At 50.0% G+C, this 72089-nt stretch overlaps 1 protein-coding gene across 1 annotated transcript; it reads left to right on the plus strand.

Annotated features, from left to right (window-relative positions):
* Positions 1-2225: 2225 nt before the first annotated feature.
* Positions 2226-58162, plus strand: LOC122388967 (sodium/glucose cotransporter 4-like). The gene is made up of 14 exons (XM_043380566.1): positions 2226-2854; positions 31058-31129; positions 33470-33574; positions 46798-46962; positions 47473-47671; positions 47982-48117; positions 48559-48649; positions 49085-49328; positions 49608-49927; positions 51390-51480; positions 53892-54034; positions 54469-54574; positions 56206-56386; positions 56740-58162. Exons 1-14 carry the CDS (start codon positions 2756-2758, stop codon positions 56804-56806), a joined length of 2019 nt encoding a protein of 672 aa, XP_043236501.1. The 5' UTR covers positions 2226-2755; the 3' UTR covers positions 56807-58162.
* The last annotated feature ends 13927 nt before the right edge of the window (positions 58163-72089 follow it).

Genomic DNA, 72089 nt, shown 5'->3' on the forward strand with positions numbered 1-72089 from the left:
GGCGTCATTCTTCTCATCAGAATCATTTTTATAGCCATGCTAACCGCTATGCTAACACTGTCTGTTTAATTAGCTCCCAGGAATGATAAATCCTCCAGTCCCACCTCAGCTGAGGTATCGTTTAGGGGATCGGGCTAGCCAATGTAGTAAGTACAAGGCATGTTATCACCCTCCAGGATATTCATGCAGGTGTCAGCGAGCGCTGGGTGCAGCTGCGACTGCTGTTCAGGTTTACGTTTTAGCATATGCCGAAGTATGCCTTTAGCATTAGCGCGAGCGTGCGGTAAAAGCTTTTTGGATTAAACCGCATAATGTTGAAGACAATTGGACAAAGGTTTCGGCCCATGGGCAAAACATTTTATCAGCGAACTTTTGAAGCATTTTCTGAGACGGAGGAAGGCGCTGGAAAAGAGCTTAACTGATAGAAATGGCCTGTTCCAGCGCCTCCAGAAACTTCCAGAAAGCTCCAGAAAGCTCTAGAATCCTCAAGAGAGCGTTCCAGCGCCTCCAGAAAGCTCCAGAAAGCTCTTGCCAAAGCTCCAGGAACCTCCAGTAGCCTCCAGAGAGTTGAGAGGTCCAAATTTCTCTGGAGGCTCTGGTCTACAATTATGGCGCACATGTGACAATCACGAATGTAAACAAAGGACTTTTGACTGATTCTTTTACAACTTGGATGTAAAAAAAACTACATTGCTATAATTTTGTTATTCTTTTTTAATAAAATTGAAAATAAATTTTGCGTTCCAAGAGAGGACAATCGTCATACTTTTTGTATATGTGATGCCAATCTCCAGAAATCTCCAGATTGCGTTCCAGCGCCTCCAGTGAAACCTCTGGTAGAGCCTCCAGTCAAGAATTTCTACTGGAGGCGCTGGAACAGGCCCCTAACGTGAACTTACGTGTTGCATTTGCTCGCTTTGAACTAAATATGCTAAAATAAATATCACACTTGGGCCCAAGGCCGTATAAGTTTTGGGCCGGAATGTTTCATTCAGGACCTCGGACTTTGTTGAATTTTCCGCCCTCGACCTTCGGTCTCGTGCGGAAAACTCAACAAATCCCTCGGTCCTGAATGAAACATTTTACCGGGCCCGTGTGATATTATATATTACCGAAAGAATTACAATCATAGCCGTTTTCACGATGGCCATTTGGTACACATTTGATGCAGATTATGTGCAAATTAGGTGCAGATTTGGTCAAATTAGGTTCAGTGTGTTTCTTATAAGTTATAAGTATGTATGGGTTGCACAGATACTTATATATGCATCATTTTATTCAAATTATCAGACATGGTTTTCGATGAAAACGCTGAAATAAATTCATGATGCGAAGATATTTATTGCAAAAGAGATTTGGTGCAGATTTGGTCAAATTGGATGCATTCGCCGGACAGCCCGTCGTGAAAACGGCTAATATGATCGGATAATCGCAGTCGGCGATGATCTTCCGGCAAAATTGGAGGTTGAAGACACCCGTATGCACCCGGTCACCCGTATGCATATAAAGTAGTTGAGTTCATGATTGAATTACTGGATTTATCTGATGCAGAAGGTTGCTTGTCGATCGTTCGAGCGGCTGCCGAAATAAAAGGATGTGAAAATCGTCACGGGGTCAGGTCGGGCCGTGCCGGGTCGGGCCGCTAATGCATATTTTTTTTCATTAAAATCGCAGATATGTAAACTCGCTCGCTCGTTAATTTGGCATGTCCCAACACTTAACAGTCAACATGGTACCCAACCTGGAATAAATCGTTTTAAAGTGCGTACTCAGTGCTCACATTTTGAAACGAGGTGAAATATTGTATAAAAACTGGTCTGGACATTTTTTTATCATGGGCCACGGCCAGCCATGTAAACAAAGAGCACATGGACTCTCACAGGCATATGGTTCGGTCTGGCTCTCGATTCACTACAGACAGGTGTCATGTTATTGGCGATGGAATTATGATACGACACAATCTCACATCTGTCGCACAATAAGAGCGACACTTAAAACCGGAATGCATTATCCGCAAACAATGACACACCTCATTATGGATTCGCTCCAATAATGCGCCGATGGAGTTGTGTCTGGAGGCGTTTACTTCGGTGTTCTGCGAAGGCCACTGGTCGAGGCCGTCAGATGCAAGGACGTGGGCGGGCACCTGTTCCTCCATACGGGTGGCGGAGGAGGGGGGCCGGGCGGGGGTGGGCCGGGGCGGGGCGGGGTCGTCTACACGTGTCACAGAGCTGAGGCGCGGCGCAGCGTCGGGTCGGAGCGGTGAGCCCCGGGGCACGGGAGCGGTCAGTGGCTGCCGGCGAGCGGAGCAGACACCACACAACAGCTCCGGGGCCGAGAGAGAGCGACCCGACCCGACCGAGAGCAGGGAGAGCAGAGGAGTGGTCAGAGAGGACGGTGTTAGCTGGGAACGTGTCAAAGGACGTGTTAGACATTGGTGAACCGTGAATCATAGTGAGAACCGTAAAACGTGGTGATACGTTTATTTTATTCATAAATTTATCGATACCTACCAATCTTTTTGCGAGCGTCACCATCAGGTGAATTCACTCCCGCATTTAATCCCTCGCTGCTGAGGCTGTTAGAGAGAGTGCTGAACGATTCGACCACCTGTTCAGAACGTCACCCACTCCAATCGGCACACACCAACTCCAGTCACCCGCCGGGGTGTGACTACTGACACCAGCTGAAGGTGGAAGTCCTCCATCGTCTTCCACATCACCAGAGACCGCTCCGAGCGGCCCGGGCCGCAGAGATGGCTGCGCAGGGCTCCGGTCTGCTGGGAAACCTGCACTGGGCAGATGTGGTCGTGGTGGTCCTCTATTTCGCCTTCGTGCTCTTCGTCGGACTCTGGGTAAGTCGTTATTAGTAGTTAATAATGGAGATTGAAGGTGCTAGTGTACTGTTGGACATCGGACAAGTAGTAGAACCAACAAGTGACGGATTTGCTATTTTCGCTAGTTTACATTTCACGAACTTTAATGTTACAGACTACAGTAAGCTGATTCACCAAATGTTGCCGAAGCGTCATTACTCTTTTCCTCAGGTAAATAGATCTCTAAAAAGTTAATTGTTTTCAAAACGGGCTTCGCTGAGGAAAACTAAATATTATTATAACCAAATATTTCGGCTTTATTGATCAGCCTTGTTCACTGGTTTGAAGTGCATGTTTCTCAAAAACATGACCTAAAAATTCAAATATCGTTGTTTAACTTAATCATGAAAGCTTAGAAAATTTTGTCTTGCTTTTACCATAAATACCGGGTGGCCCAGAAAAAACGTTCCCAATTTTAAATAAACATTTCTCAGAAAGTGATAAAGATACAACATTGAAACTTCCAATAGTCAATGCGACATATATTTTCAGTGAATGGTATGATTTTCATGTTATTCGGTCAATTACTTTTTAAACGGTTCGTGTTTCTAGCATGCCATGTAAAAATCACTTTTTTGCTCTGATGTTTACCAAAAATGTGAGTGAACGGGCCACTTCCATCTCGGCACCACGGCCTACAGCCATGACTGCTACTGGCAACTAGTCTCATTGGTGGTTCAGGCCACAGGGTGACACATTCCCTCTAGCCTTTTTCCTTATTCGGTCGATTTACTATTTGATCTTCTTGAAGGGAGGGCGATCAGCAGTAACCCATGCACCGTGCCACTCTGCTTCGCCTTGAAACAGGACTTGTGTTGAAACGAATGGCATCCATTAACACAACTTTGGCTTAATATTTGAATATTTGGCACATAAGTGTGACAAAAATATCTAAAAAAGCAACACACGCGCTGGTATCTTCACGTTGTTCTATTATTTTTTTCTAACATGGTACGTCTAAGCCAATCATTACTTCCGTTCAACAACGGCAAAAAAAGCAAAAACATCTTACTGGATTCAACATAAGATTGCTGGCTTGAAAATTATGGTACAGTATTACAATTTGGCATACCAATGCGCAAAGAAGTGACGCAAACTTGATGAAAATTTTGGCTCGTTATTTGCACTCGAATTTGAGATATAGGCCTCCAAAGTTCGGAACGTTTTTTTTGGGCCACCCGGTATGTTCCTTCATAACTTGAAACATACCAGATTTTATAAAAGGTTTGAGATCCGGCAGTCGACTGGCAATGGGCTGGCAATATCATTGTATTCAAAATGGTATATCCCCGTTCTAAAATCAGGTAAAATCAGCCATCTGGACAGAACGGCTTTCGTGGATGGTGTGTGGGCACCTTTGCGTAGGCATGTATGTAAGTACCTTGCATCCATTTCAAAAGTTCACTGATCAAAGCAGAGCTAGGGCCCTCACTCGCAGCCCGGTGGAAACATGGCAGTAAGGATCGGGGGTGGGGGAGGGGTGGGCCACAAGATGGGACAGTCCTTACAGTTCCGTTCTACAGTTCCGTGTAGTTGCCATGATGGAGAGAGATGCGGCCAACGCCAGGACGAAAATACTCGGTTAATGACAACAATCCAGGTAGCTTATGTTAACGACATCCGGCGACCTTAACCTCATTAGAGAGAACTTGGAAGCGGAGGGGATGCCCCGCCTCTCTCTCTCTCTCTCTCTCTCTCTCTCTCTCTCTCTCTCTCTCTCTCTCTCTCTCTCTCTCTCTCTCTCTCTCTCTCTCTCCAGGCCCGCGACTGCAGACAGAGCAGAGGCTCTCTGAGTGTGGAGAGTGACTGCACTCATCTGGCGTGACAGAACGGTCACTCCCCACTCTTTCACAGCTTGTTATCTGCGCAATTGAGCGCAAAGTCTGCGTCAGGCTGGAGCAAAGTAATGCTTATTTAGTTTTATTACGCTAGTGAGGTGGACTGTAAAGCATAGCTGGAATTGTCAGTCTCAGAACTAAGCACGCTGCGGATCAAGGGACCTGGAAATGGGACCTGGGACTGGGCTGCTGCCTGCTGGGAAACGAACCACGTTTCGAGCTCCTACCTGGATCAGTCTCTCGTCCCTCGGTACATACATTGGCGCCATTCTTACGTGGGTGGGTATGGTGGGAATGGATCCACTTACTAGTCTCCATGGTCTCCAAGAACAGGACAAGTCTCCATGGATTCGGGGGACAGGTGTGGACTCCATGGACTTGGGGGACAGGGCAGGTCTCCATGGTTTCGGGAGCTAGGACAGGACTCCATGGACCTCGAAGACAGGAGGAGAATATGTCTCTACGGCTCGAAGGACAGGACAGGTCCCAATGAACTCTGAGGACAGCCGCGGGACTGTCCTCTGACGGGGCTGCGCCCGCATCCCGGACCCCCTCTGCACATTTCCCACGCTCTCATGCCGCCAGGCATGTACGGATGGAGTGATCTGTGCGCGCTTTACCGTGGTTTACCGGTGCACATACATACTGTGGCTGAGCCGGTTTACCGTCGCGTGCGCGGCTGCTACCGGGGAGTCCCGCCCGCCGGGCGCCACACCTTCCGTCCGCTCCGGCCACCCGGTACCGTCTCAGTCTGCCGACCCACCCCTCACAGAGTCCCCGCCGGCACCTGTCGAGACGGACGGGAGTCTGAAAACCCGCCCGGACCCGGAGCTCCGCGGTCCCAGTAGCGCGTCTGCGGTCACGGAGGGGCTGACCGCGAGTGGGTGAGGAGATTGGCGGGTCTTCACCGTCAGAAGTCAGCGGGCTGAGTGCCCTGGGACTGAGTCATTGCCAGCTGTCACCGACCTTATGAGCTACTGATGGGAAAACAGACGATATCCGGCATCTCGACCAGCCGCTCCCAGCGTGGCATTCCTAGTTATTAAATTACCAATGTCACTGTCACACAGGGGATGTTTCGGCTCTCCCGCTCTCTTGACATTATTTGCTCGACTTATAACGGACATCGATAACATTCTGAAGACCTCACCATTGCGCAAAGTCGTCGGCCCTAGTGCAGCTGACGACTTTCAAGTTGGCCAAAGAAGATTTTTGTTTGCCTTTTGCAGCTTGCAACATATGTATATGTTTTGTCGGCTGTTCATTATTTAGCCCTGTCGCTTATAGGGGACGCGGTGGATGGTTATAGGGGAGGCGGTGGATGGACCCTGTCGTTTTCACTGACGGATAGCAACGAAACGTTACATCAGCACCATTATTTTAACCCGCGCCGGGCCGGGGATGTTTTAACAACCCCATGCGGTTCTTCGCAGATAGGTATCTAAAAAAAAAAACGGCGTCTAGGGCGCCGCCATTCTTAGCCCACCTGTTGATGCATTTTCTGCAAATGTTGAGAAAATTTCAGACGCAGGTCGTTTAAGGTCAGGTTAACAGGTCACGCTAAGTGATCTTACCTTAGAAAGCGAAATGGAATGCTGGCCATAGCTACACCGACTGAGCGATTGCTTTGAAAGGGAAACTCGATAAATAAGAGTAATAATAGGGTATGCCACAGATAACAGTAGTACATACATGGGAGTTTGATCTCTTTATTTACATGCTAATCGACACCAGTCCTGTCACAACGAGCCATCCAAACGTCACGATTCAAACCAACGTCACAAAACACCCCTTCAAGTGTCACTTCGCTTCGCCTGCCCTCCCAATTTCATCAGCGACCTTACTTCCCGCTTTACATCTTCTTGACCCTGCTGAGCTTTGGCCTCTTGTCGCTCCTCGATCGGGTTGCACCAGTGGCTGGGGCGTCTGCTTCCTGACTTTCGATGGACAGCACTGTCTTGAGTGTCTGTCTCACTTATCAGTTACCATGTTTCCACACTTTCCAGCAAATAGATTGAAAACCGTCGCATACATTTCTGGAAGGAGGCTCCTAAGGACGTCGTGGCAAACGACTTCCGGTCAGTTCGACATCTCGGTTTACGACTATCTTCGTCACTTCTGCGTCACTTCTTGGTTGATCGCAGACCAGCAGCTGGTTCCTGTTAGCTTCCGTCTTCGGCAGTTGCCTCCAAATCTGGCAGATCCTCATGCCGGCGCGGCCTGCGCCGGCATGGTGCACAGGGACCAGAGCAGCGGCCCGGGCACAGCAGCATTGTGCACCACAACAGTGAGGTCGATGTCTTCCTCGTCTTTCTCCAGTCGTACCTCCGGCGGCGTAGCCTGATAGATCAGCAGGCTGGCGGAGGCACCGTACTTGTTACGCCTGGTGGCCGAGCGTGCCAAGGCGCCGGAGCTGTGTCCCAGGGAGGCCTTGGCGCTGTCATCCAGGCCCTCCATTTCAGTGGATTTCGCCACCGCGGCCACTAGCTCCTGGATGACAAGAGCACCATCCTGCCGTCACTCCTGCTGTGATGGTGCCATTCGGGCGGAGGCGTCGGCGGGGCTGAAACGTGACCTCACTGACCAGTGACCCGGAGTACCGCCTCATTCTCCAGGAACTGTCGGACACTAGAGATGTTTCGGTGAGAAAAGCGAATAGGTGGCATGTGAAACATCTCCTGTTCTAATCCGTTCTAATCTTTTGTTCCTCTTGGTTCGTTGGGTTGTAGCTAGAACGGCAGGTTTTTACCGCTCATTCCCCTCCTCCATTGTTGATGTACCTATACGTATGTAAGGCTTTGCACCACAATTTTTTTCAAAAGAAAACACCACGCCTTGTACCCTCTAAATGATCAAATTAAAAGTGAAATACTTTAATTTTTTAAGCAAATGAAAGTAACCTTGGTAGCTTCGATTTCAAATGTAAAAGACAAAACGCAAAAATGACGATTTCTTGCAATATTTTTTTTTTTTTTTTTTTTTTTTTTTGAATTTTGCATCCCCGCTAGCACAAGGCTATAGCAGGGGAAGGGAAGTTACTTGCTGGCAATTAGCCAGATCTTTTGTTTTACGTTAAGTTAATTGCCGGCTATTTTATTCCGGCCCAAGAGGCAAAGCAAAGACAAACTTTACGTTAGACCGGCTCATGTGGCGTCCGGTGGGTTGCAAAACAAAGGGAAGGCCGAAAAGGTGCCAGACAGGCGAGACCGATAAATTTGGTTACTTACATAGAGATTGCTGTTGAGACTTGCTGCTGTTTTGTGTGCTGTTGTTCGGTGTGTGTGTTGTTGTTGTGGGGTGAACTTTTACCAGGAAAAGTCCTAACTAGAAAAAACCTGGTGCCTAACCAAGAGGGCAAAAACCTGTGCTTTCAGCCAAAGTACACAGTAAAAAAGCCCTTTCTTTAATTACGTAATGTTACGTTACGTTATATCGCTAATGTGTATGTGTGTTTGTGGAGCTATCACCTTCATCCACTCCCGGGGGCCATGGATGCAAGCCTGGCCGCGCCCGGGGTGTCCGGCCAGATAGCTTTAGTGTCTCGAGTGGGCCTCAACCTTTAGGAGGGATCCCTGTCGAGCTTACACACATATATATATATATATACACTTGGAAAAGGCGACCCGTGTGTAGGCAAAGGAGAACGAAAGCGAATGGAGGCAAAAACGAAGCGGATGGAAACGACGATGGAAGATCAAAGGACATCTATATACTGTGTGGAAGGTTGCGATCATATGCTATTGATGAGATTCGAATCACTGAGGAAGGTAAAGAGAAGTTCAATTAGATCTGGATGATCATCACCCAGGAGAGTTGGAAGGTCCAGGTTGAGGTTGTGTGTGTTTGTGTAGTGAATGATGTGTTGACGGTGTTGGTCGTAGTGTGGGCAGTTGAGAAGGAGGTGGGCAATGTTGAGTCGGGTGTGTGCGGCGCAGTGTGGACAGCTCGGGGGTGGCTCATTTTTTATGATAAAATCATGTGTTATCTTTGTGTGTCCTAGCCTCAATCTGGCTAGAACTATTTCCTTGAGTCGATTATCTTGATTAGAGGATGTGAAGTTACCAATTTGCGGGTGGATTTCAAAGAGATGATCGTAGGGAAGGGCCTGCCAGTCATACTGGCGCAGGTCTCGGAATGTGTGATTGAGGTGCGAAAGGATGTCTTGGTGTGTACAGCGATCTTCTTTACGATTAGAGAGATTAAGGCTTTGTTTGGCAAGCTCGTCGGCTTTTATGTTTCCCGGGATGCCACTATGTCCCGGGATCCATAGAAGTCTGATGTTGTATCCTATCTTGTTTAGGTTAATTATGTTCTTCTTAATCAGGTATACAATGTGGTGGTCGGTTTGATTCTGTGATTTGATTGCCGAAAGTGATGAGGCCCGTATTCACGGGCCCGATTTCACATGATGGGCCCGTATTCACGTCGGAATTTTTCGTAAGATTTATCTTACGATCGCTCTTTGTCGTACGATAATTTGGTATTCACGTTGGCATCGCAAACAGTTAAGATTTATCTTACGATCAAAATTTTGGTCGTAGACATTTGTCGTACGATCGATCGTAAGTGCGATTCACGTCGGGACATCTTAAGTCGAATCTTAAGATGATCTTAAGACCTTAATGATGAAGGTATTGGGAAGATACGACTACTCACTGAGCTGTCGTAAGACGTCACCTATGCTTATGAATTGTATATTTAGGTATTGAAATTGTTGTTTATGATTTTTTTCTTACCAGCGAGCGCGAAAAAGAGTTTTCAATGTAACGGGAAAATATCAGTATGAGCGGTACAGCTCGGACCGGCCCGCCCTATAACGCTTTTGAGAAGCTTTTATCTCGGCCACCGCCGCGCTGGGCCGATTGAACCGCGGTCTTTTTTGTTTGGTAGCCCCATCCCTCCTACCTCGTAATTGACTACTCTTGATGCACCTGGGTGATCGCCGTGTCATGTGGCTCTTGCGAAGCCAAGGGTGTCAACTCAGAACCCAAAGTCGTTCTGCTGAATTTACGTTTTTGAGAGGATTATGTCTGTGTAAGCACAGGATCGATTTACTAGGAAATATGTTTGTAGGGTATTTTCAACCATTTTGCCGAGGACACGACTTTTCTCGATGCATGTGGGTGACCAACCATGGCTGCACGTGCCACGTGCATAATAAAGAGATGTCATGTTTGTATCAATTACAATAACTATGTAATTATCGTGCCCATTGCGCTGAAACTTGGCATGTGGGTAGGCACTCATCGGGCAATGCATTTTCATGTGTCACGTTAGGGGTACTACTGCACGTGCGCACGTGCAGTGGTCACTGGTCGCTCCTAGATCTCGGGAACGGCTGGACCAATTGCGCTCAAAATTGGCACACCGGTAGGGACCGCTTAGTAGCGTGCCGGGCAAAAGTCGTTTGGGACCCCGTCTGCACGTGCGCACGTGCAGGAGGCCGCTTCCATACATAGAAAACGGCGAGGCCGATTGCGCCCAAATTTGGTACACCTTTAGGAACCGCTTAAGAGGGTGCCGAGAAAATGTCATTTGTGACTCCGGTTGCACGTGCGCGCGTGCAGCAGGTCGCTTCCGGGTCTCGAGGACGGCTAGGCCGATTGCGCTTAAAGTTGGTACGCCTTTAGGAATCGCTCAGGAGGTTGTCGAGCAAAAGTCAATTGTGACCCTGTTCGCACTTCGCACGTGCGCACGCGCAAGAGGCCGCTTCCGGATCTCGAGAACGGCTGGGCCGATTGCGCTTAAATTTGGTACACCTTTAGGAATCGCTTAGGAGGGTGCCGAGCAAAAGTCAATTGTGACGCAATTGGCACGTGCGCACGCGCAAAATTGCACACGCGCTCAAATTTGGTGCACCATCAGGGACCGACTAGTAGGGTGGTTCGTGCTTAAAAGGACCCTCCCACCTTCAAAAAAGTTAATGAATTGGCATAGAAGTAGTGTTGCATGGTACCTAGAGATTGAGCAAAAATGAATATCTACCAAATTTCATTGAAAAATATTAAAGGAAATAGCTCAGTTTAACATGGGGTTTTGAACTGGAATAGCAGTTTCGAATATCAGGTCAAAGTAAAAATTATCGACATTTTAGCTAGTTCACAAGTTAGGCTCTGACCGCCGGACCGCCAGTCTGATCAGGCTCATTTTTGGTTTACGCACTCCTTGACGGATGCCTTAGATACCCTGAGGGTACCGAACTTTTACTTCGAATTTTTAAGGTCAAGGCCAGGTCATCCTAGGTCACGAAAATTGTATATCATCATGTATCGGTCACGTGACGCATGTTTTATGGTCCATTTTACTCGTAGATTTAGAAAATAGTGTCGTCTGTGTCATTTGAGGTCATTGGCAGCTGAATTTACCGAAGGTCAGGTCACTTTCAGGTCAGAAAAGGTCAAATTTTGAAAATGAATTTTTTCAACAAAAAAGGTGCCTATCAGATGCAGTTTGAGCTCAAGAACACGATGGTGCAATTTATATTGCTGTAAGACGTCAAAAACGTACTGAAAAATGGATTTGAAAAAAAAACATAACATTGTAAAATTTTGACAATAACGCGAATAACTTGGCTATTTTTGAAGACATTGGGCTAAAACTTGCAAATGTAGTTCATCAGTGTGTGTTCTATCTCATATACATATTCCGGTTTTTGCGAAAAGTCAAAAACTTTTTGAAAAAATCAAAAAATATATTTTTGTAATTGTAAATACATATTTTTCAAAATTTTCAAAATTTCGAAAATTCGAGATGGCAGTTTGATAGCTACGTGTATTTGTAGTTCACTCATGCAAAGAAAATGGATCTAGCTCTAAAACTGAGCTCTTGAGAGCGTTTGCCGTAATTCAGTATTTTGCATGAAAATCGGCCGACATGACGTCACTCTGACGTCATTTTCGGCCAAACTATGGTAGCTAGAAAGTTGAAATTTTAACAAAAGGTGTCAAATTGATGCCTCTGAAGGTACTGCAAGTTTCGTGTTGATCCGTCAAACGGTTTAGAAAATATTGCTGAAAAACGGGAGGGGGCTCTGTAGAGCCCCCCCCAGTCATGCGCGGGTTAAGCATTTAGACCAGGTCGGGTCAGGTCAGGTCAGGTCAACCGGTAGGGGTCGTGACGGGTATTAGTAGTACCTGTCATCCGCCTCTGACAGCTTCGTAACATATTACGAAGGCACCAAAACTACTTCGTAAATGTTCAAATGGCTGCTAAATTCGAATTCAGCTCCAAAAACTAGCCTAGGAACATGTAAAACTCGAACAAGTGAACCGAGGTCACCAACGGTCAATGACCTGACCTGACCTTCAGGTGACCTTGACACCCACCCTAATGCATGGGAGCAACACCAAATCACATGTTTGAACGTTTGAAACCACGAAAAGCTTGCAAACGCGCGGCTAATGCGAGCCGACATACGCCGAATCGCGATTCCGGCCAAACATGGTCTCGGAAAAGAAGTCACAGGTCAAAGGTCATTTGGGTCAGGGTCATGAAATTTTCACGGTAGGTGTAAAATTGATCAATGCGAGGGTACTGAAAGTTTCGTCGCGATCGGCCGCTTTTTACGCGAGTTATTCCCGAAAAACCTTATGGGGGTTGCATCAACCCTGTGCCGGCGAGGGTTAAAATGCATGTTTTATCGATTTATTCTTCATATGATCATTTGTAATATAATAATATAGTTTCCATAATACCTAATGGTAAAATAATTTCCATATTAACCCGCGCGGGGCTGGGGGGGGGGTAAATTTTACCCCCCCTCCCGAATTTTGCGATATCTCAAAAACGGCGGCGCTCAGCGCCGCCAAACTTTCAGTACCTTTTCTTACATCAATTTGACACGTTCCCTGAAAATTTGAGCGAAATCCGTCGGAAAATTTTTGAGAAATTGACGTTTTAGTGACGTCATGTTCGCCATTTTCGCCTCAAAAACGGCAAAAGTTCAAACGCCGCTACATCTTCAGTTTTAAAGGAATCAAGACGTAACAAAAAAGGTTATACGTGGTTTTACTTTGTCTATCAAATGGCTATCTCGGTTTTTTGAAAATTTTGGGTTTTGGCCTAAATTTTTTCAAAAAACTGACTTTTTTGGGAAAATCATTATAAAATCCAAAATTTTGAGTCTATCGAAAAAACCGGAATATATGTCAGAGAAGTGGTCTATGTGCACCTACATACCAAATTTTAGAAGAATCGGTTCAAAAATGTCGGAGTTATTCAAAATTTTATGACGTCACGACACACAAAATTTTTGAAAAATGACTTTTTGGAAGTTCTAGACCTCGTACGGAAACAAAAATAGCACCATTCGATTCGCCGTGAAAAACTGCATCAGATAGACACCTTTTTAGGCCTTAACAACCAACTTCAAAATTTGACCTCACTTGACCTGACCTTGACCTGATCTCGACCTGAAATTCATCCAGAGGTGGTCCATATCACTTATTGAGTGTGCCTATTGAATTCTATGAGTAAAATGACCCATAAAACATGTGTCGCACATGCCCTTTTCTATATTTTGTTTTTTGGTGACCTGACCTGACCTGACCTTGACCTTGACCTCTGAATGATATTGTATGCAACGAATATTGTCTTGGTAGCCTAAGAACACGTTTTGGGCGATCAGTCTCAGTCCATGACTCCATTCTTCGGCAACTACGGTGCAAGGCCGATACTGTAGAAACTTGCAATTTGTACCCTTGACCTGACCTTGACCTTGACCTCAAACTTTAAATTAAGTACATGTTTTTAGTAGTTCGTGATGAGAGCTTTCGATTGGCGTTTGAATTTTCCAAATCGGACCATTAGTTCGGGAGATAACAGGGGGGGGGGTAAATTTACCCCCCCCCAGCCCCGCGCGTTCGGCTGGAGACCCCAGCCCCGCGCGGGTTAACTTTGAAGCATACTAAATCTGTGGCACTTTTATAATGTTAAGAATAGCTCACTAATAAATGTTTGAATATATTTCGTTTGCTGTATCATTTGACGGAGGATCCATTTTCTATGTCGTCCCGGAATATGCTGCTAAAAATCAAATCTTCGGAACTGCTACGACATCTTAAGTTGGGTCGTAGGATGATTCCTAGGACTTTTGACATGAATACCAAATTATCTTAAGATTGTCAACGTGAATTAGAAGTATCCTAAATATCCAGACTGATCGTACGATAAAAAGTTAAGATGGTCAACATGAATACCATATCGATCGTACGATGAAAATTGATCGTAAGATGTCGACGTGAATACGGGCCCAGATCACGCTGTTCTTAACTTTTTTCTTTTTGATGTGATTGATAGCATGAAGTATAGCCGCAAGCTCGGCTGAAAAGATAGAGAAAATATCCGGAAGACGACTTGATTTTCTATAATGGGTAGAGAAGACTCCTGCTCCCGATTTGCCGTTCATGACAGATCCGTCAGTGAAGTAGAATGTTGTTTGTTGATGTGTGTGGCAATATTCGAGAAAGAGTTGATTTACTTCTGTTACTGTTACTCTATCTTTTTTCTCATTGAAGAGGTATTCAATATTATCTATGCGATCAAGGTAAGCTGATGTTATAGGGGGAATTGGCAATATGGTTGGAATGGTTATTTGAAAGTGATCAATTACTTTCTGGAGGCGACGAGAGATCAGTGGATAGCGACGCTGATTTGTGAGTGGCGCATACGATTGGGTGTTTGTGAGAATTTGGTAGGCGATATCATCCGGGCGGGAGGCACATCGTATATAATAGCGCAGCAGTAGAAATTTGCGGCGCCTGTCAAGTGTGGGTATGTTTGTGTCTATGTGTAGGGCTGTTATTCTCGTAGTGCGTAGGGCACCAGTGATGATTCTGAGTGCATGATTCTGTATTGTTTGCAATTTATCAATACGGCTCGAAGCTATATCATCGTATAAGAAACTGTTATAATCCAAGATTGGACGAATTAGGGTTACGTAGAGTCGAGTGAGAGTGCGTCGGTCCGCACCCCACTCTCTGCCTGCGATGCATTTCATAATGTTGATTCTTCTGGTACACCTTTGTACCAGATCCTCAATGTGAGCGTTGAAGTTAAGTGTGTAATCAAGAGTTATTCCTAGAAATTTGTGTTTTTGTACGTATTTGATTGGTTTGTTGTCTAGTGTGAGGTTTCTCCATTTGTCACGTAGCAAACGATGGGAGAATATCACTGCGACAGTTTTGCTAGGTGAGATCGTAAGACCCCACTTCTTGCACCATTTTCCTATGTTATTAAGTGTGTGTTGTATTTGTTCGATTCCAATGTTAGGGTTATGATGAGTATACCAAAGTGCTATATCATCAGCGAAGAGAGAATGCTTGATATAAGATGGTTCATTATCGAATATATCATTTATCATTATTGTAAAGAGTGTAGGCGATATGACGCTGCCCTGTGGTAGGCCATGTTCAAGAATGTAATCTGGCGAGTATGTGTTCCCACACCTAACCTGGAAGGTGCGATTAGAGAGAAAGTTACTGATGAAATGGGCCATATGACCCCGTATGCCTGTTTTGTGTAGTTTAATGAGTAGAGCTTTCCTATTTACTTTGTCGAATGCATTCTTGAAATCAATGAATACTGCTATTGTGTACTCTTTACGCTGGTACCCTATCTGTATCGAGTTAATAAGATGTGTTATGTTACTGGATACTGACTTCCTAGGTCTGAAACCTGTTTGGTATGGAGAAAGTAGATTATTGGACTCCAGATAAGCCCTAATTCGTCCATTAACCATTCTTTCCATTAGTTTTGATGCACAGCTTGTGAGGGATATTGGGCGATAGTTTGCAGGATCAGAATGTTGTTTGCCATTTTTAAGGATTGGGATAATAATGCTTCTGCGCCAGGATGGAGGATATGAATTGCTTTCCCAGAGTTGATTTATATTAGCCAGGAGAGTTGTAAGTCCAGATTCAGGGAGATTTTTGAAGAATTGGTATGCGACCTGATCTGGACCAACCGATGTGTTTCCACATTTGGCAAGTGATGAGTGAAGCTCATGTTCTCTGAATGGTGCATTGTAGTGTTCGTTGTTAAGTGAGTCAAATGAGAGTGTACTGAGGTGTGTATCAAGTGTTGTGGTGAATTGTGCTGGGTATTGCCGTTCAGAAGAGATATTGGCGTAGTGGATAGCAAATTGAATAGTTACTTCTGAGGGGATGATGTAATGTATGTTGTTAATGTAAAGGTGGGGTACCTTGTAATAGGTCCGATTTTTAGTGAAACATTTGATCAGGGACCATATTTTCGAAAGAGGGGTAAATCTATTAAAAGTGTTAGCAAATTGTTGCCAGCTTGAGCTTTTGGCTTTCAAAATAATTTCACGTGATTCTCGTCGAGCCTTACGAGCTGCCTCCGCGTGTGCGTCGCAGATGCATCGTCTAAAGACACGCATTGCTCGCCTTCGAAGTGCTACTGCTCTTTGACAATCAGAGTTCCACCAGGGAGCATTTTTGTCGGGGATGGGGGGTCGAGTAAGAGGAATCGTCTGTTTTGCTACGTTAAGTATCATGTCAAGGAAAGTATTAATATCTTTAGGGGGATCTCTACATTCTACGTTAATGTGTTTTTGAAAGTTAGCCCAGTCGGCTCTCCGAAAATTCCATCTTGGTAGGAAGTTAAAATTTGTTTGTTCTGAAGGAACATCAATGGAGTAGTGCAAAGGGAAGTGATCACTAAATAGGGTATCGTCTGCAGTGTATTGGGTGAAAAGTGTCGCGGTGTTTGTGTCCGTGATAGCGAAGTCGATGACGCTATGTGAGGCTTCGCCATTAGTGATGCATGTGTGTGTTGGTACTCTGTTTGTGAGTGGTATCAAATCAAGTGCTTCTATTACGTTAAGTATTTGTCTGCCTCTTGTGTCGTTGCGTGCGCACCCCCATGTTAGATTTTGGGCGTTAAAGTCTCCCATTATGATAAAAGGAGGGGAGAGCTGGGAAATCAATTCGGAGAGGTGGTTAGGATTCAATGGGTAGGTAGGAGAGAGGTAGATAGAGAGGACAGTTAGATCACGCTGTGCTATTTTAACTTTGGCTCCTACAACGTTAAGCGTTGTATTGAGTTGAATTTGGTGGTGCAAGATATTATTTGAGATATAAAGCGCCGAGCCGCCCCGGCGAGGTGTTTCGTTTACGTTATCTGTATATAGAGAGTAGTCACGAATGTTAAAGTTATAATTGATCGAATCAGAGTCTAGGAATCTGGTTTCTTGGATGGCGGCAAGTAACGGTTTATTATGCATGATATAGTTCTTGAATTCCCCCCAATGAGATATCAGCGAGCTGGTATTCCATTGGAGGAAGAATTCAGGCCGTGATTGGTTCATTTAAAGTGATGTGTGCGCGCCGCTCGTGACCGTGTGAGGCGACGATCGTAAGAGGAGGACCGCGACCGCGGAGATCGTCCCGCATCTACCGTACTTGGGGTGCTTCCGCGACTTTCGGAAGAGTACCGGCGGATTGACGAGGGGGGTGAGGAGGAGGATCGGCGGCTGGCTCGGGATCCAGCTGTCGGGGACCCGGTGGGGGTCTCCTTGGGAGCGCACTCGGACTGCGCGGGTTCACTTTCCGGGGAGTCCGGCGTGAGGGGCTCAGACAGAGGGGAGTCCGGCGTGAGGGTCGTGTTCGGTGACGACTGGGGCGTCCGTTCCGGTGGAGGGGGCGGCGGGGACGTGTCTGCCTGGGCTGGGCGCGGAGGGCGAGGGCGCGGTGGCGGGATCTTCTCCCGCACTGCCGGGAGCGGGGGCCACTCGGCTGGGTCCAGCATGGCCTGTGCTGGTGCTCGTCTGGCTGGGTCCAGCATGACCTGTGTTGGTGCTCGTTTTGACTGGTGTTCACGCGCAGCTTGCTTGGTGGCCTCGCGGTGCCATCGGTTGGCGTCCTGCACCACCGGGCACCCCCTGTCCCAGGACGGGTGGGGCCCCCCACAGCCGAAGCAGAGAGGGGGGGCTTGACATCCCTCGGTAGGGTGTCCGCCCGAGCAGCGGCCGCACCGCGGGTTGCGGCGCCGGCACGCGCGCCTGCTGTGGCCGTACATGAGGCAGTTAGGGCACGGACGTGGGGCGTAAATCCAAGGGGTGACCTGCACCCGCATGTAACCACAGTAGAGAATTTGTGGGAGGGTTCGGCCTGCGAACCAGAGGCGGACGGTGGGGTTGGGACCCATTTTTTCGAGGTTCCGGGACTTGAGGCGTTGCACTTTAACAACTCCCTGGCCTTTGAGCTCGTCGAGGAGCTCAGCGTTGCTGAGCTCCGTCAGCGCCTCGCTGCGGACGGCTCCCTCCACTGTGTTGAGCCGGTGGGCGAGCTGGGTTTGCACTGGGTTGTCTGCGAAGTTTGTCATGTTCATGAGTGTCACTGTTTGTTTGGAGTTCTCAGTCTCGATGAGTAGGGAGCCAGATTGGAGGGCTTTGACCGACTTGACGGGGCCGATGAACTGGTCCAGGGACCGCTTGATATGGAAAGGGTTGCTACTCCGGAAAGAACCTTTCTTTTTCACAAGTACGAACGCAGGGCCTTCGGGGAGTGTTTCGCTGGGGGGCAGTGAGGCCGCCCCCTCATCCAAGATGAAAGGCATGTTGTTTTTCTTTTCAGATGTTAGTCAAGATTAGAATGAATGTGGGGGAGCTAAAATAAGAAAGAAAACTAACTAGACAAATGGACAGCTATATAGTGAGCGGTCGGGCCGGTATACCGGGTGCCGAGGAAGCTCCCAACAACAATGAAGTGCGAAGAGAAGAAAGAGGGAGGGATTGTAGGGGGGAAGGGTAGAGTACCCTCGGAGAGAGGTAAGGGAGATAGAAAAAGTCGAAAAGCACCAACAACACCTACCTACCTATACGGTACCACCCACGCAGAGTTCCAGCACCACCGGTGCGTCACCTGCCTTGATAAAGACAGGTGCACGCAGCCGGTGGTTCTAAAAACGCTAAAAAACGCCCGCTGGTGGTATCGTACCTATCCGGGAGGGATCGCAATTGCCGCAGTGGCACGCCTGTCTTGCAATACACAACACACAAATTATCCACCCAGCAGCACGCGAGAATCTCATTTTGGCGCCGTCGCATAAAAACATTCGGCCTCTTACTGCAACTGCCAATATTCTGTTTCCAATCCAGTACTACTGTTATCTGTGGGTATGCCTAAAATGCATATCTCGGATCTCCGATATCGGTGACGTGAGGTCAGCTCGATTTTGCGCCGTCTCTATTGTAAGTCAATTGGAGAAAATTGAAAGGCTCCTTGCTTTTAGGCGAAAGTCAATCTAAACACTCTCAAACATCGGGTTACATATACACATAAATTCCACCCGTGATCTCTCCTTATCTCCATGGGGTCATCTCAGGTCATGAAAGTTCTCCAGCAGTTAAAAAATCTATCGACGTGCTAGAGCGATGAAAACATCTTACATGTGTTCAGGTCGACGATACGCATCAACTGATATGCAACATGACGTTTTTTTTTTTGTCAGATTATGACAAAAAATGACCTTGACCTGAAGTCAACTTTTCAAGTTCACCTTTTAAGGGTTAAATTATAGTTTATTCAACGTGTCTCGACAAGAGAAGCACGATGCTTGCATAAGCAATGCCGTACTTTTCTTGAGCCAAAGTCACTACAGAAAAAAATATTTTTCGTTGGACCTTATAAATAGTGTCAGGGGGTTGCTTTCATCTACCCCTCAGGTTTTCCGAGCATATTTCCAAAACAGCTGGAGCTATGATGCTGAAATTTTCTGACTTTTCCTTAAAACTGGGCACATAAGTTCAAGCTCATCACTTAAACAGGGGCGGTTCAAGGGCATCGGAAATTGGGAGGTCCTATCTCTGAAGTGAGTCATTTGGGTAAAGATCACGATGCTGATGCATTATAACTATATGCACCAGTTTTGCGAGCAGCGACTGAAAGGTGTCATTTGATAACATATACACAGTGATTGTGGAGCTTCTTTTTTATACGTTTTACTTATAATAGGCGAATTCAGGCAGGGCTGGAGAAATGATTTCAGAGGTGGGGGGGACTAGGCCTCGAGGGGCCCTCAAGGAAAAGGGCCCCAAGTGTCTCAAAGGGCCCAAAATCATATTACCTTCCAAGTGCGGATCTAGGGGAACGTTTGGGAGGGGGTCACAAGTCGGCCGACATGCCGGGTCTGATGGATGAATGGATGAATTCTGACGAACAGGGGGGGGGGGGGGTAGGGAGCGAGTATGTCGAGATCAAATGACATTTGATCTTCGTCGTTTCTAAGATGAAGTTTTATCGTTATTATAAAGGGGCGTCGCTACGGATTTTTTACTGGGGGGGGGGGGGGGGGGGGGGCGGCTCGACGTACTTAAAAACCCAGAAGCAGATATAGTTACTAGAGCACTTCATGGGCCGGATAAATCCGTTATCCACGGATAAATCCGCGGACCGGATAGGATTGGATTCTAAATTTGTTAAAAAAGAACGGATATGGGCGGGCCGGATTTGGGAATTGAAGGTTGAACCCGGATCAAAACGGATCAAAATTTTAACATTCAACATTGAAGTTAGAAATTAACCTAATGTGGTAAGCGGCAGCAGAGGTTTGATTAAAGTAATAGGCATCATTTTATGACACTCACTTGTCACAAGACTTGTCTTCAAGTGGATAATGTATGCAATGTATGCATGGTTTTTGGAACCATGATGGTCTATGAGATGTATGGCTGTCTGGTCCCTTAGATTGAATTTGTTAGTCCAGTTTTGGGTGAAACCAGTTATTGGTGAAACGGATTATTACGGATATTTTTTGGAAGTTTGGCTGCAATACGGGCCATGGGTGGGCCGGATTCTGATATTCAAAGAAAGGCGGATAATGGGCGGATCTGGATATGACTTGCTGGATATGGGCCGGGCCGGATCCTAAAAAGCCTATCCGTGAAGTGCTCTAGTAGTTACCTCACTTTTAGCCTAATGCATTAGTAGCATATAGTCACGATCTCTCTTATTGACCTGTTTATGAATCGGCGGCGCGAAGCGCCGCAAAAATTTGCAAAAAAAAAAGAAGTAAAAACACAGCTCTAAAACACAAATATTACAACCCTTTTAGCATGCTAGTACAAACAGGAGTTCCTTCACAGTACACATATATGAATTCCGATTCAATTGGACACGGTTGGTGTTATTACAGTCACCATCTCTCTTATTGACCTGTGCATGAATCGGCGGCGCGAAGCGCCGCAATTTTTTGTGTGGAAAAAACGTTTGTCAAAACACAGCTCTAAAACACAAACATTAGGTACAACCCTTATAGCATGCTAGTACAAGCCGGAGTTCCTTCACAGTACACATATGAATTCCGATTCAATTTGACAAGGTTGATGTTATTACAGTCACGATCTCTCTGATTGATTGGTGTATGAATCGGCGCAAAGCGCCGAGAAAATTTGCAAAAGCATTTGTCAAAACACGGCTCCAAAACACAAATATTACCACCCTTTGAGCATGGCAGTACAATCCGGAGTTCCTTCACAGTTACACATATGAGTTCTAATTCAATTTGTCCCGGTTGGTTGGTGTAATTACAGTGACGATTTCGTATTTACCTGTACGTACATGAATCGGCGGCGCGAAGCGCCGCGAAAAATTTGCAAAAAGATTTGTCAAAACACAGAGGGGGCCTCCTCTCTACAGAGGACCACCTCTCTACTGCGGGCTCCTCTTTTCGCAAGGCCTCTTAACTACAGAAGGCCTCCTCTCTACAGAGGTCTTCCTCTCTACTGAGGGTCTCTCCCTTTCAGAGGGCCTCCTTTACAGAGGGCCTCCTCTCTTCAAAGAACCTCCTCTCTACAGAGGACCTCATCTCTGCAAAGGGCCTCCTCTCTTCAGAGGGCCTCCTCTCTACTGAGGCGCGAGTCCTCCTCTCTACAGAGGGCCTCCTCTCTACTGAGGAAGTCCTCCTCTTTACAGAGGGCCTCCTCTCTACAGCGGGTTTACTCTCTACAGCGGGTCTCCTCTCTTCAGAGGGCCTTCTGCTTTCAGGCGGTCTCCTTTCCACAGAGGGCCTCCTCTCTATACAGGGCCTCCTCTCTACATAGAGCCTTCTCTATACAGAGGGCCTCCTCTCTACGGGGGCCTCCTCTCTACAGAGGGCCTCCTACCTACAGAGGGCCTCCTCTCTACTGAGGAGTCAGAAGGGCCCTAGCGGTCAGACACAGTCACTAGCGGGCGGTTATTCAGGAAGTAAGAAGGAAGGAGAAGGAGGCCTCAGGAAGTAAGAAGGACCCTAGCTGTCAGGCTGGTCAGAGGGCCCTGAATGTCCTGACGTGATTTTTTGGATTTCCGTGAATTTCTTACGCCTCCGACGTGATTTTGGCCCCGTGGGCCTTCCTCCTGAAACCCCAATGGGGGGCGCCCCGTCCCCCCTTGGGTACGTCCCTGGGGCCCACGCCGGTCTCCGAAGGTCCAAATTGCCTCTTGAGTCTCATACTGTCCAGTGACCCGATGGTCTTATGATGGCCTATGAGGTTTCTCACCGGCTTCAGAGGGCTCACATCGACCTATGAGGACCCCGCGTTGGCCTCCGAGGGCGCAAAATGTAAGAAGGTAAGTATGCCGCGTAAGTAATGCATAAGTATTCCGGCATCTGAGGGACTCCGACTGCTTTTTGGGTGCCTACCGCCTCATAACGGTGAAATGAGGGTCCCTGACTCCCTACCTGTCTCTGAAGGTCCCATCCATTTCGACATTCGAGATCATTATTTTGGGTTACAGCAGAGGCCCATGCAGTTCCGGTTCCCTTAAGGCCCAATGCCGACGGTCATACTTAGCCGCTTCTGATGGCCCCACGTCCTCTTTTGAAGGCACCTCAGGGGTCACCAGAGGCCTGCCAGGGGCACCACCGGCCTCGCAGGGGCACCTTGGGCTGTCAGGGGCACCACAGTCCTGTCAGGGCCCGGGGGCCCCAGCGACCTAGCAGGGGCACCACAGGCCCTCCAGTAGGGTGTGTCACTAATCGCAATGCAAGGTGCTCCATCGATTTTATTGTGCTCCACTCATGTGGAAAGGGCGTGGCATTGTTAATTTCCCGCAAATTTTAACCCCCAGGCGGCGCCGAGCGAGAGAAGTTTGCCCTATCTCACAACATAGGCGACCCTAGCGCCCCTGGCGGCTGTTTGCTAAACTAACAGGCCGTTGACTGTATGGGCTTATCCCTGCTTTCTGTAAGCGCGTCTAGGGACAAATAATAGTATGGGCAGATTGCAGAGAGTGCAAGCTAATGACGAATACCTATAATGAATACAATATATTGTCACAGGGGCCCAGGAACATTCTTCAAGTTGGGGTGCAAGCCCAAAATACCTGACATGACGCATATGAAATAGTAGCGTAGTCAGGGGGTCCCAGGAGGCACGTGCCATCTAGTCCCCCCCCCTATCGCATTCAGAGGACCCCTCGGGTCGGAGGGGCTCTGTGGCACCAGTTTACCGCTCAGGGTCTATGCTGGCCATATTTCGATTCAGAAAGAATAGGGCTCGTAACAGCACCTCGTGAGTCCAAAGAAGCCTCACTAAATTGTCCATGAGGGTTACACGCCGGCTTCTGAAGGCTACTGGCGGCCTCTGAGGGCCCTTTACCGGCCTCTTATGGCCGCTAGCGTGCCTCTGAGAGTCCTTGCCGGCCCAAGAGGGGCCATATCTAGGGCCTTACGCCAACCTGTAATCAGTAATGGCCTCACACCAATGTCTCAGACGGCCCCATTACGACGACTGTGAGACTGAGGGCCCTCACTGGTGCTTCTGAGAGCCCACCCGGCCATAAAGACCCCTGCGGTACCAACTGACCTCTGAGGGTCCACGCTGACTATATTTCAGCTGAGAAAGACCTCACAGGTCTCGTAAGAGCACCTCATGAGCCCCTAAGTAGCCACACTAAGATCTCCGTCAGGGTCTACGCCGGCTTCTGAGGATCCCATAACGGAGACCGTGAGGGCCCTCAGCAGGGCCTCTGAGGGTTCACAACCAGCACCTCTGAGAGACCCACACCAGTGGTTCTAAGGGCCCATAAGGACACCACTGAGGGTCCCCCAAGCCAGTGCCACACCATTTATGCAACCCTATATTGGTGGCTCTGAGGTACCCACACCTGCGCCTGTGAGGGTTCGGCAAAAGCATATCTGCCGGCCACCTACCTGCAACTCTGAGGGCCCTACATCAGAGACTGAGGGCCGCACTAGCGTCTCAGAGTACCTTGTCGGTATCTAAGGACCCCACGGGGCTTCTGAAGATGCCGCCGGCCTCTATGGGCCCCTTGCCGGTCTGAGGTCCCCCTCCCCGGTCGTTGAGGGCCCCCTGCCGACTTTTAAAGGGTTCGCACCAGCAGCTCTAAGGGCCACACACCCACATGTAACGGACCCACACCAGTGTCTCTGAGGGTCCACAACGGCGTCTGTATTCTGTGAGGACCCTCACCGGTGCTTATGAGGGATTCACACTAGCACCTCTGAGGGGCCACACGGGCGTATGTGAGGACCCCACACCAGTGCCTCTAAAGGCCCCTAATTGGAGGCTCTGAAGGCCCTGCATCGGTGATACTGAGGGTCCTACCAAAGGCACAACACAAGCCATTAGTCTCCTTCTGAGTCCCACACGCCGCCCTCCCACCATAGGCGGCGGAACGGGGAGGGCACCGGGGCACCGTGCCCCCTCTGATTTGGGCATTTTAACATTAGCCCTATGGGCGTTGCATGGAAAGAATGGGACCAAAAGTCGGCAGTGCCCCCCCCCCCTCCACTTAATTGAAGGTGTTCCGCCGCTACTGCCTCCCACCGGAGCGAGTAAACCTGTATCAATCAACGACTTTACCACCGTTGTACGTCATAATGTTCTCATCACGCCAAATCAAATACCATCCGGAACCAAAATGGTCCAGTATAAAATCTGACCTACCAAAGTTATGATCAAGTTCAGATAAAATCAAAGTGGGATGATAATAGCAGGTGTTCTTAAATCGATGCCGAGTCAGCAGAAACCATTCACTTCACATGCAAGAGAAATACCTTGTGCTGATGTTTATATAAAAACAGACATGTAGGTCCATAAAAGTGAGCAGAGATCCTTCATCGTTGCATCAATGTTGAGGGGGCGGCGCCCACTCGGCTCTCAAGTTGGAGGGGGGGGGCAAGCGCCCCCACTGCCCCCCCCCCCTGTTCCCCGGGGTCTATGCAGTGAACGACGCTACAAAAAAAAAAACATGTGACACCTAATAGCAGGCACTATAAACATGCGCTCGTACGTATCCCGTCAGACCAGGACGGGGATCGGGGGTAGTAGGTACTATGCAATATATGATTATGTACATTAACACAGAACTATTTCCTGCTTTAAGATGCATAACATCACATTTTCACCAACATTCTGAGTGCCAGACAAGCCAACAGCAAGGCGTCATTTCGGTAAAATGCATTTTATGATGATCGTAAGCTCACAAAGCATAGCGGGCGTGTTAGTTCAAAACATTGCCGCTAGGGGCGCTGAGGTCGCTAATGCTGAGAGATAGGCCAAAGTGTCGGCGGTCGGCGCCGCATGGGTGTTAATATTTGGGGGAAATAAAAAATGTCACACGGTTTCTACGTGTCTGGGGCACGATAAAATCAGTGGAGCACCATGATTTGCGAAAAAAGTGCCCAAAATGACACACCCTACCCTCCAGGGTTACCACAGTCCGGCCAGGGGCACCACAGGCCTGCCAGGGCCCAGGGGCACTAAAAATAAAATAAACAATATAAAAAACAAAAATGGAAACACGGCATCACCAAAATTAAGTGGCCGAAATCCGTTGAGTTTTTAATTTTGGGTAAAGGTAGGGGCACCACAAATTAAATTCATGACCATCCCCTTGGAGTTTTCCTGTACCATCCCCTGGTGCTCGCACGGTGGAGACAAACCGAGTAAGATTCTGGCCTTCAATACGCCTATTCACGCAACACGATCCAGACAAAAACAATGGTATTAGCTCAGATGTGTTTGACAGGTGATTTTGAGCATGCAAGACGGCGTCTATAACGCATTTAGGTCTTCGGCTTTTGGAGGGGGTCAACTGACCCTCTCAGACCATTTGGGGGTCATGACCCCGTGCCCCCCCCCCCAAGGATCCGCCACTGCATTATTCATGCGTTGCTGTACATAGGAGGTATGTGAAAGGAATGTATGCCTAGCAAACACCTTTCTGTCAAACTTTCAAGAGGTCCACTACTGGACCTGGACAACATGGACTCAATGAGGGCCCATGGCTCTCTGATGGTTCACGGTCATCACGGAACCATTAAGGGCCCACTAGCTTGTGGTGGACTACGACTCATTGAGATCTACTCACTGATATAGGGCTCCGATGCTTGGAATGTGAGATCTAAAACACTAATACAGGCCAAAATGGCTGATTACTTTTTTAAACATAAGTCAGAAGGGCCCACTTTCGTTATATATTAGGTCCCTCCCAGGTCCCCCCCAGGAAATGGAATTAATGGGGCCCGGGGGGGACGGTCCCCCCCGGTCCCCCCGGTTTCTCCAGCCCTGAATTCAGGGGCCCAAAAGGGGGGTCATATTGAAATGCACCGTCCATTTGATGGGCAGTTCGGTAGTTGTTAGATTGCCCTTGAGTTACTAAATTCATTATACCAGGAGTTCCTCAACACTTGCAAGCTATACTGGTGATAGCGCGGTGGAACTCATCTTGAGCATCTCCTCTAATGAGCTGCTATGCTTCGCATGGCAGCGAATGATGCAGTGTTTGGTATTTTCAGTTTTGCCATTTCATTGTGCGTGTGATGGTATGTACCAGTAAACTACCTTTTATGTGTGAAATTTAAGAACAAATAGTGAAAATGTCATGACCCTTCATTTAATGACGCAAGGTATGTTTCCGAAAATCATAGGCGCGTCCAGGTGCTGAATATTGGAGCCTGCTTCTAGTAAGAATTGTTTTGTTTATTGTGGCACAAAACACGCACAGTATTGAGCACGCAGGCCGATGCACGGTGATGTCACTTGATAAAAAAATGGATGACCCACGGAACCTGTTAATTAATCATAGCATACGCAATATGGAATGCACTTCTTTGATTTGCTTTTCGTCAATAGGTAACGCACATCACCTACAGTCACAGGTCGCTCACAATTGCATTACCTACATAGGAAATATAATTTCACAACAGTCGTTACAGTCATGACCTGCGTAGGCCTTATGTCTCACAACAGTCGCATCTCACAGCCAGTCTCCTATTCCTTCCCCACCGCGGCGGGGTAACCCGACCTCAGGTGGCCTCCCAGCACCCTCCGACGGCCTCAGCAGCGGGAGGTCAGACCGTGACCTCCCGCCGGCCGCCGTGCCGCCTCCGCCTGACCACAGTCCACGCCGCCACCGCCACTGCCAGAGCCAGCAGCGCCGAACCGACAGCGACCAGCACCACACCGCGCCGGAACAGACCCCGGCCGGAGCACGGCGCCGGCGGGGGGTCGGCGCGCTCCGAGTCGGCCAGCAGCTCGCGCAGAAACTCCTCGTCACTCAGCGAGTCCAGGAAGTCGTCCACACTCGGCGTGACATCGGCCGGGTCAGGACTGGCCGACGGGACCGGCACCATGGCCACTGGTCCACCAACCACCGGCGGCAGCGAGTTGGGGTCCACGCCCAGCTGGGTCAGAAAGTCGTCGTCGTCGACGTCGTCGTAGTCCGGGCCGCCGTCGGCCAAGCCGGGCGGCAGCGGCGCCGGCTGCGCCGTCCGCGTGTGCACACACACGCCGTTGATGCGCACCAGGCCGCGCGCGCACGTGATGCCGAACAGGTTGTTTCGGTTGATGTCGGGGTCGTTGGCCAGGTTGGTGTCGGGGTCGTTGTCCAGGTTGGTGTCTGAGGGCACTGAGCTGCCGTCGGCAGGCCGGGTGGCGGGCTGGTGCGGCGCCGCTGGTGCCGAGCTGTCACCAGTGTGGCTGGTGCCCGCCACTGCCGAGCACATCAGCACCACCACCGTCCACTGACGCATCTCGCTGAGTCGGGGACGGCCCGCTGTCACTGCCACCGTCCGCCGCGGCTCGAAAAGACGCCGCTCTTAGAACTCTGAGCTTCTGATGAGAGATGGTTTTGCAATGGCTCTTCAAAGGCACGTCCTCTCCTGTAAGTCCGTTAGCTGTTTGATCGCGCCCACAGTCGGCCGGCTCTAACAAACTCTCAAGTACCAATGCAGGAAGCAATCACTGATGTCACCCCGCTGTCCCTCTAGGACCGAGCACCGTGGTTCCTGTTCTGACCACCGCAGCACACGACCACCTCCAGACAGGAGAGTGAGCAGGCCTGTCCGTCCACCGCGCCGTCCGCCTCCCACACTGCCCGCTCGCGCTGCGATACTGCCGCTATACGAGTAGAACGCAGCTGGCCGGCACGGCGGCCGAACGGAAGCGGTCTCTGAAACCCCGCGCTGATGACTCACGGACTCTCCGCGCGTCTAGCCGGCACGGGACCACTGACACGAGCCGCTGTACCCGGAAAGTCCGCCCAGCCCTCCCCCCTCCCCCGCTGCTAATCTCAGACGGATGGTTCGGCGTGTGACGTCATCGGTGAAAATGGCACGGACGGACGTGCCGTGAATGGGAGCCGGACAGACTGCTCTGTCGCGGTATTTAATAGCGGTCTGTGGACAAACTTCCCCCCGATTGTGCAATGTGGAGCCAGTCAGCCAACCTTTACATGCCAATTAAGGTTTATTTGCCATGATTCATAACAATATTTCAACTGTGCAGAGTATATTTCAACATAAAAAAATATATCTTTAACCCGGCACCGCCTGGGCTATTTCCGTACCCACGACAGCCTGGGGGGGGGGGGGGCCCTGTTATCTCGAGAACCAATGGTCGTATCGAGCCCCGCGAGGCGGCGTTCGAAAGGTCTCTACGAGATTTCCCAAAGCACTCTTAAGATTTTAAGATTGAGGTCAACTTTCGGGTCAAGGTCAGGTCAAAGGTCAAATTCAGGGGTTTTGCATGAATCGGCTTACGGACAGGGGAATCGATAGCTGCTGCTCGAAACTCACCAAAAATGACCTCAAAGGCCTAGTGAAGGTACCATGTGCGCATAGGGGTCATACTAAGCACGGGTCAAGGTCAGGTCAGGTCACAAAAGGTCACGGTTTTCACTTTCTGCTACATGGGCGTGCGACACATGTTTTATGGCTTATTTTTCACGCCGAATCCGATGGTAATGGTTATATGTAACCCCAAGTCACTGTGCTGGTAATAAGTGTGCATTGAAAGCATTAAAAATCGTTTATACTATACATAACTAAACGAGGGCTAAGAAAAAAAGTCAATTTTTCAACTTTTTATTTTTGACATAAAAATGCACTTTTCTAGACGAGCTTTGTCCCTGGAATCTAGTGGTGCCATTTGTTTTCACATGCGATGTTCAGAAGTGCCTCTAATTCACGAAAATGCTTATGACGTCACCATGCCCTATGCATGTTGGAGCTATTTTTTACAATTTGGGGGTCAAAAATCAAGATAGAAAGTTGAAATTTGGGGCATCTAATGTTCTAATAGAGATCTACAATATATATTCCGGTTTTTTGGAAATTCCCAAAATTTTGGATTTTATAAGCTGTTTTCCAAAAAATATAGTTTTTTGAATTTTTAGGGGTGAAAAACGCATTTTATGGAAAATCCGAGATAGCCATTGTAAAGTACTCGTTGGGCTGCATTTTCTCATGTCCTCAATTTGCAATTTGCTTAAAACTCTGATTTTTGGCGATTTTTAAACATTTACCACTTTTTGACTAAAAACGCCATGTAGTTACATCACTAAAATCGATATATCTAAAAAAAAAATTGGATTTTTTTTCTTAAAAATTGCACAGGAGACGTCAAATTGATGGGGGAGAAGGTATGCCTAGTTTCAAGTAGATAGCGAAAGTGGTTCATGAGTTATTCAAGAAAAACAGAGGGGGGGTCGGATCCGACCCCCCAGGCGGTCGCGGGTTAAGGCTATTGCACAGCAAAAGGCTTTCTCGTATGTTCGGTGTTCCTCTTTGAATCGAATCGAGGTCAAGGTGCGAAGTATCACTTTGCCAGCGATTAGGGAATGTGTCAGTCAGTCATAGTCCATAGATAGGGTTCCGGGGAGCATGGCAACCGGGGCAAGAAGCGCACAGTCGTCAGGAAGGGATAACAATGGCGAGGTAATCGGCATTTTAGGCTCTATGCCTTCCTCTTCCTTCAAACTCTGTCCCTCCACCACCCTCTCTCCTCTCTCTCTCTCTCTCTCTCTCTCTCTCTCTCTCTCTCTCTCTCTCTCTCTCTCTCTCTCTCTCTCTCTACCTTTGCACCTTCCGCGTCGTTGCACTATAATTGCTAACGCTCTCAACGTCTATCGGTCTGTCACCTTCGGTCCCCCACCTCGGTCCACTATCGGCCCAGAAGTCCACCATCGGCCCGCCATCGGTCCACCATCGACCCGCCATCGGTCCACCACCTTACCGTTCCGGTCGTGCCTGCTCAGTCGGCAACAAACGCCGCTGACAGGTCACGATGGATCCGCGCTCCCGGCGGTACGGCCGCGGCCAGAACTGCTGAGAGAGGCAGCGACACAGCGAGAGTGCTCTGATGACAGCCGACATACGCGGGCTGTGATCAATCCGGCGGTCTAATGGCGGTTACCCTGAACGTCGACAGCGCTTCGCCGAGTTGTAGACATACGTTATCTACACTCACGTATCTACTTACATACTTCCTGCTGACATGCATGAGATGGGCACATACAATTACAGAAACAACTGCACAAATATTCAAGATAACGCTTTTTATTCAAAAATGCCTCTGGAAACTGGAGGAAGACATGGATAGCCTGATGCGCAGTCCCAATTAGAGCGCTGTCCCGATGACGTGGTCGGCGCACTTGCGTCACCGCCACCTCGCTGGCTGTATGCGCCGCCGGCGGCCTGGCTCGTTTGAATAGCCGATGTCATTGGCGGTGGGTGAAAGGGTGCCATTCGCAGGCACGCCGCAGAGGGGGGCCGCAATATTCGGATCTCGCCGGGGCGGCGGGTATGTGAATGACATTGATCTGCAGTCTGGTGGTCTGCGCCGCGCCGCAGACGGTGTATTTCGGGAGTTAGTCGTGATAGCACGGCGGCGGCGCGGCCACAGTACAATCGGTGGCTATCACTGAATGACCCGGATTACCGCACAGCGCCGACCCACTGCGGCAGGGGATGACGCGATGTGGATCGCTTCCAGGACAATTCGGGAAACTCGGGCATGGAAACTGCGGGAACCCTAAATACGCTTTACAGGTTAGTATTGCTGATGATGTATCTGAAATGCAATTAATTGTTTCAGAGCTCAAGAAGAAGCAAGAAGGATAACTTGAAAGGATACTTCTTGGCCTCCAGAAGCATGCACTGGATCCCGGTAAGAACTATCAAAAGGGGAGAAAGGTTAGGCTAAAAATGGCATTTTTCACATCTGTTTCATTATATCGACATTGGAAATGAACTATAATCTCGCGTTATCGACCAATGTAAGACTTCATTGCTGAAGATGGTGCTCATTTCAAACGACTTGACCTATAGCTTTGCACCGGCCAGTTTATGTACAGTGGGTCTATTTAAGATCTCCAGAGCCACCACGTGGCGCTACGGTCGGGGTAGGGCGAGTCCAAATCCCGAGGGAAGTGAGGTCACCGGTCATTGTGGGGGAAGGAGGGAGGGGGAGTGACGCGGTATCACGGCGCATGGGGCGTGCGTAGGGCCGGGAGTTGGAGTGGGCCGCCCAGGGCCGCCCGCCACTGCGCCGAGGCTGAGGGGAGGGGATGGTGGTTGCGGGTGCGTTCACTCCGGTATGGTGGTATCCTGTTCATGTGGAACCAGCAAAAATGCGACTGAAACTGGGAATCATTATCTCAAACAAACGGGCATGCCAGAAGCAGCGTCAGTTCCAGCCAAAATGTTGAACAATGATAACTAATTGAAATCTAGGACGCATTCATAGCATGCAACTATTCAGTCGATAGTTGCATGATGCTTTTCATGATGCATGATGAGGCTGTTCTAAACTGTTATTTGAGTTAGATATTTTTCATTTGGCACGTTCAGTTTCGGCGGGTTTTATCGGGCCGAAAATAATCAGAAAAGAAAAAAAGATTTGAAATGGCTCCAGAAAAATGTCCAAAAATATTTTCTTAAAAATGAAACTTTGCTAAACATTTATAAGCGATAATTTTGACTTTTTGAGAGGACATTGGGGAAAGATATTCGGGAAAGATGGCATCGTGCTTATCTGTGCTGCAGTAGAAGGAAAGGTTTGGTTCGTGTCGAGATAAAACCAGACCCGGGAGTGGGGGCTCGAACTCACGACATCGCATTCAGCTCACAGGTTACCCAACCTCAACGCTACGAGCACCTATCGCCCTGCGCAGCTTGCTCTGTTTCGGCTAGAGTTCGGCCAAAGTGTCTGACGTCTGTCAATGTCACGAGGCGAAACCCCGAGGTAAATGTCCGTCCCGGTAGCTCGGTCGGTAGAGCGTTGGACTCCATGTGCCATGTGGTGAGAGCGCACGTCCCGGTCGCAAAAGTCCGGGTTCGAAACGCGACGTGTGTTTGACGTTTTTGAGCCTCCTGACGGGTGTGGTTGTGGTTGGTGGCAGGCCGCTGCCAGGCGAAGTCAGTGAGGGGACCGGCCGTGCGCGGCTATGTGCGCACGTTAAAATTTGGACTCTAATTCTGCCATAGACCAGGAATTGTTTGATCGGAGGGTAGAGAGCAGGGTCAACGCAACAAGCTCAGCTTAGCGGGGACTCTGTCCTTGTGATTCCTTTCATTCAAAAGGTTTGGGCCAAATTTAATATTAAAAAAGGGGGAGCCGAACCAGGTTGGGCCGGGTTGAACCCTGTTGGACCGGTGTCTTACACGCAATCATGGTCAGACAAAACAGAGGCTAATTTCGGGTCAAATATTTTTATTAACTGATCTGATTGTTTTTAGCTTACACATTAACTTTTAGCTTTTTTTTAACTCGAGACTTCATGCACAAAAATGTGGCATTCGTCTACTTTTCCTCATCTTCTCTTAGCGACTTGATTTGACCTTAAAGGCCCATCTTACCATTTACCAATCACCTGCGTGATAATTATTTGCCAAAGGGCGCTCTACGCAAGAAACGCCAGCCGGTCAAAAAACTGGCGAACGATGCGATCTTTCTATTGCTTGAGTTATATTCAATGAAAATTTCAGGAGACATAAATAAATAATATTAATCCTTATAGCTACTGGGCGCCCGGAGCATTCGCTAGCATTGCATTGCCAGCTGCATCACAAACATCACATTTGCATTTTTGGGTTCATCATAGTTGACAGTAGATAAACCGGCCACAGCAAACCCATGCCTCATTATCCTTTCCTTCCAAGCAGCCAACTGCCAAGCTAGCCGGCCGCCCGGCCCACACCGCGATATGGAACAACGCTGGACTGCGCCATTTGCCTGCGGCAGTGCCCCACCGCGCCGGGGCTGTTTGACAGGTCACCCGCACCGTGACCTCGCCACCCGCCCCGCCCCCTCGCCCCTCCCCACCTCCCCACCGGGCTCAGCTCGGTAGTGACCTCTCCTTGAATTTTCAATTTCACATGGACTCGACTGAGGCTCAACGCCATCTAGTTTCGTCTGGAGATCCTTACTAGATCCACTGTACGTCCTTACTTACTTGCCGCCGGTAAATGCCGCGCCCCATGACCTCCCCCCCCCGCTCCCCTGCAGGTGGGGGCGTCCCTGTTCGCCAGTAACATCGGCAGCGGCCACTTTATCGGTCTGGCCGGCACCGGAGCGGCCTCCGGCATCGCCGTGGCCGGCTTCGAGCTCAACGTAAGTCGGGCGGCAGCTCAACATGCACGCATTGCTGTTTACAGTGGTGCGTGTTGTAATACCTATTTCAAGCATCTGAGGGTCGCCCATGGTATTGTCTGTAATATATCACACATTGCTGGTTTGTTTTAATAACTGACCATCCATGAATGTCGGTAAATAACTAGCGTGTGTTAAACGCTATATGCTTTATATTTCTATGCATTGATGTCTCTATGTTTATGAGTAGTTATCTAGTGCGCTTACTTGTAAGTCCTTTATATTTATCTATGCAGAGCCGATACAATATAAAGTTATTTCTAAAATAAGTTAGGTAGATAATAACCATTTTCACGACGGCCATCTGGTACACATTTGGTGCACATCTGGCACAGATTAGGTGCAGATTTGGTCAAATCAGGTTCAGTGTGTCTCTTAGCAGTTATCAGCTAGGGTTGCACTAATTGCTTATATGCATGCTTTGTCATATTATCAGAGGGCATCATGGATTAAAACACTGAAATAAATTCATAAAATGAGGATATTTGCTGTAAAAGAAATTAGGTGCAGATTTGGGCAAATCAGGTGCATTCGCCGGATAGCCCGTCGTGAAAACGGCTAATGCCGTTTTATAAAGCAGCTTATGGTCATTTTCAGCCTACTTGTGCCTGGAATTACTTGATGGAAATAATGCAACTAAACCAAATAAACCCAATGTTCATGGAATATCTACCACATAATCGCGTAGGCTTTGGACTATTTTTGACCGGCTGTCGTGGCCGCTACCCCGTGTTGATGTTGAAAGGTCGCCCTGCACGTCGAAACTTGGAGCGGCCCTGCCGCTGTCCACAGAGAGTGGCCCGAGTTGGCACCCTACTGTGGCGGGGGACGTGCAGTCGAAGTGGGTGTGGAGAGCTTTAAGTGGACTGTATCATTTGAGAGAATGGACTAGCCGACTGATCACCGCGACCGCCAGGTCAAAGCTGTACTTGGCACGTCTTAAATGTATTGTCGAAACCTTGTCGGAGAAACCTCCGCACAAGTCTTACTCATGCGTGCCGAAAATCAAGACAAATCAAGAACAAGACATGAGCTGGTTAGACACTTGCCAGCAAAGACAGACACGAATCTCAGAACGAGTCAGACGCATCGAGCCTTCGAACATGAGCGCATCCCGCTGATGCGTGCGATTGTATGTCGTGTGTTAACCCTGAGGTGAAACGGCGCTATGGCCGGAGTTAAACTGGAGCTAAGCCAGATTACGAGAGGATAACTATGGGAAAATTGCTAAGGAAATTTAACGAGTAGGTTCGACCGAACGGCCGAAACCATACTCCGTTGAGATGCAAAACGTATTAGATTTAGGGGGAATACTGGCATCAAAATGGTCGTCCACAAGGGCGAACCACCAGTATTAGCTTATTGGGACGGCCTCAAATCGCCGGAGCGACGCCCGAGCTCAGAGAGCACGTGTCCGGACGGGCACGTACCGCGCAGAGATCGAGAGCCGACTGACTGCCGCTCCGAGTCCCGACCCCAGGTCAGTTCGGCCGGCGCCTGGGGCTAGCCGCCCGGCCCGGCCCTCTGATTGGCCGGCGCTACAGCGAGCGCGGGCAGCGGCCGGCGGAGCGCCCGCCAACGCGATACAAGGCACACAAGCATCACAGCCCCGTGGTACGCGACGTAATAATAAACACAACAATCGATAACAAGTAACAACACAAATACAATTCTCACGCGACGGCACACCAAATCACGCCGGGACTGTCGCGGATGGGTCCCGACGGAGAGGGTAGGGGAGAACGCCGCCGCCGCACCAGAGCTGCCGGTTTTACTGCGCGCGGGGCCCACACTCCACATACTCCCCACCAAAAAACGAAGGTTTTTTTCTCTTCTTGGAACACATGTATCCGTCGCATGTCGCCATGACGACACGCCAGCCGTCGAGTGTCTCCCGGCTCCAAGTCCAGGCTGGTCCACACAGCGACGACGCGCGCACAGGCCAGGATCCGGCCGAGTGGCGCCCGCGGAGACAGTCCGGAGCAACGGGCTGCAGCATGTGGAGATCGGGTGTCGCGGACATGTACCGTGTCCGGTCCCGCCCGGTCCGCCAGCCAGTCTCCGGCCTCGTCATCGTTGAGCATAGTCACCTCCATGTTGGCCTGCTAATGATACAAACATGAGTAAATAAACGCACAATGTAACACATCTGGGAACGTTCGATGGTTTGAGGAAAATGGGCAAAGTGGCGACGATGAGTGACTTTTCGCTAATGGAAAGATTCTGGGCATTGGGCAAATCAGGAAAATGCAAGTTGACGGGACGTCGGGAAATGACGTAAGTTGTGATGCGTTTGCCACAGGAAACGTTGAGCGAAAGCATGATACTTGAATGATGGATGACTGAGAAAGACACAACTATACAGTAGTTACTTGCGAATTCTCAGAATGGTAGGATGCCTTGCTCGAGTCGGAGAACCTCCGCACTCAGATGGAACTGTGACTTAGAAGTCGAAGAACCTCCACACTCGGACGAAGACTGGGACTAGGGAGTCGGAGAACCTCCGCACTCCGCTGAGCCAGTTTGATGCACCAATACAGAGCGTTGCGCTGCTTCTTGGGTCTGGGTGGTCCGTTAGATCGCTGCTCCTTTCGAAAGCGCAGCCTATGGATGAGCCGCAGCACCCGCGATGCTATGCTGATCGCTTGTTTCCGATGGGAACAGTCCGTCGGAAGGAATGGCCCTCTGGTGTGAGATGTGCGAGTCGATGTGACCACCGCACTAGCACAGCTCCGTGACGGTCTCGTTTCGTCATCCGTGCGCACGTCGAGTGCTTGACTCTTGGCCTGGATGGGGCTGGTGTTCTCTAGCTCCTTCGCCGGATCTTCTGATTCCTCGATTCTCTTATTTTGACTGCTGGCCATTGTCAGAGGGGGCAGTCTGGCTTCTGTCGCCACCAGCTGAGGCTCCCCACCGTGGGCAGCGTGCACGACGGCACAGCAAGTCTTGCTGGCTTCGTCACAGAAGACTTGGAAGACCACGTCTTCACCAAGAGGATGGACGGATCTCGGGTCCTCAGCTTCTAGTCCCGGCCCATAGCGCTCTTCTTGCGAGTTTCCCTCGGGTTCTCGTTGGAGTTTTTGAGCCTCAGGGTCCGGAGTTTTACCCATGGAATCGAGGTCCCACATTTGTTTCACTTGTTGACAGTGGTATACATGTCGAGTGGACTGTCCTGTTGCAGTGCCCTTCCCGTGGATCACGTAGCCAAAGATCGTATCCAGTGCTCTCAGGGATTCATCTAGAACGACGCAATCCCGCAGCACGACCTTGTAGTACTGGTCTGTCCCTATCAGGATGTCCACCTGGCCACCGCTGAAGTCGTCGGCCAGCTCGATGTTCTCATCTAGTCCCTCGGGCTGCTCTGCCGGTGGTAGAGGTGCGCACAGGCGGTCACAACACCACAGCTCGAATCTCCTCGCTTCACCTCCGTGTCGGTTTTGTAGGTCGACCGCGACGCGATCGTATGACCGTGGCTCCTCCGCTCTCTCCTGGAAGCCGACGCAAGCGAATGTGTCGGAGCCGATGACTTCCAGTCTCATCTCTTCGGCGACCGTCTTCCTGATATAAGATGCGTCGGACCCACCATCCAGCAGGGCTCTCAGCATCTTGGGTCCGCGTGGCCCTCTCCCCACCACCAGCGCAGTCTGAATATAACACTGTGATGTAGTACGCTAGGCTGCGTAGCGCATGCTGGGATGGGAGTGCTGGCCGTGGCTGGAAGTGGAAGGTCCTGGCCGTTGATTTTGAGAGACTGATGGATGCGTGCTAACTGTTGGAGGTACCGGCGCGGGAGGTGGTACAGCAGGACTGTAGGGAACAGAGCTGGCGAGAGGAGCAGGTGCAGGCTCTGGCGCTGGGGCTTGGTGACGATGCAGAGAGGTATGGTGCGAGCCCTGACAGTGCCTGCAATTGCCACTCCTACAGTCTTTGATGAAGTGACGTCCGAGACAGCGGAAGCAGGCCCTTACCCTCTTCACCGTCGCCCAGCGGTCCTCGACTGTCATCTCCAGGTACCGCGAACACTTGTCGAGACGATGGGATCCCTTACACACAGGGCACGGTTTTTGAGCTGGCGTTGCCTGAACTCGCTGGGTGATCAGCACACTTGTTGTCGCTTTCTGTACCGTTGTACAGCTGTCATCAGTAGCCTTGCTGCATGGTACTTGAGCGGCCTCTTCAAGATACCCCACTTCCTTCTGCAGAAATGCGAGAAATTCTGCGAACTCTCCTTGTTCTTGGCCCATGGTCTGTCCCCGCTGCCTCGCCCACTGAAGACGCCAGGGCGGTGGGATCTTCCCTTTCAGGACGGGCAGAAGAACATCACCAGTGTGTTCGGCTTTGAGTGTCTTCAAAGAGGCGACTCCGGTCGTCACATCATCCACCAGACGTCTCAGTGACTTCAGATTGTCGGTGCTTGCCACCGTCGGCAGGCTGAGCAGCTTGGCGATGATGGTGTCCTTCCTCAGGCTGTCTTTCCGAACCTCTCCTTCAGTGTTTGAACAGCGATCTCATAGCTGTCTGCTGTCAACTGCAAGCCCTGAATTGACCGCGCTGCAGCTCCATCGAGATGCTGTCTCAGGTAGTATAGCTTCTGCACTGGGGAGTAGCACTGTTTTGGTGTACTGACGCTTCGTACAGTTCCCAAAACTCTTGCCAGGCCATGAGGTCTCCATTGAACTTTGGAAGCGTGAAATTCAGTTTGAAATGGTTCTGAGGAGTTACGACCTGTGTCACAACAGGTGCGGTCTCGTTCCTCTTACTTGCGTCTGCGAGAAGACGCTTACCCAGGCCGACTGCTCTGTGAAGCTCCGCGTAGTGAGGGGATTCGTCCTCTAACCCCAGCTCACTCAGCTGCGAGTTCAGCTCGTCCATCTGCGAAAGATGGCCTTCAGCGAGTTCTATCGTGTAGTCCAACTCATGTCTGTCTGCATTCTGATTGCCTTGATCTACCTGAGTGTAGAGACGCTTTAGATCATTCGACAATTTTGTAGCTTTGCTTCGGTCTTTGGTGCGTTTCGCTTTCAGCGACTCAATGTCTGTGTTGGTGTCTGGCTTGCCCATCTCTTCCTATATGCTGGTGATTGATCACTATAAGCAAACCTGGTGGAAATGCTCCCAGTGATCCGGCCCCCGGAGGACTATGTCGTGGCCGCTACCCCGTGTTGATGTTGAAAGGTCGCCCTGCACGTCGAAACTTGGAGCGGCCCTGCCGCTGTCCACAGAGAGTGGCTCGAGTTGGCACCCTACTGTGGCGGGGGACGTGCAGTCGAAGTGGGTGTGGAGAGCTTTAAGTGGACTGTATCATTTGAGAGAATGGACTAGCCGACTGATCACCGCGACCGCCAGGTCAAAGCTGTACTTGGCACGTCTTAACCCTCGCATGTGTGCGGCGTTTGCCAGCTTCTAATGTGTAGGGGGGGGGGGGGGTCGGTTGGACCCCCCCCCCTTGCCGTTTGGCCCCTGATCGAGCTAGAGCTTCGCGGAAAAAACGAGCGTGTTGCCCGTGACGAGAGGAAGCCGATGATACCCAATTTTAAGGTCCTAGGTCATTGGTTGACCTTCCAGGTCAGGTCAATGACCCAAAGTCGGGAAAATCGGGACCTGTTAGAAAGTCGTAAAGTGTGGCTGCTAAGGGGTTTTTCGGGGTGCTGATCACGAATATCGTGTTAGTTTTGATCACAGATGATGTCTTGAAGCATTTAGACCAGGTCAGGTCAGGTCAGGTCAGGTCAACCAGTAGGCGTCGTGACGGGTATTCGTAGTACGTGTCAACCGCCTCTGACAGCTTCGTAACATGTTACGAAGTCACCAAAACTACTTCGTAAATGTTCAAATGGTTGCTAAATTCGAATTCAGCTCCAAAAACTAGCCTAGAAACATGTAAAACTCGAAAAAGTGACCCGAGGTCACCCGAGGTCACCAAAGGTCAATGACCTGACCTGACCTTCAGGTGACCTTGACACACACGGGAGTAACATCAAATCACATGTTTGAACGTTTGAAACCACGAAAAGCTTGCAAACACGCGGCTAGTGCGAGCCGACATACGCGAAATCGCGATTCCGGCCAAACATGGTCTCGGAAAAGAGGACACAGGTCAAAGGTCATTTGGGTCAGGGTCATGAAATTTTCAGGGTAGGTGTCAAATTGATCAATGCGAGGGTACTGAAAGTTTTGTCGCGATCGGCCGCTTTTTACGCGAGTTATTCGCGAAAAACCATGGGGGGGGGGGTCCATCCGACCCCCCCCCCCCTACACATGCGAGGGTTAAATGTATTGTCGAAACCTTGTCGGAGAAACCTCCGCACAAGTCTTACTCATGCGTGCCGAAAATCAAGACAAATCAAGAACAAGACATGAGCTGGTTAGACACTTGCCAGCAAAGACAGACACGAATCTCAGAACGAGTCAGACGCATCGAGCCTTCGAACATGAGCGCATCCCGCTGATGCGTGCGATTGTATGTCGTGTGTTAACCCTGAGGTGAAACGGCGCTATGGCCGGAGTTAAACTGGAGCTAAGCCAGATTACGAGAGGATAACTATGGGAAAATTGCTAAGGAAATTTAACGAGTAGGTTCGACCGAACGGCCGAAACCATACTCCGTTGAGATGCAAAACGTATTAGATTTAGGGGGAATACTGGCATCAAAATGGTCGTCCACAAGGGCGAACCACCAGTATTAGCTTATTGGGACGGCCTCAAATCGCCGGAGCGACGCCCGAGCTCAGAGAGCACGTGTCCGGACGGGCACGTACCGCGCAGAGATCGAGAGCCGACTGACTGCCGCTCCGAGTCCCGACCCCAGGTCAGTTCGGCCGGCGCCTGGGGCTAGCCGCCCGGCCCGGCCCTCTGATTGGCCGGCGCTACAGCGAGCGCGGGCAGCGGCCGGCGGAGCGCCCGCCAACGCGATACAAGGCACACAAGCATCACAGCCCCGTGGTACGCGACGTAATAATAAACACAACAATCGATAACAAGTAACAACACAAATACACTTCTCACGCGACGGCACACCAAATCACGCCGGGACTGTCGCGGATGGGTCCCGACGGGGAGGGTAGGGGAGAACGCCGCCGCCGCACCAGAGCTGCCGGTTTTACTGCGCGCGGGGCCCACAATCCACACCGGCCAAGAGAGCAATAGGTATGTCATTATTTGAAGCTCTAACCGACAAAAAAAAAAAAACGCATTTACAGCAATAACTCGACCATTAGACTCGAGCATTAGATCGGAGACCGGCTTGTTCCGTTACCGTTATCTCCTCCCGTGTCTGTTGGCTGTCCGATGCTGTGCCAGCGAGCCACTGCTCATCTTGGGGTCACGGACTCCCTGGTGGTTGTCGACACAGACAACATGGCGAGACTCGGAACGACATTCAGCGAACTTAACCGGATTGTTTCTCGGTAAACTACTGCTCCGTTTGTTGACGTGCAGAAAAGAAACATCGCTCTCGTGCCCATGGAAGTTAGACAACCATGGAATTGGAAACATCGATTCCGGGCCACGGAATAAATAGCGTCGGCTGTCTTCGGCTGTCTCCCCGGCTGGATAGCGCCATTTCTACAATGTCGACATGGGAATCGCAAACTTTAGGGAGAGTGTCAGACTGTTATTGGCAGCATAGGCGTAGGAACAGGGGGGGCCAGGTGGGCAAGTGCCCACCCACTTTTCGAGGTGGGGGGCCAACCATGTGTTTTGACCCACCCACTTTTTACTCGAGGCCCCTTGTCTCGATTTGATAGGACGTCGTCACCTTCCAGAATAAACAAACTCGGTAAAAATAAGTTCCACGAATCCCCACGCACGGACTCTCAAGGGGCAGTGATGGATCCAAGGAGGCCCTCTGTACATACTTCTCAGTCGAAGCCCCTGAGACTGATGGCCTGAGAGACCCTAGTGGATCTGAGGAGGCCCCAATATCCACACTGGTCTGGGGAGGCCCCTGACACTGGCGGTCTGGGAGGCCCCTCTATCCATACTAGTCAGAGGTCTGAGACTGGTGGTCTGGGAGGCCCCTCCATCCACACTAGTCAGAATAGGCCCCTGACACTGGCGGTCTATCCGAGGCCCCCTACCCTCACTAGTCAGAGGAGGCCCCTCTATCCTCAAAAGTCAGAAGAGGCCCCTGAGACTGCTGGTCTGGGAGGCCTATCCATCTACACTGTAGTCAGAGGAGGCCCCTGAGACTGATGACCTGATAGGCCCTTATAATCACACCAGGCAGAAGAGGCCCATGAGACTGATTGACTGAGAGGCCCTTCTATTCATACTGGCCACAGGAGACCCCCAAAACTTTCGGTCTGGGAGGTCCCTCAATCCGGCACCAGTCAGAAGAGTCCCCTGAAACTGATGGCCTGGGAAGCCCTTATATTCACACTAGGCAGAAGAGGCCCCTGAGACTGATGGTATGAGAGGCCCTCATATTCACACCAGTCAGAAGAGGCCCCCGAGGCTGATGGTTGTGAGGCCCCTCTGTTCATATAACTGGCCACTGGAGGCCCCTGAAACCGATGGTCTGGGAGGGCCCTCTATCCACACTAGTCAGAAGAGGCCCCTGAGACCGATGGTCTGAGAGGCTCTTATATTCATACTGGCCACGAGAGGCCCATGAGACTGGTAGTCAGAGAGGTCCACTCCTAATGAATCTAAGGGGGCCCTCTATCCACATTTACACTTTTCTAGGGAGGCCCCCGAGACTGATGGTCTGAGAGGCCCTTTTATTTATACTGTCCACAGGAGCCCCCAGAGATTAATGGTCTGATAGGCTCTTCCATTTATGCTAACCAGAGGAGGCCCCTAGGATTGATGGTCTAACAGGTCCTTCTATTTATACTAGCCAGAGGAGGCCCATGAGACTGATGGTCTGAGAGGCCCTTCTATTCAAACTACATAGACAGATGAGGCCCCTGAGAATGATAGTCCGAAGAGCCATGCGGCGGCAACTGACCGTGGCCATATTTCGGCTCGGTAAGGCCCCACAGAGCTCATGAGAGCACCTCAAGGGCTCCTAAGTAGATACGCTTATCCCCATAAGGGTGGCATAAGGGCTTCTGAAGGCTCCTTGTAGGCATCTAAGGGCCCTTTCCGGCCTCTAACGGCTCCACCCGCCTGTGATGGCTCCCCACCAGTGTTTATGAGCGCCACACAGCGGCGCCTTTGAGGGTCATACTAGTGTCTCCTAGGGCCCTACATCGGTGGCTCTCGGGGCCCCACACCGGCGCCTCTGTGGGCCACCACACCTGTGCATCTCAAGGCTCTACACTGTAGGGTGTGTCATATCAAATATTTTTGTCTCAGATCAAGCGCTTCCGCGGATATTCCTTGTCCCTGGGTTCATTGAAGCCCATTGGCACTGTTCTTTTTTCGCTGCACCGAAAATTCAGGCGGCGCGGGCCCAATCAATTTCGACATTTCCCGTGGCGCCCGGCGTTGAAGTCTCCATACTGAACACAATGCGTACTGTAGCGCTAACACCAGCCATATGACTCGCCGTCGGCCTGTAGCGGCCAACACCGTTTGACGGTTAAGATTCGATTGCTATTTCTTGTTTAAATGGACGTCGGACGAAACATACTGTTATCTTAATGTGTTGAGGCCATTCAGGGACCCACAGATGATCCATATAATAGGACATAGGCGGCGGAACGGGGAGGGCACCGGGGCACCTTGCCCCCTTTGATTTTGGTATTTTAACATTAGCCCTATGGGCGTTGCATGGAAACAATGGGACCAAAAGTCGGCAGTGCCCCCCCCCCCTTAATTGAAGGTGTTCTGCCGCTACTTTATGTAATAGGATCACGCTGCAGCCTTGGCAAGACTATCACGAGTGGGGCAGGGAGAATGAGAGCACGGATGGACAGAGGGCAACGTGAGCGGGGTCTCGGGTATCACCCCTCCGTCGGCAACACAATGTGTCGGCTTTCGAGTCATGGGCTGTCTCTCCGAGACACACGAGCTTGCAAAGAACGTGAGTCAGTCTGGTTTCAGCTGCGGCGTGAGCAGAAGTGCGTGTGGTGCACTCGAATCGGACTATCCGTGCCGCAGTGATGCCGTGGGGAAGCAAGGCGAAACATTTTGTTATCGGGTCTCCCAGTGTGCTGCGGGTAAATCAGCTGCCTACCAACAGAGATGTATTGAACTATGTGAGGCTCTTGGCAGAGGATAGAAAAAGTGATCGGACAGTCACTGCATGTTTACGTGAAGCAGCGGAAGCGGTGGTTGCAATGTGGCCGAGTGAGAGCATACCATCGATACAAATGCACAATGTGGTTCGGAAGGTAAAGCAAGTCTACGAAAGATTTCGCCGATCGAACAAGGTGTCCGAAAGAATGTGGGAGGGACAAACGAAACAAAGTGTCTGTGAAGCGAGTCTGTTTCGTAAGCTTTTTGACATCGCCCGCTGCCGCTGTAAAGATCGGCGAAGCTGTACCTGTCCGCTTTCAAACCGGGTACCGCCAGCGGAAATAGCATTCCTTCGAGACCAGAGAGGAGTTTGGAAGATGAGACTGGTTGGTGTGGACTACGAGAGGAGACGAGGAAACGACGTAAGACTGCGAGCCTTAGAATGAGACGGGAGCGGAACGAGGGGAGGGGCGACGTGGGTCAAGCTGGTCCTTCCCACTTCCGTACCTATTCCAACGGCGTCAATATCGACGAGACAGGCCAGGTAGACTCGTCGGCAACGACCGACACCAACGACAGTAATGAAGACGTCACAAGTGAATTTGAGGTGAAGGAATGCATCAAAGACTCAAATGATGATGATATGACAAACACTGCACTGGCAGCTGACTGACAGGTATGGCTTATCCAACCGTGCTGTAGCGGCCGTCATCAATGGTTTTTAGATGGATGTCGGTCGCGTAGCGAGCGGCAAAACAGAATTGCTGGTCGACCCGAAAAAGTATGGAGAGAAAGATGCCGGATGAGACAAGCTGCCAGCTGCACTCGAATGAGTTTGTACTCAGGGAAGTTTTCCAGAACTTGGACGCCAAAATCAGTGGACCCGGATCATTCACGGGGCCGTTGGGCAAGGCAGCCGGCGCCTCCGTGCACCGTCTTTCTCCCGTGAAGTTCCGACCGGTGAGCGGCCCAGAGCTGGATCTGCCGGACAACATCATCGCCGACCTCAGCAGCGGCAAACTCCTGCTGTATCAGCTCGCCAGAGCCGTGCGGACGGGCAACATCTCCGCAAAGGAGGCCTGCAAGAAAATCGGTCCCCTGAACCATGCAAGGTAGGCAAATGCTAATTGAGTTGAATTCAGTTTGCTATTGAATGGCAAAGATGCATCTTTTCTGTGTAACCGTTGTCTAAATAGAGGATACTGCCTCGTTTGCATTGCTTACATCCGTATTGACAGCGTCTGTCGACGCTAACAGGCGAAGACGCGCGCGGCTGGTGTTAGTGTCATCAAACGCATTACGCCAAACATGGAGACTGCAACGCCGAGCGCCACGGTAAATCCCGAACTTCATTCAGCCGGCGCCGATCGAATTTTCGATGCATGGGAAAAAGAACTGCACCAATGGGCTTCCATAGACACAGGGACAAGGAAAATCAGCGGAAGCGCTTGATCTGTTTCTAGTGACACACCCTACTCTACAGGTACAGGTCTCGCAGGTTTTAGCGGTAGGTTTTGCACCTAGAAAATTTAGTGTACTTCAGGCTATATCTTCGTCGTCTTAAGCTTTTAAGTGTTGAAGATGCGATCGACTTGTTGGGTAACAAGCCGGCCATGACCGTGTAAAATGGCTTCATCGTAGATCGATTAGTTTCTGAGATATAACCGGAAATGTAAAAGTTCAAAACCTACCGCTTAATCTCGCGAGACCTGTACATCTGAAGGACCCACACCGACACCTCTGAGGGCCCCACACCAGTGTCTCGGAGCTCTGAAGGCCCCACACCGGTGACTCTGAGGACTCACCGGCTCCTGAGAGCACCATGTTGATGTCTTAAGGCCACTGAAGGCACCACACAAGCTCTCACTGAGCCCTAATGTCCATGTACCTACCGGCCTCTGAGGGATTTAAGCAAGCGCATTCATAGCTCCACACCAGCAGTTGTAAGGGCTTCACACTGAAGTATCTGAGGGTTCCACACCGGTGTCTCTAAGGGCCACATACCGGCATCTCTGAGGGCCCCATACCGGCGTCTCCGAGGGTCCACATCTGGCGGGCACCCATCAGCGACTGAAGGTCCCACACTGTCGACTCCGACAGCCCCATCTGCGTCTGGGAGCACCATGCCGTCTCTAATAAGAACCACAGCGGCTCCTCCGTACGAAAGATGGGCGTCTGCATGCCAAAGGGGAGCGGTTCGGAGACAGAAGGGCACCTACGTGCAATAGAGGTCTGCAAGACTGCAACTGATCAATGCCATGGGGGTGCATTCATAAGAAACAGGGGCGCCGGCATGGCAAAGAGAGGCGCCTTCAAGTGTCCATAAAAGAGAGACGCCTATGATAAGCACACATTGTATGCGACAACGGGGACAACGACAACGGACTGTGGGACATATAGGGATGTCTCTGATGACTATACATAGGGCGCTTATATGCCAAAGAGGGCGCCTATGAAGCTAATGGGGGCACCTGGGAAACGAGGAAGACATTTGTGTAAGGGTTTTCAGGGGTCATGCGCCGTTTGCGGCAAATAGATTCTAAAAAAAAATCGGAGGGGGAATAAGTTTTAAAAATGGTGCGGACTTTCCGCACTGTTCGCTTAAGCGGTTACGCCCCTGGGTACATCTGCCCGATCTCAGAAGCTAGATTTGGAGGTCATACTTGAAAGCAGCCAGCAGGACGAGGCAAAAGTTGGAGGCCCCTGAAAATAGGAGGCCCCCTGGAAAAGGAGGCCCCTTGACAGGGTGGCCCGCCCACTTTTCATGACGTTCCTACGCCCGTGATTGGCAGCCAGTTATCGCATTGAAACGTAAAGGTCGCTCACAGTTCATCCTTACATGAGGATACCAGATAGATGAAGGGCTCATTGCATTCAAAAATACCTGGCATCTACAGCAGTTTCCTCATCTTTTAGGCAGAGGCTTTCTCTGTGGAATTCGACAGGCGTTGCGTGGCCTGATGGCTATTGGCCGATGTATGCTGACAGGCGCAGTGGTGTACCGTTTGTTTAGGTGACTGATAACGACTGATAACCACCTCTCGCGTGTCTGCCCTTAGGCGGTGTTTGTGCTCATTTTCCTGGGCTGGGCGTTCGTACCCGTGTACACGGCGGCTGGAGTGTACACCATGCCCGAGTACCTCCGACTGCGGTTCGGCGGCCAGCGCATCCGAGTCTACCTATCCGTGCTCGCCATTCTGCTCTACATCTTCACCAAGGTCTCGGTGAGTTTTCAGTTGCCTGCAGAGTGGAGCCATTTAGGGTAAGAAGGGGATATGGCGCAGCTATCTGGTGAGATGAAATCATTGCATATCAAAAACCACGAAGATTGAAGATTTGTCAACGCACCTTGCGCATCGTCATGCTGCAAAACAATTGCAAAAATGTAGCAGCTTACGGTGACTTACCGTGAGCATGGCACATTCTTCGGAATAAAAGTAGGGTTTTCATCACGTCTGTTATCCATCGGAAGCTACTCTGTCTCCCGTCTCACCATAGGCGGCGGAACGGGGAGGGCACCGGGACACCGTGCCCCCTTTGATTTTGGAATTTTAACATTAGCCCTATGGGCGTTGCATGGAAAGAATGGGACCAAAAATCGGCAGTGCCCCCCTTATTTGAAGGTGTCCCGCCGCTACTGCGTCTCACTAAGCCTTCCTCTGACCCTGCCGCCCTTTCTCCCTATTGATAACCCTTCTCTCCCCAGTCCCGCTGACCTTTCCTCCCCTGTGCAGGCGGACCTGTACGCCGGCGCGCTGTTCATCCAGCGGGCCATGCAGTGGGAGGGCGACCTGGGCCTCTACCTGGCCATCATCGTGCTCCTGCTGATCGCCGCCATGTTCACCATCTTCGGCGGACTGACGGCCGTCATATGGACGGACGCCGTGCAGACCGTGCTCATGATCGCCGGATCCATGATACTCTGCGTCATGTGTGAGTCCGCACGCCATGTCCTTTGGATTCTTTGGGTTTTTGAGCCATGATAAATGGCTCAAAAAACATTATTTATCTTTACATTCACATTGATAAGCTGGAATTTAAAACAAAGTATTACTATTAACGTCATTTCTGAAATTCTAGGAGCATTTATATTTATGTTACTAAAGATGCCGGGATACAAAATATTCAAGTCCGACAAAATCATTCTTACTTCAGTATTTCACTGGCCCATTTTCCTCCCGGTCCCGTTTCGTCCAGTCTCTGTCCGGCACCTCGTTTACCACCGCGTGTCGTGTCCCGGCAGCGTTTGTGGCCGTCGGCGGCTACAATGCGCTGATCGAGCAGTATTTCGAGAAGGAGCCGAGCGCCAACGTGACGCTGTACGACGCCGACAATCAGTCGTGCGCCGCCGCCCGTCCGGACGCCATGCACCTGTTCAGGTCAGCCGGCCCGTTCCCAGCGGGCTCGCCGCCGCCGCCGCCCACAGACATTGGAACGCCGACCGGGAACTCAATGGGTCTTTAAACTGCTAAGGGTGTGTCTGAGTAAAAGTAGAAAGCAACAGGTGTTGAGCGTAAAGGCCAAATGACCCCTTTCACTTGTCGTTTAGTAAATTGCCGTCTGATTGGTTAGACAGAAATAGGAAAGCATTATGTTTCGTAAATATTTTCCTTATTGAACTGCAGTGGTATTCCATTTCATTGCTAGATGAAAGAACGTGAACTTCTCGACATGCGTCGATGCTAGAGGAACCTAGTTACTACAGCTTCATTTATCAAAATTAGTGACGTTGATTAGGACTGCGGCGCCCAGACGCTTAATTTGTGGTAGGGACGGCCGCCGTCACCGTTCCACTGGTCAATGTGTATTGTATCCCTCAGGTCAGCGGTACCGGGCGAGTCGGACCTGCCCTGGCCCGGAATGACGTTCGGCCTGACCGTGTCGGCCGTCTGGTACTGGTGCTCTGACCAGGTGAGCCGCTGGGTCCAACTGTGTCACTGTGTCAGTGGTCTGGTGCTGAGAGTAAAACTGGGCCTACTTTTGAGCATTGGTGGCCAATGCTGGACCTGGTAATCCGTTTGGGTAGGATCTGCAGCCGTCACTGACCAAACGCTCACTATTTTAGTCCAAAGTGCGTCGGCGAGAAACGTTGTAAGTTTTGATCTCTTTTCTTTTGTTAAAAAAAGACACGGTAGCCAGGATGCAGCCTCTGTCTACCCATCCAGAGAACTCATTTCTGATGCATGACAGAATCCCCATTGTCCCCATCATGCATTCAGCTGCGGCTGGCACCTGCGTCATCGCAGTGTCTGACCAATGAATACCAACGACCACATTTCGGTAGCGTCCCGCCCCTCGGCGAACGATCATCACGGCCAGCTGATTGAACACGGGCGCCTTCCCCAGGTGATCGTGCAGCGCACCCTCTCGGCCAAGAACCTGGTGCACGCCAAGGGCGGCGTGCTGCTGGCGGGCGCGCTCAAGTTCCTGCCGCTGTACCTGCTCGTGTTTCCGGGTATGGCGGCGCGCGTGCTGTACACCGACTCTGTGGCGTGCTCAGAGCCGGAAGCCTGTCAGCGCATCTGTGGCTCGCCCACCGGCTGCTCCAACCTGGCGTACATCGAGCTGGTGCTCAACCTGCTGCCCGTCGGTGAGTGCCGGACCTGGGGGAGCGCAGAGCCTCAGACGCGCGGGAGGGGCCGTGAAGGGCACCAAGGGTATACGGAGGATATGTCTTCAGTTGAGAGGACATATCTGAGAAGAAGTTTAGAAGTTGAGAAGTTGTGAGTGCCAGACACCTCGACATCACACATGCATGTGAATTGAGTTTACATCGCACTGGGCTCCGAGGAGGATCTTATTTTGTCAGATGAACGGTGATTTCCAGACCCGTCAGCCTCCCCTCTGAAGCGGGTCCACCCCCCGGCAGGCGTGTCGGGTCTGATGCTGGCAGTGATGCTGGCGGCGCTGATGTCCTCGCTGACGTCCATCTTCAACTCGGCCTCCACCCTGTTCACCATCGACGTGTACACGCGGCTGCGGTCGCGCGCCTCCGAGCTCGAGCAGGTCATCGCCGGCAGGGTGTTCGTCGTGTTCATGGTAGCCGTCTCGATCGTCTGGATCCCGATCATCAACTCGTCGGCCTCCAGCCAGCTGTTCGTCTACATCCAGAGCATCACCGCCTACCTGGCGCCGCCCATCTGCGCTATCTACCTGCTGGCCGTCTTCTGGCCGAGAGCTAATGAACAGGTGAGGCGTCAGTCAGACTCAACTTAAACAGGTGATGAGACGTGGATCCAAGCAGGACTGAGATTCGAGCATGTATGAAAGGATATTTACGCAGTTACTCGAGTGTGCCTCGAGCTAGGAGAAAAAAGAACGGTGCATGGCATACCCCATCTTCCCTTTCCAACGCTGGCAAAGCAGACAACGCTAATGTTTTGACATTGAAAACGAAAAAGCTTAGATAATTTTTAAGACGCACTTCGTCCGTGTTAGAGTTGGTAGCGGTATGAAATCGTGAGGCTTCTCGAAGGCGATAATATAAAAGAAGGTCAGCTTTCAAAACGCAAAGCCAAAGTGTACATGTTATTTGGAACAGGGGCGGATCCAGAAAAACTCCAAGGGAGGGGTCATGAATCGAAGTGGGGCACCCTACCTATACCCAAAATTAAAAACTCAACGGATTTCGGCCACTTAATTTTTGGTGGGGCCCTATTTTTTAGTTTTTTCCTGTTTTTATTTTTTCCCTGCCCCCTGGGCCCTGACAGAACTGGGGTGCCCCTGACAACCCTGAAGTGTCCCTGACAGGCACGTGGTGCACCTGACGGCCCAAGGTGCCCCTGCGAGGCCTGTGGTGCCCCTGCTAGACCTCTGGTGCCTCTTACAGGCCTGTGGTGCCCTCGAAAGGACTGTGGTGCCCCTGGGCTCTGACAAGCCTGAGGTGCCCTGACAGGCACGTGGTGCCCCTGGCAGGCCTGCGGTGCCCTTGCTAGGCCTGTGGTGTCCCTGGCAGGTCTGTGGTGCCCCTAGCGGACCTTTGGTGCCCCTGCTAGGCCGCTGGTGCCTCTGGGCCCTGGCAGGACTGTGGTGCTCCTGACAAACCTGAAGTGCCCCTGATAAGCCCAAGGTGCCCCTGGGCCCTACGAAGCCGGTGGTGCCCCTGGCCCCTGCGAGGCCGGTGGTGCCCCTGGCCCCTGCGAGGCCGGTGGTGCCCCTGGCGGGCCTGTGGTGCCCCTGGCGGGCCTGTGGTGTCCCTGCTAGGCCGCTGGTGCCCCTGGGCCCTGGCAGGACTGTGGTGCCCCTGACAAACCTGAAGTGCCCCTGATAAGCCCAAGGTGCCCCTGGGCCCTGCGAAGCCGGTGGTGCCCCTGCGAGGCCGGTGGTTCCCCTGGCGGGCCTGTGGTGCCCCTGGCGGGCCTGTGGTGCCCCTGTCAGGCCTGTGGTGCCCCTGTCAGGCCTGTGGTGCCCCTGGGAATTGATAGGCCGGTGGTGGCCCTGGCAGGCCTGTGGTGCCCCCGTGGGGCACCACAAGGGCCCAAGGGGGGGGGGGCAATGGCCATGACCCATATGGCCCCCTCTTGGATCCGCCACTGATTTGGAAGCAATTTCAGCCGCGTTTTCACTAAAGTCACTGGTTTCCCCACAACTTACCGCTGTTTCAGAATGTCTCGGTGAAAATGAGTGGCTCATCCCCTGCCTGACGTTTCAGGGGGCCTTCTGGGGGATGATGCTGGGACTGGTGCTGGGCATGGTCCGTTTCGGAATCGAGTTCTCCTACACCGTTCCGCCATGTGGCTCCGGTGAGTGCCTGCGGACAGACCGCCGGGGCGACCATGGTCGCCGTATATTCCGCACTGATAGACCCCCGCGGCGTATCAGGTTCGGTACTCGATGCCGGCGAAGTTCTGCGATATTGGCCATGCCTTGCTGGCGTGATTTCGCGGTAAACCGTCTGACGACGCAGTGCCATACAGGCTGTAACAGTAGTGCTGTAATACATAGACACCCGTGCGACGTACTTACCTGGCTGGAAGGCCGAATAAAAGCGACTGCTCAGTGCACTCAGGTGGCCTATACTTATACAGTATACACCCAGTGACCTAATCAAGACAATTTCCACATGAAACGTCCATGCATCAAATGGCTGGTCATGTGCCGGTAATTACATAGGCATAGCCCACTAAAGCTTATCTTGTCTGCTTACCGGTCCATTTTAGCTATACAGTTATAAAACGGCTTCAACTGTGCACGCAGAGTAGATATGTTACGGGAAGGACTTTCGCCGAAACTAAAAAAGATGTATGTTGCTTGTTGAGGCTAAAAACTAGTGCTGTTGTATTTGTGTTCTAAGCAATAAAGTATGTATTGGAATTATAAAACCTCCAGTGAATGTACGCAGGTACTGTCCAGTCCATCCACTGCCGAAGCATGAGAAAAACGGAGGATGAGCCCACCGTCACCCAGTTCGCCCGATATGAATCCATTACACCACGTAACCTCAGCCCTGGCCATCATCGGCATCACTACACGTCATGTAGTGATACCACGTGACTCAGCTTAGGTTACCATCATAATCATGCACATAGACCACGTGACTCAGTCCGGGCCATCATCACACGTCATATACCGATACCACGTGACTCAGAGGACCGGCGTGACATCAGCGGCTCTATCGACCCCGGAACTGGCCACCAAAGGACGGCGCGGATGCCGGGTCTCACGTCAGCTGGACCGGACGTCCTGTGGGCCCGCTTCGAGCAGGCTGACAAAATTGACAGAATAACGCCATGGGCTGGACTTCTAGTACCATGTCTGATTTACAGCTCGCTTCATATCGCTGTGCGATCAAAGGAAATTATTTAAATTTGTCTAGTAAAAAAAAAACGTGCGCATTATACCTACAATGTAATTAAATCTCTGTAAACAAGGAACTCTGTGTGACCTAGCCTTCAAACTCGAGCCTCCCAACCCCGGACGGACGTATAATGGATTCACGCGTGAGCACAAATCCGGCGCATGCGGCGCCCGACACGCCCCCGTCTCGCCCCATTGTTGTCTGGCTGGGGGTGGGGTGGGGTGGGGGGGGGGGGGGGGCGTCTGAAGGTGTGGCACAGACTGGAATTCTGCTCACGCACAAAAACACCAGGCGGGAGCGACCCACTGGCGGGGACTGGACCACCACGTGCGTGATCTCACAGACTTACGGTGGTAATCGAGGTCATGGACCTCGGATGGAAGAGAATCGAGGGTGTGCTGCGTGCGTGAGGAGGGTTGTTGTAGCCTGAGGAAGGATGATGTAAACATTTTCCGTACACGGGTAAATTGGGAATTCTTATCATCGGGAGCATGTCTAAATTTTATGAGAAAATAGAGAAGGAAACATGTTACACTGTTTCATGTAAATGACAGGCTTGCACTCGATGGTGCCTGCCAGCAGTCAGCACTGAAATTACCGTATTGGGTCTTCCGGATGTTTTTCGCTCATCCTGGCTAAATTTAGGTCTTCCTTAAACTGAGGTGACGCACTAGTCATCTCTGCACTCGATCGGAAACCCAGCGGCGGCAGTCCGTTCTAGTGCACTCAGTTCTATGACGTCACACTGCTGAGAACAGCATCCGCCGGCCGACTTCCGCGACCAATGTCCGTGGAGCTATCCATCGAGACGTCACGTCACGTCCGTCCGACGCGTCACGGCTAACGTACGACTGCCGCCCGTGTCGCGTCTAGCCGCGACTATTTCGGGCGGCTGACGCAGCAGCTCGGGTGGGTAGACTGTGCCGCAACACACACCCAGGGAGGTAGACTGTACCGCACTACACCAGCGCGGCGAGAGACTGCCTCGCGGCACTGGAGGATATCCCCGGGACGTGCGCTGCGTGGAAGAACGTTCCGATTGGACTTCGTAGGATTAGGGGATATGTAGTAAAGAAAGCATATTTCAGGCTAGAGCAAAATTTCAAGCTCCTATCACGGTAAGCTAAAATTTTATAAAAAAATTTTAGTGAAGCGCTGATGATGATGATGATGAGGGACATCCACAGGTGCACGAGGTTGTATCCCCGTCCCCTTCGGTGGGTGCTGTGTATAATATTAATATCAGTGGAGTGTTGTCGAAGCATTATTTGATACTGATTACTGATATTGGTGATACTGATATCGCTTTATGTTTCCTGTTTCACTGCTGACTTCTCTCTCGTCTGCCGCCCTCAGAACTGGAGGACACCCGTCCCGAGTGGGTGAAGCGGGCGATATTCGACATCCACTTCCTCCACTTCGGCTGCATTCTGTTCCTGATCGTGCTGGTCGCCTCGGTGGTCATCTCACTGTGCACAGAGCCTATTCCCGAGGAGTGCGTAAGTAACTCACAGAGCCCATTTCCGAGGAGTGCGTAAGTAACTCACAGAGCCCATTCCCGAGGAGTGCGTAAGTAACTCACAGAGCCCATTCCCGGGGAACTCACCTGTTAAACTCACCTGTTAGGTTTCCACAACCTCGGCTCGTAAAGGAAGGAGTGGAAACCTATTGCGTGCAGAGACGCGCCAATTCCTTGGGTGGGCAAATGACTGGACCTCAGGCAAGGAATTGGAATGGTGCGTCTGCATTTGGTAAAACACTGAAAAAAGAAAACTGGTGCGTGTTTTAAGTGCCAGTGAGAGTGCGTAAGTAACTTTTTTATTTTTTTTTCGTGCCGAATGTGGTTGAAATTACAACTGTTATTTAATCGCGATGTATCAACGATCTATTTTTATGTCAGTTTTTTTTTATAACCGATTTACATTTATTTCAGCTGCGGCGTCTGACGTTCTGGTCTCGCCGGTGCGAGGAGCCGCGGATGCCACTGCCATCAGAGTCTGCCAAACAGCGCTTCGTTGAAGAAATTCAACTCCAGGATGGTATGTTACAACCACTCAAAGACTCACATTCGATAACTTATCGAGACGAGACGGTTAAAAGACGCATTACCTCCAACACAGTTATTTGCTTCCTTCAGAGCTCAGGTCGCTTGATCTACACCCTCTGTAGTGAGAGTGGTTAGAGCGGCTATAAGAAGCGGCTCCATGAGCTACAATGATACTGCTTGTTTTAACCCTCGCCCGTAAATGGTGTTTTGCCACCTTCGCCCATACAGGGGGGGGGGGGTTGGTGCGACCCCCCCTGGCGTTTGAAAACAGAGCGTCGTAGAGCTTAGCGGAAAAGACCAACGGATTGCTCTCAACGAGATCTCGCGATTGGTGGTATATTTTTTGGTCCTAGGTCAACATTTGACCTATTATGACCAGTCATAGGTCAAATTTTCGGAAAAAGCTAACTTTTTCAGATTTCCGCGCCGATTGCGGCAAAACGGTAAGAGATATCGACTTGAAATCTTCACTATCGTGATCCCTGATCAATTCTCTATCGTTTGGTGTGTATTTCGATGTCATAACTCTAAAAATGATGCGTTGGGAGCATCGGAAGTCTGCAAGGTCATTTGTGCATTGGGTCACGTCAGGCGTGTGACGTCACTGACCTGACCCTGACCCAAAATGAACAACAAGATACAACCGACGATGCCTGAAATGAATAGCAAATTCGAATTCAGGGCATCAAAATACCCCGAAAAGGCATACAAGTGCAAGAAGTCATTACAGGTCAACCGAGGTCACTGACCTCGCCTTGACCTTTATTGACCTTCAAAATGTTAACGGACATTGTGCCAATGTCGAATCAGCCAGTTGTGATTCTAAAACAATCCATCAGTGTGTCAGGTCAGTCGGCATTTATACCAATGTGAAGCAATCTACAATTTAGCGTAAATCTGGCCGGAGGTTGTTCCCTTTATGACGTCATAACTCCGTGACCTGACATGACCTTGACAAAAAATACCAAAAGTTGCGCAAAGGATGCCCCAGAGGGTACTGAAAATTTGAGCAGGCTATCTGAAACGGTTCGGCGTGTAGCTAAGAAAAACCTCAGGGGGGGGGGGGGGTTGTTGCACCAACCACCTACAAACACCACCTACGAAACCCCTCCTGCATGGGCGAGGGTTAAAAGGGCGAATTGAAACACATGATGGTACCTGAGCATCTTGCTATGCTGATCTTATGAAAAATGTTGTTCCTTTACCATTTTTGGCGATGTAAGTAGGTACGTTCACTTGGGTTTCGATGCACCGCTCTAAAGCCGTACTCGAGCTCCAGGGACAGTGAAACGAACGGCACATCATGAAGCGCGACATGCTTTTAGTGCGGGGCGTGGGCGATAGAGTGCATCTAAGAACTATGATCCCTGTGTAGCGAAGAGGCGTTAATGCCATGATTACGCTCACAAAGACTCAGATAAGGACATAAAGTACCATCTAGCTAGCATCATTCCTCAATCTTCATGGCTTCTGAGCTGAGCCGCTCCGCAATGATCAATCTACGATAGTTGGGGATTTCCTACTCCAATTCTGTAAGCACAAATACCAGACGTATCCACTGACCCATCCTAGTACTAAACATAATCGCAAATAATCGCTCAATTATGCTGCTGCCATTTCCAGAGCCGCCGGAGCCGCCTGCCACGCCGTCTCTGGGCAGGAAGATCTTCAACAAGCTGTGCGGGGTGGCCGAGGGTGCGGCCATGGGCGAGTCGGCCGCCGACGACCCCTTCGGGCACCTCACCGACGTGGAGCGGGCTAAAATGGACGCCGACTCGCTGCTCGAACACCCCAGACAAAAAGTGTAAGGAGATTCACTTCAGCGTGCGATTCTATTTGACATTGAAAGTTAATGAGATTAATCATCCTTGTAAAGTGCTTCCAGAGCTCAACTTGACGACAGGTGCTGTTGCTTGTCGTACCGGGACAGGATTCATAATGACGACATGTCACTTTGGTCCTTCTAATATGCCAGGAATATGCACATTAATCAAACGTTATCTCTGAAGATGCATCGTATATTATCAATTTATGAAATCGTTGGATTTGCATATCTTCCCAATCTCAGCTTCTCATAGTTACAGGCGAGATTTCGATGCAATTGGCGATGGGACACTTCTTACCACCGCCCTGGCCAATGACCGTTTCTGATTTCAGGATCGTAAACGTGCTGGCCATGGTGCTGATGGCCATCTCCGCCGGTATGTACACGTATTACCGGTAATACCACGGTACACCGCCCGGTACACCCGGTACACCCGATGTACGAGGTGCAAGTGCACCGGAGTACCGCCCGAGGCACTGACACCGCTCGGTCGGTGTAACTGTCAGCTGACAGCATTGGTCGGTGTCATGTTCGGTGTCAGGCGTGCTCGTGTCACTATCAGGTGTCGATGGTCTCTGTCACTACTGATCGCCGGGAAGATAATGTGAGATCCCCATCGCATCAGTTCCAGTGACAGTATTGATACATTACCAGCCTCTGAAAGGCACACTCGCCGGCCGAGGCGGTGTTATACTGTGTCCCATATGTTTCTAATTTAACAATAACACTAATTGTTTTCCGTTTCGAATGTTTATTGTTTAGTTCCTTGCACCAGTAACCAGTACATCAGTGTATCATTGTATATGTTGGACTTGTTGGAGGCATTGCTGGCATGTTCTGATTGTCTAGATATTCGTCTATAAATAGTCATGGGATATGTGAGACACCTGCTCGTTGTCCTAAGAACCACTTCGTTAAAAGAGTAGGTATTTGTGGAGCTGTGAATAGCGTGAATCACACCATTTATAGTATTTTATCGTACGTACTGATGGCTGATGACTGAAACTATTTTACTAATGGTCCAGACCTTTGGATCGTGCGTCATAGTCGTCATTCTCTCAGCCCTTATAGAACACTACGCTTTTGTTGCCGTGGTCAGTAAAAATAAGAATCGATTTTTTATTATATTTTTCGGGGGAAATGTAAACAGAATGTTCAACAAGCACCACCAAGCTTGTGCATCGGCTATTGTAATTATTGACGCTGCTGCCGCCGCTAAAGGCTCGTTTTTTTACTTATTACCTCCAATGAGGCTCCCCTTCAGCCGTCCAATATTCCGCTCCCTGGTGAGTGTCGGACCTCTACCGTACAGATCGGAAGGAAACAAGACTCGACTGTGAGGAAATGTGAGCTATTTTACGTAGCGCGAGCCATTTTACGAAGAATGGTTCCTACATATGTAACGATGTATCCTGACACTCTGAATTACTTGAGAGACAAATAGTGTGCACTTTGCGTGGATAGGTAATGCACATCGGTGAACAGTGTGTCAATGTGTGTCACAATGTGTCAGTTTGTCTCAGTGGTTAGGTATGCTCAGAGATCACCTGATAGATAAAATATACTGAATGCTGTAGCGCACGACTGCATTTATTGCCCTGGTGTAAGGAAGTAGTACCCGTCAACAGGCGCTTGTTAAACTTGAAAGGCATCTATGGGTGACATTGAGGGTAGATGAATTCGTCGTAGCTCGTAAGCCATGTGTGCACGTATTCTGGTAATAAATAGTGACACGCTGCTGTGGTGTCTCCAGGATTGTTGTTTGAGTGTGTGCAAGTCGTCCTGCGTTAGGAAGAGTTCCACAGGCCTTATGCAGCTTCCGGTGGCCGAGGGACAGGTCACGTCACCCAGCCCCGCGAACGGTCAGGGCCTGCTCTGGAGAAGCTACTTAGCCAGGTCGGATGATGGTGACCACTGACCGGAAGACCGTTCATCTCGGAACCTAGCCTAATCTTTTAAGGGCTTCTAGGAGAATAATAGGTGCGCTCTGACTCCTGGGAATAGTTAGTTTTTGTTTTTGTTTGTTTTGTTGGGTTAGGCCCTTTCGGTCCAGTAAGACCATTTCAGAGCCGGGAGGATGATAGGATATAGGGGGAGACATTGGTCTGGGCAGGCACCCTAGTGAGTCGCCGGGGCTGAACCCGTCCGAAGACAGGCCACCCAGCCCCAAGGCACTCACTGCACCCGGCTACGGGGTTCGCTCCCTCGGGAGCAGCGGTGCCGCTCCAAGGGAGCAGCCCGCATGAGATAAAGTTGCCTGTCCAGCCCGGAAGGGGGTGGCGGTGTGGAGGAGAAGGATTTCGGTATCCTGAGGATAGAAGCATGGAACGGTGAATAGTTAGATAAAGCTAAACTGCTAGAGTGCAGACTCCAGAGGAGTTTGACGGAGCTAACCTGTTAAGTGCTAAGTCAGCTAAATGATTTTAGAACTAAAGTACGTATCGCTAGAGTACGTAGGACAAAAGTACGTATGCAAATGTTCGTACGCAAATATACGTAGGCGCTAAAGTTCGTATGCCAAAAGTACGTACGCAAATGTTCGTACGCAAAAGTACGTATGCAAAAGTACGTAGTGCATAAAGTACGTATGTCAAAAGTACGTACGCAAATGTTCGTACGCAAAAGTACGTATGAAAAAGTGCGTAGTGCATAAAGTACGTATGCCAAAAGTACGTACGCAACTGCTCGTACGCAAAAGTACGTATGCAAAAGTACGTAGTGTAAAAAGTACGTATGCCAAAAGTACGTACGCAAATGCTCGTACGCAAAAGTTCGTATGCAAAAGTACGTAGTGTATAAAGTACGTATGCCAAAAGTAAGTAAGCAAATGTTCGTACGCAAAAGTACGTTTGCAAAAGTACGTAGTGTATAAAGTACGTATGCCAAAAGTACGTACGCAAATGTTCGTACGCAAAAGTTCGTATGCAAAAGTACGTAGTGTAAAAAATACGTATGCCAAAAGTACGTACGGTTCGTATGCAAAAGTACGTAGTGTATAAGTATTAAGTACGTATGCTAGAAGTAGGGTATAGTAGTGCAAGTTGAGCCAATTTTTGTTTATTGCTGCCCTGTTGCCATACTACAGGGAACTCATGACAAATTCATATACCAAATAATATAGCTTTGTCCCTTTCGCCCATTACTCATCGAGAAATTTTGCTATGCCTTGTATCAAATGCTCATTAAATAAATAATAAGAAAGGTATTACACATTGATCAATTTACCCCATGGGTGGGGTTCGTACTTTATACCCTACGTACATTTGCTATACGTACTTTTGTCCGTGACGTACTTTGGTCCACACGTAGGGTAGACCGGGGCAAGTCGCCCCGCCGAGGTAAAACGCCTGGCGGCCTCACCGATGTTTCTCCGAACTAACAGGGTTCTGGGGAAAGATCCTCTCTTCTGTTAAACGTGCACTATATGATCATTATATGAGCAGGCTGGAAAAAAATTGTGATAGCTCTCTAGGGAGATATAGCCAAAAATGTGTTTTTGAGTGATTTTTATGTTTGGTCATCTGATTATGCATCATCGCGTTCTTTTGTAGTCCACATCAGGTTACCGACTTTTATGTATTTTGAATAACTATTGTCTAACGCTTATAATGCCGGGTTGGTTCGTGTTAAATTATGTCTTGCTGGAGCGCAAGGCGTTGTTCGCTGACCGAACTACGTGATGGGGTAAAACGCCCCAGTAGGTCGCGGGGCAAAAATCCCCATGGGGCGTTTTACCCGCATGTGTTGTTCGGAGTACCCACTTCCTAATGCGAACAGCAAGTTTCTATGCATTTATATGTATTTTTCTCAGCAACTGTATGGCAAAGGAAGTGTATTGTTAACTGATTTGCATTGCAATAATTTATTATTTGGCCTCATGAGGCACGTGAAAAACCTGCTCATACAATAGTGGCATAGCTGAACACCTGATAGGATGGAAGGTGCTAACTTCAGTGCCGTGCCTCCAGCGGTCTAACGGACCTCTCATATAAGATTTAGCCAACTACCATGTTTAATCTTTAAGCTAGACTCTAGAGTATGGGGCATCTTGCCTCAGGCTGTGGGGCGTTTTGCCCTGGGGTTGGGGCAAATGCCCCATTTGCAGTTGCTTCACAAATCACTTCCTGGCTGGGAGTCCGATCATAAGTGAATAAATTTGAGGGGTGGAATTTAAAGTAAAATGTCCAAAGAACACATTGAGCACAAATTTGGCCTTCCAGGTGACGTAGGACAAAATTTAGGTAGGCCTATGTAGCAAAATAAATTATCTGGGGCGTCTTGCCCAAGGTCTTTACCTTACCTTACCTTACCTTACCAAGGTTTCTTAAAGGTATCTTGGTCTTTACCTTGCGTCTTTACCTTTATACCCTACGTATGTACATTTGCTATATGTACTTTTGTAATTGACGTACTTTTGTCCATACGTTTACGTACTTTATACCCTACGTACTTCTGCCATACGTACTTTTGTCGGTGACGTACTTTTGTCCATACGTACTTTTTACCCTACGTACATTAGCTATACGTACTTTTGTCCGTGACGTACTTTTGTCCATACGTACTTTATACCCTACGTACTTCTGCGATACGTACTTTTGTCCCTGACTTTTTACCTTACGTACATTAGCTATACGTACTTTTGTCCCTGACGTACTTTTGTCCATACGTACTTAATGCTGTACGTACTTCTGCGATACGTACTTTTGTCCCTGACGTACTTTTGTCCATACGTACTTTATACTGTACGTACTTCTGCGATACGTACTTTTGTCCCTGACGTACTTTTGTCCATACGTACTTTATACTGTACGTACTTCTGCGATACGTACTTTAATCCTACGTACTTTTGCTTACGTACTTTTGTCCTACGTACTTTAGCGATACGTACTTTTGTCCGTAACCCCAGCTAGCTAAATATAAGTCACGCGGTTGCAAGGTCAACTACAGATTTCGATGCTGCTCGTCAGATGTCACTGGCGCCGCCCGCTCTGATCAATGGCGACGGCGCGGATGGGTCGGGGGGTGGCGGCGGCTGACTCCGTCGGCGTCGGCGGGCTGTGTGTGGGCGGTGGTCGGCCGTCGGTGGCCGGCCGGTGGTGAACCGTGCTGCCCTGTGAGTGTGGTACACCCTGAACCCCACAGATCCCGAGCTGAACACGATCCGAAGATTTCGTTGAGTCTGATCCGACCATTTGGCACGTCGTAAAGCAAACAATCACTTAAATCTGGTAAGCTCTAAGTCTGCTGAGTCCCTGCGCTGATCGGGGCAGACCCGGCTCTATGGCCGAGAAGGCGGCTTCCGGTCGAGTGGGCGCCGGGCGCGGCACTGCAGCCGGCACCGCGGACGGCGCGCGCGCAGGTTAGTGGTCGTCTAACCTGTAATGTAGGTGCAGCTCCTACGATACATGTCCGCTGGTGTATAGTGTATATAGCGCTTCTGCTTTTCACCCTAATGCTAATATGACATGTGAGCTTCCTCGTAGTTGTGTAATCTGTGCCTGTATTAGTTGGCTTTTATGGGCAATCAGTCATATACGTAATTCGCTCGACCGCCTGTATCATACATGTAGGTAGATAAGCACAGACATATTCCATTATTATGTTTCTGGAAATACTCGTAGTTCTTGTGTATACGTAGTTAATGACTGGTTACTTCGCATTTATCTACAACACTTCTTCTTGACTGTTTCTTTTTTACCGATAGCTTGCTATTTCGTCGCTTTGAACATGTCGGTCGTACCCTTCCAACACGCCCGGTAAACGTAATAACCACATCAGCACCTACGGAAGGGTTTCCCTTCGAAAACGACATCTGTCCTGTGGCCGCGCGAGGGCGGCGCCGTATATCGTCATGAAGCTCGAAACAGTGGACGGTCGTTGTTCTTTGCTAGTTTTATCAATGCATGTCGATTGTCGATCTCTTTATCCCGACAACGACGTCTGGGCTAGCGTGCTTCACACGCCGCCTAACCTAAGCACCATGGATGTGCACCCGGCGCTGACTGCCAGTCCGCGAATAAATCCTACCCGTGTGGGCGGCGGACCGTCGTCCTCGGTTCATATAGGGAGCGCCTCATATATCCGTGTGGGCGGGCACCGTCGTCCTCACTTCTGACAGGAACCGACGAAGCCTCTGTTGTTAAAACGAAGGCCAGATTCCCAGAACCAAGAACCACGCCGCGGCATCCCGGCTATCGATTATCGACCCCCAGTATAAACATATGACGCGTTCACGTATTTATGCATATTTTACAATCACATACGCCCGTGTGTCATAAGTCATAGTAGTGCTGGGACAGTAAGTACACATTGACATAACACACATATGATATGCAACATGTATAGTGCCACGTGATTTGTGACTGTGAGACAAAGGGTGTTTACAGAACACAAACATTGACTTTATCAAGAACCTGTGCGCAAAAAAAAATGCTATCGATTTTATGTTCCGCTGGGGCTGCACCCAAGAGTTGCATGCCCTAACATGGGGTTGAACAAGTCCCTTTTCAACTTAACCCTCGCATGTGTGCGGCGTTTGCCAGCTTCTAATGTGTAGGGGGGGTCGGTTGGACCCCCCCCCCCCTTGCCGTTTGGCCCCTGATCGAGCTAGAGCTTCGCGGAAAAAACGAGCGTGTTGCCCGTGACGAGAGGAAGCCGATGATACCCAATTTTAAGGTCCTAGGTCATTGCGCGACCTTCCAGGTCAGGTCAATGACCCAAAGTCGGGAAAATCGGGACCTGTTAGAAAGTCGTAAAGTGTGGCTGCGAAGGGGTTTTCGGGGTGCTGATCACGAATATCGTGCTAGTTTTGATCATAGATGATGTCTTTAAGCATTTAGACCAGGTCGGGTCAGGTCAGGTCAGGTCAACCAGTAGGCATCGTGACGGGTATTCGTGGTACGTGTCAACCGCCTCTGACAGCTTCGTAACATGTTACGAAGGCACCAAAAGTACTTCGTAAATGTTCAAATGGTTGTTAAATTCGAATTCAGCTCCAAAAACTGACCTAGAAACCAGGGCTGCGGAGTCGATGGATTTACGGCGACTCCGACTCCGACTCCGACTCCGGCTTTCAAAAACCAACTCCGACTCCGACTCCGACTCCGGGCAGAAATGTCGACTCCGATCGACTCCAACTCCCGACTCCGACTCCGCACACCTGGCAGGGCTGCGGAGTCGACAGATTTTCGGTGACTCCGACTCCGACTCCGGCTGGGGTTTCCAATATCGACTCCGACTCCGACTCCGACTCCGGTCACAACTGTCGACTCCGACCGACTCCGACTCCGACTCCGACTCCGCAGCCCTGCTAGAAACATGTACAGCTCGAAAAAGTGAACCGAGGTCACCCGAGGTCACCAAAGGTCAATGACCTGACCTGACCTTCAGGTGACCTTGACACCCACCCTAATGCATGGAAGCAACATCAAATCACATGTTTGAACGTTTGAAACCACGAAAAGCTTGCAAACGCGCGGCTAATGCGAGCCGACATACGCAGAATCGCGATTCCAGCCAAACATGGTCTCGGAAAAGAGGTCACAGATCAAAGGTCATTTGGGTCAGGGTCATGAAATTTATAGGGTAGGTGTAAAATTGATCAATGTGAGGGTACTGAAAGTTTCGTTGCGATCAGCCGCTTTTTACGCGAGTTATTCGCGAAAAACCATGGGGGGGTCCATCCGACCCCCCCTACACATGCGAGGGTTAACTTCTGGGGAGTAGAACTTAAAACTTTCAGTCATCATTCGAAACTTTATCTCCCATTCCTACAAAATTCTTGTTAAACGAATGACGAAGTTCTCTGGTGAACAGCATTATATGTAATATATTTAATGGAATAACCTTCTGTTCAAAACTCTAGAAATTGCCAAAAGTTACAAAACTGTTTTTTTGTAACGTTTGGCAATTTTGAGAATTTTGAACAAAAGGTTATACCATGTAATACGAGAAGTAGTACCTAGCCCTTGCTCATATTAATGTTCAAATAATGCGCATATCAAAAGGTTATGGCAAAAGATTATACCATTAAATATATAAATATTCTTGTTAACCCTCGCCGGCCGAGGAAGGGGGCCGGCGCCTCCCATAGGTTTTTTTCGCGATAGCTCCGAACACGATGGCGATAGAGAGCTGAAACTTGGCATACCTGACCTTTGATTCAAGTTGGATCTTTTGACACCAACCGAATTTTCGGGTCAGGTCAGGTCACTGACCTATGACGTCATAAGTGAACCTCTGCACGGTCTTCAGATGTCGCAACTTCGCAACGCCCTCACTGCCAGAGGAGCTTTAACAGGGGAATGAAACTTGCAGGATCTAATATCCATTACGAGTCGCACAACTTATACCTATTTCGGATTTTCCTAAAGGTCATATGAAGTCAGGTCATTTTCGTGACCTCAGCATTATAAGTCAATGGGGAAAAATGAAAACTGCTATTCTGGCGCCGGGAACGATCTCCAACTATTTCAAGCACACAGAATCGTGATTTGATCCACTCCTTGCAAGGTAACATGCGTCATTTGCAATGTTGACCTTGCGTGACGTCATTTATGACGTCATTAGGGTCATATTAGTTTTTCGTCAATAACTCTTGATCAAATTGAGTTAGCGAGTCGGGAAAGCCACCAATGGACTCAGGGAGACCTGCCAAATCGAATGATGTGCGACATTACCTACTTCGACCAATGTCGTGACCTGGGGGCGCTGACCTGACCGTGACCTGAGGTCAACACCCTAAGTTGACCTCACCCAAACAAAAAGTATATATTTGGACGCGCCTGAGCGAGGCGAACACGATGCTGCCAAAATCGCGGCTCTGCGACCGTTTTTGCGAAGTTATTCACCAAAAACTGAACCGTACCTTGGGGCACTTGACCTGACCTCAGAGGTCACCGGTTGACCTAGGACCTTAAAATCGGGTATCAATCTCTGCGTCTCGTAACGGCGCACACGCTCGTTTTTTCCGCGACGCGCTAGCTCCACCAGGCCGAGGGGGGTCATACGCCCATACTCATACATACGCCCCCTCGGCCGGCGCGTATGTAGAAAACCAATATTGATATAGGTCCGGCGAAGGTTAACCCAGTCACCGCGTAGATAAGTTCCACTGACAAGAGGTTTAGATTTTTAATGTTACATGAGCGTAACCATACATGAACGCATGGGATTCAGTGCACGGTACAAACGCCAATCCGCAGTTCCGTCCATTACAAGCCTAAGCTCCAGCGAGCGCTTGTGCCTCAGCACGGGCGGATTTTCGTAGCAGGGCGCTTTGCCAGCGCCATGACGTCATGGCGAATATGGGACCGGCGGGCCCCTTCCAGCAATAACAAACGGCGGGTGTCAAGGCCGCTGGCCGGCTATTCGTACGGCGCCGGCCGGGCTGCAGGTGTCGTGCTGAGCGGTGCGAACTGGACTCGTCGCCGGCAGCCGGTGCCGGCACCGCTAAATCTGCGGTCGACCGCGGCTCATTTGTTGGCCGACTCAGCTGGAGGTCAGCAGCGCCGCCCGGCCTCCAAAGTCCATATATCCACACCCAGACCGGGCCACCACACGCGATCACAGCGTCCACTGTCCATCGATCGCTCCTCCCCGGCACCATCCGGCACCGCCAGCAGCCTTTGTCAGGGGAGGCGGAGGTGGCGGAGGCAGAGACACCTGGTGCTGGTCTGTGAAAGTAGAGAGTGGTATAGATGACGCGGTCATCAGCAGCAGTTTGTTTTGCCTCTTGCAGGCGCCTTGCTGGCGGTCGTCCACCGACTCGGACGGCTGATGAAAGAGAGATGGATGCTTGAAGTTTATCTTCCAGTTCATCTCTCGGACCTCTCCGTATTTGCTGCTCAAAATTCAAAAGAAGGTTGTGATGATGAAAATAGAGACTGAATCCATTCTAACACTCTCGTGAGAGTTAACCCGGCGGCCGCTGGATGTCCGTCAAGACAGCCCATATTCAGCCCAGATTCAGCCCGGATTCAGCCCAGATTCGGGACACCTCCGATCAAGCTGAAATTCGCACACAATGTAGGCCATGACATGCCCAATCCACAGACCAAGTCATTCGGTGGCACTCCCAGCCGTTTGACCTAGAGAGGTCAGCAAAGGTCACGTGGCCCAAATTTGCACAGCAGATTGTGGCCCACCCAGGAGAGCTAGAGCGCTAAAAATGGCACCAATCGACTCGCCAGCATCTAATCTTACTTTTCCAACACTCATTTGACCTCTCAAGGTCATGCGATGACCTAAGGTCATTTGTGGGCTATGTCGAAAATACACTTGCACAGCAGTTTTCGAGTAGAGGGATTGACCGAATTCCAAATCAAAGCACATTATCGGGTAGCCCATAGGCCTTAGTAACTTTCCTTAAAAACTGCTTTTCGATATGTGACCCCGTTTGACCTCGGCAGGTCAAAATGTGCAAATAAACGAGACTCAATACGTGGCAGCCTAGATTCAGCCCAGATTCGGGACACCTCCGATCAAGCTGAAACTCGCACACAATGTAGGCCATGACATGCCCAATCCACAGTCCAAGTCATTCGGTGGCACCCCCAGCCGTTTGACCTAGAGAGGTCAGCAAAGGTCACGTGGCCCAAATTTGCACAGCAGATTGTGGCCCACCCAGGATAGCTAGAGCGCTAAAAATGGCACCAATCGACTCGCCAGCATCTAATCTTACTTTTCCAACACTCATTTGACCTCTCAAGGTCATGCGATGACCTAAGGTCATTTGTGGGCTATGTCGAAAATACACTTGCACAGCAGTTTTCGAGTAGAGGGATTGACCGAATTCCAAATCAAAGCACATTATCGGGTAGCCCATAGGCCGTAGTAACTTTCCTTAAAAACTGCTTTTCGATATGTGACCCCGTTTGACCTCGACAGGTCAAAATGTGCAAATAAACGACACTCAATACGTCGCAGCCCGGATTCAGCCCAGATTCGGGACACCTCCGATCAAGCTGAAACTCGCACACAATGTAGGCAATGACATGCCCAATCCACAGTCCAAGTCATTCGGTGGCACTCCCAGCCGTTTGACCTACAGAGGTCAGCAAAGGTCACGTGGCCCAAATTTGCACAGCAGATTGTGGCCCACCCAGTAGAGCTACAGCGCCAAAAATGGCATCAATCGACTCGCCAGCATCTAATCTTACTTTCCAAACACTCATTTGACCTCTCAAGGTCATGCGATGACCTAAGGTCATTTGTGGGCTATGTCGAAAATACACTTGCACAGCAGTTTTCGAGTAGATGGATTGACCGAATTCCAAATCAAAGCACATCATCGTGTAGCCCATAGGCCGTAGTAACTTTCCTTAAAAACCGCTTTTCGATATGTGACCCCGTTTGACCTCGGCAGGTCAAAATGTGCAAATAAACGACACTCAATACGTGGCAGCCTAGATTCAGCCCAGATTCGGGACACCTCCGATCAAGCTGAAACTCGCACACAATGTAGGCCATGACATGCCCAATCCACAGTCCAAGTCATTCGGTGGCACTCCCAGCCGTTTGACCTAGAGAGGTCAGCAAAGGTCACGTGGCCCAAATTTGCACAGCAGATTGTGGCCCACCCAGTAGAGCTAGAGCGCTAAAAATGGCACCAATCGACTCGCCAGCATCTAATCTTACTTTTCCAACACTCATTTGACCTCTCAAGGTCATGCGATGACCTAAGGTCATTTGTGGGCTATGTCGAAAATACACTTGCACAGCAGTTTTCGAGTAGATGGATTGACCGAATTCCAAATCAAAGCACATCATCGGGTAGCTCATAGGCCGTAGTAACGTTCCTTAAAAACCGCTTTTCGATATGTGACCCCGTTTGACCTCGGCAGGTCAAAATGTGCAAATAAACGACACTCAATACGTCGCAGCCCAGATTCAGCCCAGATTCGGGACACCTCCGATCAAGCTGAAACTTGCGCACAATGTAGGCCATGACATGCCCAATCCACAGTCCAAGTCATTTGGTGGCATTCCCAGTCGTTTGACCTACAGAGGTCAGCAAAGGTCACGTGGCCCAAATTTGCACAGCAGATTGTGGCCCACCCAGTAGAGCTAGAGCGCTAAAAATGGCACCGATCGACTCGCCAGCATCTAATCTTACTTTCCCTACCCTCATTTGACCTCTCAAGGTCATGCGATGACCCAAGGTCATTTGTGGGCTATGTCGAAAATACACTTGCACAGCAGTTTTCGAGTAGATGGATTGACCGAATTCCAAATCAAAGCACATCGTCGGGTAGCCCATAGGCCGTAGTAACTTTCCTTAAAAACCGCTTTTCGATATGTGACCCCGTTTGACCTCGGCAGGTCAAAATGTGCAAATAAACGACACTCAATACGTCGCAGCCCGGATTTAGCCCAGATTCGGGACACCTCCGATCAAGCTGAAACTCGCACACAATGTAGGCCATGACATGCCCAATCCACAGTCCAAGTCATTTGGTGGCACTCCCAGCCGTTTGACCTACAGAGGTCAGCAAATGTCACGTGGCCCAAATTTGCACAGCAGATTGTGGCCCACCCAGTAGAGCTAGAGCGCTAAAAATGGCACCAATCGACTCGCCAGCATCTAATCTTACTTTCCCAACCCTCATTTGACCTCTCAAGGTCATGCGGTGACCTATGGTCATTTGTGGGCTATGTCGAAAATACACTTGCACAGCAGTTTTCGAGTAGATGGATTGACCGAATTCCAAATCAAAGCACATCATCGGGTAGCTCATAGGCCGTAGTAACGTTTCTTAAAAACCGCTTTTCGATATGTGACCCCGTTTGACCTCGGCAGGTCAAAATGTGCAAATAAACGACACTCAATACGTCGCAGCCCAGATTCAGCCCAGATTCGGGACACCTCCGATCAAGCTGAAACTCGCGCACAATGTAGGCCATGACATGCCCAATCCACAGTCCAAGTCATTTGGTGGCATTCCCAGTCGTTTGACCTACAGAGGTCAGCAAAGGTCACGTGGCCCAAATTTGCACAGCAGATTGTGGCCCACCCAGTAGAGCTAGAGCGCTAAAAATGGCACCAATCGACTCGCCAGCATCTAATCTTACTTTCCCTACCCTCATTTGACCTCTCAAGGTCATGCGATGACCCAAGGTCATTTGTGGGCTATGTCGAAAATACACTTGCACAGCAGTTTTCGAGTAGATGGATTGACCGAATTCCAAATCAAAGCACATCATCGTGTAGCCCATAGGCCGTAGTAACTTTCCTTAAAAACCGCTTTTCGATATGTGACCCCGTTTGACCTCGACAGGTCAAAATGTGCAAATAAACGACACTCAATACGTCGCAGCCCGGATTCAGCCCAGATTCGGGACACCTCCGATCAAGCTGAAACTCGCACACAATGTAGGCCAAGACATGCTTAATCCACAGTCCAAGTCATTCGGTGGCACTCCCAGCCGTTTGACCTAGAGAGGTCAGCAAAGGTCACGTGGCCCAAATTTGCACAGCAGATTGTGACCCACCCAGTAGAGCTAGAGCGCCAAAAATGGCACCGATTGACTCGCCAGCATCTAATCTTACTTTCCCAACACTCATTTGACCTCTCAAGGCCATGCGATGACCTAAGGTCATTTGTGGGCTATGTCGAAAATACACTTGCACAGCAGTTTTCGAGTAGATGGATTGACCGAATTCCAAATCAAAGCACATCGTCGGGTAGCCCATAGGCCGTAGTAACTTTCCTTCAAAACCCCTTTTCGATATGTGACCCCGTTTGACCTCGGCAGGTCAAAATGTGCAAATAAACGACACTCAATACGTCGCAGCCCGGATTCAGCCCACATTCGGGACACCTCCGATCAAGCTGAAACTCACACACAATGTAGGCCATGACATGCCCAATCGACAGTCCAAGTCATTTGGTGGCACTCCAAGCCGTTTGACCTACAGAGGTCAGCAAAGGTCACGTGGCCCAAATTTGCACAGCAGATTGTGGCCCACCCAGTAGAGCTAGAGCGCTAAAAATGGCACCAATCGACTCGCCAGCATCTAATCTTACTTTCCCAACCCTCATTTGACCTCTCAAGGTAATGCGATGACCTAAGGTCATTTGTGGGCTATGTCGAAAATACACTTGCACAGCAGTTTTCGAGTAGATGGATTGACCGAATTCCAAATCAAAGCACATCATCGGGTAGCTCATAGGCCGTAGTAACTTTCCTTAAAAACCGCTTTTCGATATGTGACCCCGTTTGACCTCGACAGGTCAAAATGTGCAAATAAACGACACTCAATACGTCGCAGCCCGGAATCAGCCCAGATTCGGGACACCTCCGATCAAGCTGAAACTCGCACACAATGTAGGCCAAGACATGCCCAATCCACAGTCCAAGTCATTCGGTGGCACTCCCAGCCGTTTGACCTAGAGAGGTCAGCAAAGGTCACGTGGCCCAAATTTGCACAGCAGATTGTGGCCCACCCAGTAGAGCTAGAGCGCCAAAAATGGCACCAATCGACTCGCCAGCATCTAATCTTACTTTCCCAACACTCATTTGACCTCTCAAGGCCATGCGATGACCTAAGGTCATTTGTGGGCTATGTCGAAAATACACTTGCACAGCAGTTTTCGAGTAGATGGATTGATCGAATTCCAAATCAAAGCACATCATCGGGTAGCCCATAGGCCGTAGTAACTTTCATTAAAAACCGCTTTTCGATATGTGACCCCGTTTGACCTCGGCAGGTCAAAATGTGCAAATAAACGACACTCAATACGTCGCAGCCCGGATTCAGCCCAGATTCGGGACACCTCCGATCAAGCTGAAACTCGCACACAATGTAGGCCATGACATGCCCAATCCACAGTCCATGTCATTTGGTGGTACTCCCAGCCGTTTGACCTACAGAGGTCAGCAAATGTCACGTGGCCCAAATTTGCACAGCAGATTGTGGCCCACCCAGTAGAGCTAGAGCGCTAAAAATGGCACCAATCGACTCGCCAGCATCTAATCTTACTTTCCCAACCCTCATTTGACCTCTCAAGGTCATGCGGTGACCTATGGTCATTTGTGGGCTATGTCGAAAATACACTTGCACAGCAGTTTTCGAGTAGATGGATTGACCGAATTCCAAATCAAAGCACATCATCGGGTAGCTCATAGGCCGTAGTAACGTTCCTAAAAAACCGCTTTTCGATATGTGACCCGGTTTGACCTCGGCATGTTAAAATGTGCAAATAAACGACACTCAATACGTCGCACCCCGGATTCAGCCCACATTCGGGACACCTCCGATCAAGCTGAAACTCGCACACAATGTAGGCCATGACATGCCCAGTCCACAGTCTAAGTCATTCGGTGGCACTCCTAGCCGTTTGACCTAGAGAGGTCAGCAAAGGTCACATGGCCCAAATTTGCACAGCAGATTGTGGCCCACCCAGGATAGCTAGAGCGCTAAAAATGGCACCAATCGACTCGCCAGCATCTAATCTTACTTTTCCAACACTCATTTGACCTCTCAAGGTCATGCGATGACCTAAGGTCATTTGTGGGCTATGTCGAAAATACACTTGCACAGCAGTTTTCGAGTAGAGGGATTGACCGAATTCCAAATCAAAGCACATTATCGGGTAGCCCATAGGCCGTAGTAACTTTCCTTAAAAACTGCTTTTCGATATGTGACCCCGTTTGACCTCGACAGGTCAAAATGTGCAAA

The sequence above is a fragment of the Amphibalanus amphitrite genome, unplaced genomic scaffold (assembly GCF_019059575.1).
Source record: "Amphibalanus amphitrite isolate SeventyFive unplaced genomic scaffold, NRLGWU_Aamphi_draft 000340F_arrow, whole genome shotgun sequence".
NCBI lineage: Eukaryota > Metazoa > Arthropoda > Thecostraca > Balanomorpha > Balanidae > Amphibalanus > Amphibalanus amphitrite.

Bases quoted from the DNA above. Each gene is read 5' to 3' on its own strand.
- LOC122388967 (XM_043380566.1), top strand. From the start codon at position 2,756: ATGGCTGCGCAGGGCTCCGGTCTGCTGGGAAACCTGCACTGGGCAGAT. The intron at 2,855-31,057 runs GTAAGTCGTTAT...TAATTGTTTCAG, and splicing joins TGCTCTTCGTCGGACTCTGG to AGCTCAAGAAGAAGCAAGAA. The intron at 51,481-53,891 runs GTGAGTGCCTGC...TGCCGCCCTCAG, and splicing joins CGTTCCGCCATGTGGCTCCG to AACTGGAGGACACCCGTCCC.